Raw genomic sequence first — 72,089 nt, 5'->3', positions numbered from 1 at the left:
GCTCAGACCTGGTGGCCTCTTCTAGACTTCTCTATCCTTCAGCTCAGACCTGGTGGCCTCTTCCAGATTTCTCTATCCTTCAGCTCAGACCTGGAGGCCTCTTCTAGACTTCTCTATCCTTCAGCTCAGACCTGGCGGCCTCTTCTAGACTTCTCTATCCTTCAGCTCAGACCTGGAGGCTTCTTCTAGACTTCTCTATCCTTCAGCTCAGACCTGGTGGCCTCTTCCAGATTTCTCTATCCTTCAGCTCAGACCTGGTGGCCTCTTCTAGACTTCTCTATCCTTCAGCTCAGACCTGGTGGCCTCTTCTAGACTTCTCTGTCCCTCAGCTCAGATGTCAGACCTGGAGGCCTCTTCTAGACTTCTCTATCCTTTAGCTCAGACCTGGAGGCCTCTTCTAGACTTCTCTATCCCTCAGCTCAGACCTGGTGGCCTCTTCTAGACTTCTCTATCCTTCAGCTCAGACCTGGTGGCCTCTTCTAGACTTCTCTATCCCTCAGCTCAGACCTCAGACCTGGTGGCCTCTTCTAGACTTCTCTATCCTTCAGCTCAGACCTGGTGGCCTCTTCTAGACTTCTCTATCCTTCAGCTCAGACCTGGAGGCTTCTTCTAGACTTCTCTATCCCTCAGCTCAGACCTGGTGGCTTCTTCTAGACTTCTCTATCCTTCAGCTCAGACCTGGTGGCCTCTTCTAGACTTTTCTATGCCTCAGCTCAGACCTCAGACCTGGAGGCCTCTTCTAGACTTCTCTATCTTTCAGCTCCACTTCCTAACAAACACATCTGGCTCGGTAAACAGCATAAAATGCTGTCCTAATGATGTGCTTAAACCGTGGCTTCAGCTGTTGTCTATGGGAGCTGCTGTTCAATATTTACCTCACACCCTGTTTGCCATTAAAGGAGATAAACTACATGACTAATGGGGGAATTTAAAGCAGAGAAAAAAGTGCAAAATCAGACCCACCGTGGCCTCTGATGTGCTATTGAGCCGCTTCGACCAGTTTCCTCGAATTAATACAGTTAGTGGAAATAGACTCACAGGACTAATGCTGAGGGTCAAGCTGCTGGCGTGGAACAGCCATGCTAGAGCAGCGCTAATTTAATTTAAAGAAAAGGGAAAAAAGATCCTTCCACTGCTATTCATGTGAAATATGCACGAGTGTGTGCTGAGTGAGACCACAGAATCCATCCTGACCTTCTGTCTTCACCAGGTCATGCAGCGCCTGAAGGTTAAAGAGAAACTGGGTCACATTTTCACAGCTCAGAGGTCGTCTGTGGGCCACACAAATGTCTAAACTCATTTCCTCTGCAGAATCAGAGTGCAAAAAGAGCTCCTTCTGCTGCATCAACAGCTCTGGGAGGTGATGCTTGAGATCTCTGCTAATCTGGTGCTGAACTCTGCAGCCTCATGACATCTTTTAAGTATTTTTTTTAAACTTTTGTGCTGCGTTGATAGTGCTGTGACGCTGGTGAATGTCTAAATAAGCTCCAGGCTCACTCTGCCGGTCATCTGAGCAGCAATAAAAAGGAGTGACCAGCCTGTAAAAAGTCACTCTGGGCTTTGTGACTGTTTCTGACGACTTTAACTGCATTTGCTGGTGTTTAGTGAAGGCTCATAAAAGTGTGCTGGAAAACTTTCCATTGGAATCCTCAAAGGGTCAAACTGTGAGCAGGAGAGAAGAACACAAGGAAATACTATATTTATCTATGTGTATATTTAAATAGGAATCATAGGTACTATAAAATAATTAACCCTCGTGTCGTCCTGTGGGTCAAAACTGACCTGTTTTAAAGTTTGAAAATGTGGGAAAAAATATTTTCACAGTGAAACTTCTGATGTCTATATTTTCAAAATTTTGGGGGAATTTTTTGGTGGAAAAAAAGAAACGTTAAAAATGTTTCTTGAAGAACATTCACAAAAAATTGTATGTGAATGTTCATCAAGAAAATACTAGAAGTTTTACTGATATATATGGAATCATTTTAGATATTTTTAGGATTTTTTTTGGAAGATTTTTACTCATTTTTTGAAAATATTTACAAGAATTTTCTTGCCAAATTTGAGGGATTTTTAAAAATAAAACTTTTATGGGAAACTTTTAAGGAATTACTGAAATTTTCTTCCTGAATTGGAAATTTTCAGAAATTTGAGGAATTTTTTCGGTGAATTAAAAAAAAAAAAATCAGACGAGGAAACAATAGTTTTTGGTGCCCGTAAATGAGGACAACAGGAGGGTTAAATGCTTTAGCTACATGAAGCAAAGTTTGCATCATCTAAATCTAGAAATCCGATCTTGCGGTCCTGACCTCCGTATTTCAGATATTCAGCCTATTTGATCCTAAATGACACCAGCTGTAATGAATCCTTCCAGTGATATATGAGCAGTTGTTCCTGTGTGTGTGTCAGTGAATTGCCACTGCTGTCTGGATGAGCTCAATGTGTCACCGATGTACAATCACACGCCGTCATAAACTGGTTTTCAGTGATTTCAAGCAATAATGATAAAACTTTTATCATCGTTTCTTGATAGAAGCTTTGTCAGGTTTACTGTCTCACACACACACACACACACACACACACACACACACACACACACACACACACACACACACACACACACACACACACACACACACACACACACACACACACACACACACACACAGTCATGTATTTCCTATCTGCAGCTGTATTTGATTTTTAATTTCATTGCAAAAATAAATTAATTTTATTCAGATAATCACTATATATTTACCTGTGCTACTCCTACTTCTATTTAATGACAATATATTATTATTTATCTCCATGTGTTTATCTGGTTTTCATTCATGTCATTACATATCTTTCTTTTTTTCTTATTTTACTGTTTGCAACAAAGAACTATTCTTCTTTTTTCTCTTTATCCCTGCAACAACTAATGATTTGAGTAGAGAGATAAGCCAGAGAATAAAAAATAAAATAGCAGTTACACAATACATATTCTCTGTGGTATATATTTGGTTATAGCCTTCAGAAATGTCTGGCTCAGGACCACCGTGTGTTTTGGAAAGCTATTTCTAACTGTATTTCTTTACAAAGCCCATTTACTGGTGTGAAATAATCGCGCCACCCCTATTTAACTTAAACACACATTTCTTTACCTCATATGCTTCCTAAAAGCTACACCAGAATCTTTTCCCTCCCCACACATCATGTTTCCCTCTGTGCATAACTGCGCGCAGCCTCCTCCGTGGTTTTATTGAAAGCAGCGGTCAGTACGTGTGAGTGACTGCAGCGTGGAAGTGTGCGTGATTAAGTACGTGTGCGTATGTTTATTTCTGCGCCACTTCCTTCTCGCTACATGGCGAAGTGACACTTTGTGTGAGTGTTTGCGTGCGTGGTGAGAGACAGAAAAACAGCTCCACTGCTTATTTTCTGTCGGCGGTGATTTGTTCGTGCGCTCGAGTTGGAGTTGGGAATTTCTCTGGCCATCTCCAGCAACAAGGAGCTGCATTGTCCTCTCACTCTTCCTCCATTTTTCTCTTTCACGCACAGACACGCAAGTTGGACAGAAATCCCTGTATAAAACAAGCAGTGTGTTGCTGTGTTTTTGCTCGTCCCCGTCAGAGCCCGTCTGATAAGCGCTCGTGTGTTTGTCTTATTCAGCGGTGGAACATCCGGGGCTTCTCCCTCCAATCATCTCCCGACGCCTTGGACTGGAATCGGATCTAAATTAAAATCTATAAATTCATTATACAGGCTGGCTGCTCCGACCCCACCACGCCCCCTCCCTCCACGCACACATGCACAGACCAGAGAGCAGAGAAAAGATTAGAAGTGCCAAGAGAAAGAAATATGTTTTACTCTCCTCTCCGGCATCTGTGTGTGTGTTTGCGCGCGTGTGTTTTATTCACATATTTTCTATTTTCCTGTAATCCAAATCAGATTTTATTTCATTTTGTTTTATAGTGTGTGATGTTAGGAATTATTCTGACTATGGAAAAGCAGACAGTTATCCGAAGACTACATTATGAGTCTCTTTTCTTAGCTCGTAAAAAGTGATACTTAATTTCATTGTTGTTTATTACATTTTTATGAAAATATATATATTATCCGCGGCCCTCACTGCTCCAGTTTCCAAAAGAAAGCTCCAAACAAGTTTCCTCATAAGAAAGCAAATGAAACACGATTAATTTTATGATTTGATTTTCATCTTTTCACATAGTCTATCACACAGATCTCCAAATGAAAGGCACCCACAGAAGTTGCTGTGCACCCTTTCTATCACACGCACACAGAGGGATGGCACGGTGGCGAAAAGTTAAAGAAGAAGCCAGTGGCGACGACAAAAAGCGGTTTAGTAGTTGCCAGGATGCCCCAACTAATGAGGAGTGACATGATTTCTGCAAAAATTATTTTGAAATGACTGTGCCCTACAGTCTCGGAGTAAGAAAAATGTATTTAATTTAAAAGTTACCAGTTATCTTTACGTATCAAGTAGATGGATCGATTTTCGTGACGTGAGCCAGCTTTACGCACACATATTCATGTTAAACACGCCACTAAAAATACATGGGCGCGCCTGGCCTCCACTCAGTTGCGCACTAATGGAGGGCGAAGAAGCTTCAAAAAGCTCTTATGTCTCCTGTGCTGTTCCGTGTTTCTATTTTGAGAGTAAAAAACATCTCCTTTACTCACCGACTCTCTCACCATATTTCCCAATTTTGACGTGTTACCATTCAGTATTTAGACTCAAACATAAAAATTCTCTTTGTGCGTTGTGTGTTTGTTGTGATCCGAGGCCTCGCATCCATTCAGCTCCCAGTCCGCTGCTGCCTCACAAAGCCGTTTTTACAATCGGGGGAAAGGGCAGGCATTCAGAGATCAAACCCATCTGCTAATTTATAATGTTTATAGTATTAACGGATTGCGGTGACAGTACAATTGCACAACAGGCATTCAGTGGGCCTGCTAGTACTGACAGTGTAACACAAGGTATCAGGACGCAGAGGTGAGCTGAGCCAAACACTGAATATGAGCATAACCGTGAACGCCGAAGAGGAAGATTTTCTTCATTTTCAAACAGGTCAGGATAAAGCTGCAGCCACCCCTGTCCCCTGCTTAAACACAATACCAGCTAATGAATATTCACAAAGTCTTAAATTATGGTTTTATGGAGGTCGCAGAGCCATAAAAGATCTGCAAAGAGAGAGAGAGAGAGAGAGAGAGAGAGAGAGGTTTTAAAAAAAGTGACAGAGAGAAAGAGACAGGCAGGCATAGTTCAGCTACCGGCAGTGGCCGCTGCGCAACCGGGCCAACAGTTTAAAGAGCGTTTAACGTAATTACTGGGTCCAACACACACACACACACACACACACACACACACACACACACACACACACACACACACACACACACACACACACACACACACACACACACACACACACACACACCACTCCAGCTCACTTATGACCGCTCACAAATCATCTCATCACTTCTCATAACTTTTCCACGCACGTCTCCCACCCCACTCCCCTCCCTTCTCACCTGAGCTTCTCATCCAGGGGTAAATCCGCAGCCTCTCGTCGTTTGGCTGCCGCTGCCCCGGGCTACTCTGCCTCCTGCAGGCCGCCTCAGGAAAACTTGCAGCCAGTGAGCAGAGCTGAGGCCGACCGGGGAATCTCTCCGCGGGTTGCCCTTGCAGAGCAGAGCACAGCGGCCCAGCTCCCGGCGAGTTAAAAGCACCTCCTGTGCGCACTTCTGTGGGGTTGAGAGGATGCTGAGTACCCCCGATGCTCCCGTTCAGTCCCGAAAGAGACGAGCTGAACGATGAAGGAGAAGAGGAGGAAGGGAAGGAGGAGGAGGAGGAAGAAGAAGAAGAAGAAGAGGGAGGGAACGGGAGCCTACCTCTGCCTCTCTCACTGGAGACATGATGGTGTTGATATCCGCTGGACACGAGGGCGCAGGAGGAAGACACGGCAGGAGAAGCAGATGAAGACGGGGAGGGAGAAGTTTGAGAGTCTGTCAAGAGCAGAGCGGGGCAGCTCGCGGCAGCTTGTTGGTATTTGGAAAACAGCGCGTTGGCGAAGTACAGCGAACTCATATTTTGGCGCCGATGATTTGTAGACCCGGGGCGGTTTAATGTCGGCTTTTTACGAGGGACTGTGAATTATTGGCGCGGTGTTACTGTCTAGATTTACACAAAAAATCACCCCACCCCACACTTTTCCTCCCCTACATCCCATTGCTTCTCCGACCACGTGATGGCGCGTCCATGTGATGTCAAAATGCCCAATGGCCGACGGGGTTTCCCTGTGGATGTAATATTATAATGGAAGAAATTAGCAGCAACTCACATGGAGATAGCATCTAACACAATCAATACGGAGCAGCTCGGAACGTGTCCACTAATCACCCAGCGTATGTAGAGCTGGAAAACAAAACGGCTGAGGCTGACAAACATCTAGTTCAAATTTAAATCTTTTACAGCCCTGCGTGGCGGGTAGGAAGCGGGTGAAGTCGTGCTCAAAAAGCGGAAAACAACATCAGATGTGATGTTGATTGAACTCGGAATGGAGACACATGCGTAAAGTTGCCGAGAAGACTGAAAAAGGGAGATGGATTTCCCCCGTTTTCAGTGTCTTACCCCAAATCCTACAGTGCGGAGACCACACAGGCAGAAGAGACAGTCACAGAGCAGAACAAACAGGGAGGCTGTTGTGTGCACAGTGGACCGCTGCCTGCTGGTCAGAGCAGCCAGAGATGAAGTGACTCATGGAATGACATTACATCTTCATCACATCGATGAAGATGTAATGTCAACAATGTGTTATGGAAGCAGTCAGACCACGTCACTTTGAAAATCATTCTGCAATAACGCCCAGCATGAAATATTACATCTGCTGCAGCTTGAAGAGGCCGCACCCCACTTTAATTCAGCTAATAATCAAAACACAGAGAATTACAGGTTAATATTTCTTACGACTCTGTCGCGCTCCTTGAAATATTAGAGCTATAAACTAAGCAAACAAACTAGAAACCCAAGTGGTTGTTAGAAGTGGGAGAGGATGTATGTTTCAAAGAACAAACACATTTCTGAATCCATTACAGAGAGAAGAGCCAAACTGCGGGACGTTCGACATAAACCACCTCCGCCTGTGAGTACAGATCTGATTAGTTCTGCTCCTTGGCGCTGGATCCTTCCTCGCAGGCAGGAGAAACTCACCTGGCGTGCAGGTGTTCGGTGTTTAGATCCGTACCCGTGACGTTGACCTTTCCCCGTCACGCAGCACTGAGTTCAGCAGGATAAAATCTCTGTGCTGAGTGTAATGTTTAACAGGCCAACGAGGATGTATGCGTGCGTAAAGGTCTGCTAGATGTGTTTTTTTTTCTAACTGGAAGGATGTGGGACAATTAGAGGATTAGAAAGAGAAGGCCTTCCTCCTGTGATCGGGTTTTGTATGAACTCCACTTTGTAGCTTTGGTATGTGAGCACTAAGCACTGGGCGCGTTATGCGTAAAACCTCTGAACCTCCTGTTGCCTTTAATTCGTTCACCATTTAAAATGGTAAAATGTCGTTTCTGTTTGTTTCAGCTATCCACACAGTTGGAAAACAGAGAATGGACTGTTGTGTGCGTAACTCCGCGTGCTGAATCATCTATAATCACAAATGAGTCCATCACTGAACAGAGAGGTGGTGCACCAGGAGCTCTTTGAACAGGTATTTGTCAAACACACGTGATACTGTAATACAACAGAGAAGTCCAAAAGCGTTCCAACTCTGAAAAGCAGAGATAAGCTTCCACCACCAACTGTATTGGTACCTCAGACCCCTAATAGCCCCCACAGCTACAGGTTCATTCTAGTTGGGTTTTTGGTGATTTAATGAACAGTACATTCCATTGAGAATTCACACCACTAAGACTAGTTTTTGCATCATCAGTCTTGTAACTGTTCAAACAGCTCAGTGTTCTAATGCAGCCAAATTTTTTTTCACCTTTAGTGTTCTCAGTTGGTGCATGTTACTAAATTAAATTAGATTCACACATGCTAACTAACTCCAAACACCAAACTCATACACAGGTCCAGTGCTGATCAGTTTCTGGGTCCTGGGAATGCAGTAAAGCTTCCATGTGAAGTTAGTTGAGTGCATTCCCCACTGCTTAGTCCAGTCAGGTCCAGATACAATAGTCTGAGTGTTGTTTTGGTATCCTCTTCAGTTTTCTTAATGTTAGAGGCTAAAAGTGAGTCTGAAATAAGTCACAGACTTTACTGTTCTATCATATGTTGTATCTATAAAAATATTAAAATTTTGTCAATTAAACTAAACCACAAAGTCTTGATAGATGAACCCATCTGATAGAGCCTCTACTAGTCCTAGTTTAGTTTATTTGCTACAATAAGTGCTAATTAGATGTGATGTGATCCACATGTTCTGGAAGAGCTACCCAAAGTGAAACAATTAACCTTGATGATTCTATCAGGGTTATTTTAACTTCGGCTCCAGATTACTTTTTTAACAGAAAGTCTGAAGCTTTAGGGTGGTTTGGCTGCATTAGATGAATTGTATTGTTTCTGGAACTTGGCCCACTGTAAAAAGCTTTGATATTTCATACTTTACTGGCTCCATGTTGGCCTTTTGTGTTTGTTAATATGCCTCTGTTGGGAAAGCAGGGCTAAATATTTAGAGTTCTCTTTTAACAAATGATCTTAACTGCTCACTGGAGCAGCCAGATCTGCGCTCATCTGGTTGTATTAGCAAATAAAAATAAGGTGCATCAGCATCCAGTACGAAATGTCCCCAGGTAGGGTTATTGTACACCTGATCAGGTAAATATTTGGTGCTTTGCTAACACTGGGACTGTACAGGATACATGTCCAGGCTGAAAATCCATGCTGAGTGGGTTTGATCTGCCCATATGGAAACAATCCAACCTCAAGTCCTCATAGTGATGATGATGGAAGGCAGTGTAATGGTGAATATAGAGGTCTGTAATAATGTAAGTGGAGGTGGAGGACCAGGCCATAAATAAAGCCATGTTTAGATAGATGTGGATTGTGTGTGTGTGTGTGTGTGTGTGTGTGTGTGTGTGTGTGTGTGTGTGTGTGTGTGTGTGTGTGTGTGTGTGTGTGTGTGTGTGTAAGGAGGGGTATCTGTTGTTTTAAGAGGAGATTTCCGAGTCGAGGCTTAAATGTTTGGCCCCGTGAACTGAACGGGTTTATCAGTCTGGGAGCTGACAGAGCGCACAGGGATGAAAGGGGAAAGTGTGGATAAGAAGAAGCTACAGCTCTGAAATGAACCCTCATCACTTCCAATTAACGGCAGAAAAAGACGCAGTTTTATTACATTTTTTCCTCGTTTTTATTTTTATGAATGTTCTCTCTCTTTTTTTAATCTGCACTGTGCGCATGCTTTTTACCCAAAAAGAGAAAAAGGAAGACAACATAAAACAAACACCATCGATCAAAAAACGAACTAAAACGACAATTAGAGTGTGTAAAAAAGAGATCCGACCTACTAAAACGGCATAAATAGGCAGTTTCATGTTGTTGGAAATTTCATTAATTGCTACGTCATCATCATCATCATCAATCATTGCCATAACAACAACAACATAGAAGTGAGAAGTACAGTAAAAAGTGCACCATCATCATCATTTTAACTTAAAAACTATACAGCTGCCAAAGATAAAATTGTTAATGATAAACTTCTAACAATATAGAAATGTTTCCACGATAATTGTTCCACAAAGAAAGGAAGCTATCATTTTCTTTTTTCTTTTTTTTTTTTTGCTTGTTTTAAACACTAGTGTAGACTATGTTTGTTGGATTGATTCACCCCCACCCTCGTCAATTTTTGATTTTTTTCCAGAGATTCTGTTGTTTTTTTCAGACAGAGGCGCGAGGCCCCTCCAGTCCGTCCAGCTCGCCGTTTTTCTTGTTTTGCGCATTTTGGAGACCCGAGTTCCCTTCCATGGATTGAAACAGTGGAGACAGCGGGGCAGTCCAATGGCCTCAGTTAAGACAAAAACAGTCCCTCACCCACCCTCCCCTCACCCACCCTCACCCCATCCTGTCCAGCATTTACACACACCCAAACCTCTCCCCCTTCACTCTCTCTCCCCCTCACCCTGCTCCTTATTCTTTTTTTTTTTTTTAATTCTCCTCCCTACATTTGCTTGTGGGTTTTCTCGCAGCAATCCTCGTTCACGGAGGCCTGTGACCCCGCCGTGCCCGCCACCGCCACCGTGCCTCCTCCTCCACCTCCTTCTCCATCGCCGCCTCCGCCGCTGCCTCCACTGCCGCCGTCCCGCAGCTCCTTCTCCCTCCTCTCCCTCTCCACCGCCTCCTGCTCGCTCTTGCTGCTCGGGAACTTGTCCTTGTTGTTCTCCTTCTTCCACTTCATGCGGCGGTTCTGGAACCAGATCTTCACCTGCCGCTCCGTCAGCGCCAGCGCGTGCGACACCTCGATGCGGCGTTTTCGGGTCAGGTACGGGTTGAACAGGAACTCCTTCTCCAGCTCCAGGGTCTGGTAGCGGCTGTAGGTCTGTCGGCCCCGCCTCCTGCCCGCAGCTACTGGGGTGGAGGTAGGAGGGTGAGGAGAGGGGGAGACATTATTAGAGGCAAAACTACATTCTTGCACCGTCACACCAAATGACTAGTTTCAATTATTATGCAACAATCTGTAGATTTAGTTTTATTTTGATTTATCTTTTCACAATTTGTTGATTAATCAAGGATAAAATGTGAAAAACACCAAATGTGACATCTTCAAATTGCTTATTTTCACCAACCAAAACCCTCAAATGATTAATTTACAGTGAAATCAACGAGAACATTGTTGTAACAAATGATCCACTGGTTGTTCCAGAACTGTTTAAACATTTAGACATTTAAAACTTTTTGGTTGGATTTAGAAGTTCTGGTTAAGAGGATGTAATTTTGGTAAAGTGCCAATAAATTCCTTTGTTCCATGATTGAACATTTGACTGCAGTGACCCTAAATAAATGAACATTTATAGAGTTTAGCTTCAGTAGGATGTCCTTAATTAAAGGTAGTGAAGAAGTTTTAATTTCAGAGCATGCGCTGTGGATTCAAACACACTCCTCCAGTCCATCAGAAGCTCCACCGCACCCTCCCCATAGCTGCACCCATCAAAAAGTCTCTTATATAACGCAGACAAACCTACTGAGCACTTCCAGAAGTGCACATAAATATTTGATGCTATAAATACATCGTAAACACTTAAAAGGGGGAAAACTGATCTCGCACAGCAGAGATCGGAGCTGGAAGATTAAGGAGTAACTTCTTCTCATGACAAGCAAAGATTTTTAATTAGAAATGGTGAGATACAATGAAAAGCGCAGATAAGGAGGAATTATTTCTCCTTCTGATCATTTACTCTGCTGTTAGGAAACAACGCAGGCTGAGAACCGGCTGTACATACTAAATAAACACACACTTTCTGCGCACAGACTGGGAGACATTAAGTCACCTGCGTTACAGAAACCACTAGAATATGCGCACATGATAATATTTTCTATTATTCCATCAAACCGGCTGATATTATAATTTTAAATGACCTAAACTCCTCTGAATGAGACTGTGCAGAACGTGCGTAATGGCATCTTTACGCTCCTAATAAACTACAAGTTGTTTTTTGCAGAAAGTGGGCGAGATGACGCATAAAATGACACATTTAATCAGCATGAAAGTCTGGCAGAACATTCTCCACGTTTTATACAAGGAGGACATTTGTGTACGTGATTATATTTCCATAAAAATGTTTGTCATCCTCAGATTATTGTGCTATAAAACCGAAGCGCTGCGCCGTGGACAAAATATGCCAGTGACCATAAAAGCTTTGAGTTAAAAAGAATAAAAATTCTGCTTCTTAGTCACTGATCTGAAGGAAAACTCCGCTTTTTGCGTTGATTATTGTGAATTCATCTTTAAACAACAATGTAAGTGCCGCCATTTTTCATATTTCATCTTTTATTTCTTGAAGCGTCTTATCACCAGGAGTTTCTTTGGAGCTCTCTCTGATCCAAACACACAGAGTCTGTTTCAGGACAGTAAAGTTTCAGGATTAAATTAAAGCAGAGGGCTATGACTTTGATGGAAGCGCATTTAGTGTTATAATCACATATAGAAGTCCAGTGCTATCTGGCCTGATCTCATTATGTTCTGCTTCAAAGCCTGAAGGTAAAGGGTGAAAACATCTTCTGTATCCATTATGCAGTGGAACCACAAGTCCTGCAGGTCGGATTCTAATTTTTAAAAAGAGCAGTGACCCTTGTGGTCTCCTCAGATTTTCATAGTGTCAATCTGAGCACAGAAAGCTGCTTTTTATTGCAAAGCAGTCGGCAGGAGAAGACAAGAGAGTCTTTATGGAAATGCGTGGACTTGTCAGTGATGTGAACGTCTTGTATGTGTTATCTGTCACAGGGCTGGCGCCGTGATTTCGTGCTATAGGGACTGGAGGGAAGTGGACGCCACATTCACTGCTGTCACCAGCCATGAATTAAAGGAAATGGAAAACACTTTCCTGGATTAAAAAAAAAGGCACGATCTGAATGGTTTTTGATTGGGCAGCGTGCACGGAGAATTCAACCCCCAACCTGTCCGTGGCACGCTGTGCATATGCAGCTATTTTAGATTAATAAATGCATTTTTTTTATTATTTATTGGCTGTTTTTCTGGGTTAGTATCTGTTATGGGGTGAGGAAATGATACAAGCTTTGGGACTGTGAACATTTTAAGGCCTATTACGTATGAAACCTTTGCAAAGCCAATTAAATAAGCACTAAACAAATGCACAGCAGTTGGCAGTTGACATTTGGAGGAAGGAGGTTTCCACTAGTGGCCAGAGAGAGCCGAGGCGAAAGGAACTAATGCCATTACAGATATACATTCATTCACCGGCCTAATCACATTTCTATTCCCTTTTTTTCCTCGTGTTTAAAGTCGTACAGCGAAAATGATTTATCAAGACTCCCAACTAAGGGGTGAAGTCGTAAAACGGACTCATTCGCGAGTTTAGAGTCAAACTCGGATATTAAACCTCCTGCTTGGGGGCTCAGGAGTGTTTCCAGACATGTTCAGCCAGCAGGAGCCCCTCCATCGGTGAGGACACTCTAACATAGAAGGTGTGGAGGAGGCGAGATCCCTCTTTATAATACAAATTATGAAATGTCCCCCCTCGTTAAAGGGAAATTTCCGAGCCAAACGTGGAGGGCAGCAGCTCCATCCTCCCGTTTCACCCACCGAAAGACGCCTCCGCCTTTCCCCTGCTTTTATAACTAATAAATCCTCACACCGAGAAGCGATAATATCCTATCAAAGCCGCGCACTGGCTTGTAACTGCGTGCGCACACAGACCAGCCGCGGACCTTTAGCGGCTCAGCCTCACGGGCTCTGACAAGCCTGGTTTCCTGTTTGGACTCGACTTTTCAGCCCCCGGATGATCAGAGCTGCCTGCTCGCCGTTAAACCCGAGTATGGTGTTTGAAAACTATTAATCATGGGACTAATCACTGTCAGCGTCGGTAAAGAAGTACCGAAGCCCTCATGAAGTCGTTTCCCCGTGCGCCTGAGTGCGGCCGGTCGTATTTAAAACCGGGGATGATTTAGAAAAAGAGGGAGCTTTTACACACACAGGGGAGCCGGGAGACAACTGAAGTCAGTGAAAATATAACAGAGGCTTTAAAGATGTAAATTATGAGTGTTTATAAGCAGCACACAGTCTGAAGACGCCAAATTGCGGGGAAAAGTTCATAAAACCGGGCGTAAATACGAATTAGCCGCTATTAGCCGCTTACTGTTATCTTTAGCAGGGCGCGTAAAAGCTCCGTGCTGTAAGGATGGAGGCAGACAGAGAGGAGATCTTAGGGGACCTGGGTTGCTTTTTAAAAAATTTATTATTTTTCTATTTTATGATTATAATCATGAAGCCACAAAGTCCTGTACAGGCCATAACCCGTCTGCAGCAGCACTTTAAAAATACAGCCGAGAACATAAGCAATAAAATAAAAGCTCCCCCTCTCTCACTGTCTCTCTCTCTTATATACACACACACACCAGCACAACACACACACACACACACACGCACACCAGCACAACACAAGAAATATGGGCTCAAACAAAATAGGCTACTATACATGCCAATCCATTCCCAGCTCTCTCTCTCTCTCTCTCTCTCTCTCTCTCTGTCTCCCTCTACGCCTCTCCAACACACAAAAATGCCTCCTTGCATAATCAGTCTTATTGTGGTGTTGCTTTAAGCCATCAATTACAAACCCGGCTTGCCTTTAAAGCAAATAATTGTTTTTAAAAAACACGTTTTTTTCTATTCTATAATGAGATTTATAATCCATTTCTATTGAACCAATCCAATATTGGCCGGCTGTTTGAGCTACAAACACACACAAAACTAAATGTTCCCACAAAAGCAGCTTCACCCTGAGACACACACACACACACACACACACACACACACACACACACACACACACACACACACACACACACACACACACACACACACACACACACACACACGGCTTGCAGGATGATTTTCATATTGGAGGCAGCAGATCAGACAGGTGTGAGAGTCTGGAGATCACACACGCTGTGAAGTTGCAAGAAAATAGTCCCTTTATTGTCTATATATACACACCAGCAGATATGCACACACACATGCACTCCCGCCCTGCTTTAACCCCTCTGGAGAACCGGCCACCGTGTAGCCAAATAATCCCTGAGACCACAGGCAAGTCGTAAAGGCCAAAAAATGAAGAAAAAAAGCCGTAAAAGTTTAACCCGGGTCAGAGTCTCATGTCTGAAATGATTGTGTCTGACTGGAAACAACCTCCACCAACTCCCCCCATCTGCCCCAAGCAGGGCTTCTCAGTGTGAGGGGGTTCTCATGGAGAGGTCTCAGAGGTTCCGTTCTCTCTCCTCTGCCTCCCCCCTTTTTTCCATCATCTCCAGCCTGTTCTCCTCTGAGCTTCTATGTGGCCGGGGCAATATAACCCTAAACTCATTCACAAGTTTTGGTGCTGCCAATAAAGCCATAAACGTGCTTTTGTCTCCCGTTCTGAACTCTGGAAGCCCCAATTGCCCTCCCTAAATTGTCGCTGTTAGAGCCACTTTTCCAACTTTCCCCCCACCGTTTCCTTACATTTTCCTGCTGGAGGAGAAGCAGCAGCGTTTTGCTCCGACATGAACACTCACCTCGCAGGGAGAAGAAGGCTAAAATAGAGAAAGAAAAAGAGCCCCTGAAGCAGCCAGACTCTCCGCTGTCTCACCTTGCGGCCTCATCCAGGGGAAGAGCTGCGTCGGCGAGGGGCTCTGCTCGGTCCCCTCCGCGTCCTCGCCGCCGAGTCCCGGCGCGCCTCCGAGCTTACAGTCGCTGTACTGGACCAGATCCGCGTCCTGGGCCCCGAACAGCGTCTGCCGCTGCAGGGCGTCGTATCCATAGAAGTTTCCCGGTTCGCCGTGGCATGTGACCGCGCAGGGGCTCTGCTGGTACGGGTTGCTGGGCAGCGTGGAGGCGCTGTGGTGGTAGAAGTCCTGGATCTGCGGAGCGTGCTGGAAGGTGGCGCCGGAGCCCGGGCCGTACACCACGGTGGGCCGGCTGCCGGCCAGGTCCTGCGCGAAACCGCACTCGTAGTAGTTCGGGCGTAACGAGTCCCCGCTTTTATATTTGGAGAAGAGCGAGTTGACGAAATATGAACTCATCTTTTGTGTTGTTTTTAGTTTGTGTTCGGCTCGGTAGAGTCGGAGTGGGGCTGCAGGAGGCGACCGGCGGCTTTCGGTTGTGTTTTCTTTTTCTTTTTTTCTGCTGCTTCTGTCGTGCGGTGTGAAGCAGAGACACACAGACAGAGGAGCGGAGCGGAGCGGAGGGGAGGGAGAGTGAGGCAGGTCTGCCGCCGGTTGTCGGTGACCGTTGTTGTGGTGTTTCCCCCCTCACGGCCACAACACACCAGCCGGTCTCGGTGTGAGTAACGGTGACGGCAGCCGGCCAGAGCAGAAACCACCGCCACAACAACAACAACAACAACAATCACACCGATTCCATAAAATCTCCAGCGAGGAAGAAGAAAAAGAAGAAGAAGGAGGGGAAGAAGAAGAAGAGAGTGAAGCGGAGGAGGAGGAAGGGCTCGTGCGCATCACAATTCCGGTGTTCGCGCTGTAAGCGGGAGCCCTGTCGCGCTCTCAAACGGGTTTTCCGTGATTTACTCCTCTGCAAATGAGTTGTTTCATATTTTTTCTCCCTCTCTCTCTCCCTCTCTCTCTCTCCCCCACTGGCTCTCTCTGTTGTGCGCGCTCACTCTCCCTCTCTACTCTCCCCTCGCGGCTCCGGTGTGTGTGGTTGTGTGTGTGTGTGTGTGTGTGTCGGTTTCAGGGATAATTTGCATCTATTATCAGTTCTTCATCCCATTGGCTTTTCTAGACAAACGTGCACCAACTACTCGCGCACATTAACGCGCACTAAGACTCTTTTTGCACTTTTCCCCCGTTATTTTGCGCGTGCACGCACGCGCCTGTAAACCCTATAGATGATAGTCCGGGAGCTCCGCGCGCCTGTGATAATGCAAAGGAAGTGAGAGAATGAGGAAGGAGAGGAGAAGAAGAGGGGGAGGAGGAGTGTGAAAAAAAGAATAGGTGCAGCATCAAGCGAGGATTGGAGGGGGAGAAGGAAGGGGGGTTAATGAGAATTCTGCCGCTTTGCATCTGATCAGTACACACACATGCACACGCACACAGCACACACACAAACTACTCTTCCAGCCAACCAACCAAAAGAAGAAGTGATGGATTTTTTTCTACTTTGAAGCTGAGATTGAGGTTGGTTGATGATGGTGGTTTGAGTGCGTGTGTGTGTGTGTGTGTGTGTGTGTGTGTGTGTGTGTGTGTGTGTGTGTGTGTGTGTGTGTGTGTGTGTGTGTGTGTGTCTCATTAATTGCTGCTTCTCATTTCTCTCCCTGAATCCTTGTGAGAGCGCGTGGCTGCAATGAGAGCGAAGTGAATGAGGCCCGAAAATGTCAGAGAGCTCGGCAGAGAGAGGTTAACTCACACTGAGGAGAGAGCAGAGAGAGAGGAGTGGAGGGGTAGCGCTGCCCTAATTGGTATGGGTTTTAACAAGTACTTGCCTATAAATGTAATTGAGGTTTTAAAACCGGTTGTCGAGCCTTTCTTGCTTCCCTTCCATCCCTGACTGTTGCTCCTGGACAGAAAATAAACGAGCTCCGACGCATGCTCTCTGATCATCGTATACTTTTATAAATTTGATCTCCATAAACATGTAAGGAGGACCAGGGAGGGTAATAGGCTCGGAGAAAGTGGCTGTTAACGCTTTAACAAACTATAAAAAGAGGGACAGTGTTTGCTTGTTTACGTCCTCGCAGCAGAGAAACAAAAAATAAAAAACTAGGGGAGGTGGAGGGGGTTTACGAGGCGCCCTTTACGCGACCGGAGGCCGTAAACGCCTCATCCTTACTCGTATTTAATTGTCATTTTCGCCTTGTTTTCCACACGGCCGTGGTCCATCCTGTCGGGCTGTGAGCTGAGGTGCAAGGAGCGCTATAACAAGAGATAAGTTGTGGAAAAGGTTAAGCTCGGCCTCGTAGAACAGCCGGAGCCCGTAAAAAGCAAGATGGCCTAAAGTGCAGAGATTATCCAGAAGAAGTAGAAGAGAGTAAAAATGCTGGAATCAATCAGATGTGAGGAAGTGGTGATGGAGTGGGTGCATGAACCTGTGCAGAGTCTAAATCACCAGTTCGTCCTCTGGATCTGCTGTTATTTTGTTTCTTTCATTTCATCCGCGTCCGTTCTGCGCTCATAATAAAAAATGCCATTATCCCAATTTAATTTATTTAGATTTTACAGCTCTGACACACGAGGCCCAAATGTTGCCAGCACCAGAACTGAAAGCACGCACGGCGTTGTGTTAAATCAGCTGATCTTCCAGTGGACTTTCTGAGGAGTAATTGCCGCAGTATTTTCCCGATTTATTACCTCAGAATATGATCTTACTGGAACTTCAGTGCGCCGTGTTTTACACTTCCAATAAAGAGTTTGCTCATGAGATCTGTTGACTGTCTGCATGGATGTGGATGAAAAAAGAGCCGCTATTTGTGATCAGTTTCCACGCTCCTGAACAAGTGTCCACGCACGTCCTCGGCTGTCAGACCACTAAAGCAGAGGAGCGTGCAAAGCTGCTAGCGGATCATTCCTGCAGAATACACTCACAACAGGTCAGAGAGCTCCGTCCAGCCGGAAACATTTACCTTCACACTCACCGAAAACGCATTTAGAGCAAGAAAAACTGCATTTCACTCCTCACATCTTCAATGCGTCAGATCTGCCCACACTGACTACAGCATCTTAACTCTGCAGGGAACTGTAGAGAACTGATTTGACTTGCGCCACTATGAAGGCCTCTTTGCATGTGCTCGTCACATTTATACCTGAGATTAAAATGTTTTTGGCACCCATTACGTACAAACGTCTCCAAGCACCAGCACCAGCCCGCATATCAGCCAGAGCCAGACAGTGAGTCAAGGTGCGTGCGTCCTTGATGTAATTTTCTCTTTTTTTTTCTTGCACCGGGAAAAATAAACATTTCCTGGCAGACTATACGTATCCTGCATGCCTATGGGTTATTATTTTCCAAGGCCTCAGCCCTTCCTCTTTACCGGTACGGTGTGAAAACGACCTAGAGCCCCTTCAGATGTCAGGATGTTCTAAAGCAAAGTCAGAAAGTGGCCTAATCACCTCACTCCTTCTTAAAAACACCCCCTTTAAAGTGCATTAAAAAGAAGAATAGGCCGAGTGTTCCCCCTTTAAAGGAGCCTCTGAGTGTGCGCGTCTTCCACAGTGGCAGCCAGAGCCAGAGGCCAGAGCTGGTTTTTCCGTGGAGCAAGATCGCCATCAAGCGGTCAGCGGCAGTAATTCCCCAGAAGGGGAGGAATCCGGCCTGTAATGCGGCTTTATGGTTCTATTAAGTCCGCACACATAAAGCTAAATAGGCGGCTTTAAAATAAAACTGCGAGGTGTAATTGGAAGCCCGATGTGGGATTTGAGCGAGAAAGGGAGTGGAACGAAAACAGGCCTGTGACAGGGGAATAAAAGGACGAAGAATCCAGTGAAAACCGGATTTTTCTGATACATTTATTGCATTTAGAGATTTTTATATTTTATCCCAAATACTAGGCAGTAAAATCTGTACTGTGCCTAAAAATCCGCAATGAAAACTGAAAATATTGAAATAAAAGAGAAAACACAAGGTGGAAATGAAAGAATGTGTAACTCCTGTACATTCTTTTTTTTATATATATATATCTTTAGAAAAACCTACAAATTTAGCTAAATTTGTAGAAATTAAATATAAAAACAAATAAACATAAACAGCAAAAGATCAACTAAAAGTATAGCTGCAAAAAGTTATGTTGGCCTTTTTCTTGTGAATTTTAGTAACAATGCAAATACTGTAAAACACGTTATTTTAAAAATGTAAGCATCTGTAGAAATTATACTGCAAAACATATCGCGAGATTAGTTCACCAGTTCCACTTTTATTTAATACTTTATATTCTGTATGTAATGTCACATCATTTCCAGATGTATAGTATTTATGTATCAGTTTGTATATGGCATTCTTACGCATGAACATATACATACTTAATTTTTATATCACAATATAAGATTTATATATTTTATATTATAAATGTTCTATTTGTAATTAATACAATATTTAATTAAGAAGCTGAGCAATTAGGAACACTATAGAGCGGTGTTGTTATGATAATACAGAAATTATAAAAGTTAGTTATTTTTTGTAGTTTTATAATGTGCTTTTTGTTGTTTTGTTTATGTTTGCGTTTAAGACATTTCTGAAAATTGACCACGTCTGCTTCTTTAAACTGTAAAATAAACAGAAACGAGTGAAGCTGCAGTGAAGTGAAGTGAAGTGAAGTGAAGTGAAGTGAAAAGTGTCTGTTTCTCCTGCAGTGGAGCGCAGACAAACCCGTTTTATTACCGCAGATGATTGTTGCTTTTATGTTGTACGGACCTGGTGTGTGTGTGTGTGTGTGTGTGTGTGTGTGTGTGTGTGTGTGTGTGTGTGTGTGTGTGTGTGTGTGTGTGTGTGTGTGTGTGTGTGTGCAAGCGGTTAAATTACAGGCTGTAAACAGACTGTAAAAAGCGGTTGTTACCATTATCTGAAGAGACTTGCAGCCCCACAATCCTCACTTTCACCTCTGTGGAGACATGAACCCACATTACGCAGCGCCACGGTGAGAACTCTGGAAATAGCGCGAGATTAAAACCAAAACGATAACACGCGCGATGTTATAATCAGAAAATAATGAGTGTAGATTAAAACTATTCCTACAGAGGGTTCAACATCATGTGGATGTTTCTCTTCTTCCTCCTCCTCCTGCCCCCTCCCCCGCTGTGCAGGGCAAACCCAGGGGTCCAGCCGTGCCCTCAAGGCCGGAAAAGGAGCCTGAGACCCGGCCACGACACCTCCTGTCTGCCGGCCTGCTGTCTGCGTGTGTTTAGGGTGTTTGAGTTTATGGCCCCGGCAGTAAGGATGCATCTGAGATAGACAAAGGAGAGGTCGGATAGGACACACACGCACGCACGCACGCACGCACGCACGCACGCACACACGCACACACGCACACACACACACACACACACACACACACACACACACACACACGGACTGCAAAATACCCCCATAGAGCCAAACGGCTACAAAACCATAAAACTCCCAAAGCTGAAAAGGAGGAGGAAGCTCTTCCAGGAGCTGCTGGATCTTTCTCCCAGATCTCCCTCCACTACATCCAGGCCTGTTCCTCCGCTCCAGCGCCTCTCTGAAGCCCACCAAGCCTCATATCTGGGAGCTTATTGGAGCCTTTGCACTAACATTTGCCCTCCTCTCCCTGTGCCTTCAGCTAATATCAGTCCATTTATAACCTCCAAATAAATTATCAAGCGGGGGTATTTGAAACTTTTTCCTCTAATAGGCCTATTTCCTCTCTCTGTGTGGCTCTCCTCGCTCCCCTCTTCTCCTTCTCTCGGCGTGTTTGCTTTACAGCCGTTTAGTTCTTAACCTTCAGAAATTTATACGCTATAAACTTTTATTGCCGTCATATTCTTTTATTGCGCCGCACCGCATTGGATCCTCGTTCTCTCTCCTCTTCTTCCTCTTCTTCTTCGCTCTCTCCTCTTTTTTTTTTTTTTTTTTTTTTGCGTCTTCTCTCCTCTTTGCTGTTTTTACGACAGTCGGCGGCGGCTCCTTTCAGCTCACCGCATCCCTCGCCACCTCTCCTCCACCTCCTCCAAGCTTTTTTTTCGTACCCGTCCGCTCTAGACCCCCAGTGCGCGGAGCAGCACATCCTGCTCCTCTCGTGCTGTTTGTTTCCGCGTTTGAAAATAGGAAATGTGCAAAACAACTGACGTGAGAAAAAACAGAAAAGAAGAAGAAGAAGAAGAAGCTGCCGGAGCTTTATTGGCCCAACGGGAGAAACTATCAGTTTTTTTGAGCTCCCAAAGCAAAATAAAATAAAAGAAATGAAAGAAACCCTGACGGGCTGCTCTGAGCTACCCAGTCCACTGGTGGTTTTACAGTTACAGAAGAAATAAATGCAGGAAGCCTCATCCTTCCTGTGAAGCTCCGCCGGGCGACTCGCTGCAAGAAATCAACCCAGGCTGAGATGTGTGGGGACTTCTATCTGGGAGAAATGAACTACTGCCAATACAGATGGGTGTGAATCATTTGGGGGGAAAAGAAAACCGAGCGATGGACTTCTTTAAGGGCTCAGATGATCCAACAGAGGAGAGACTGAAGCCAGACAAAGAATATGAGACTATCTGTTACTAGTGGAGATCTTAATTTAGAACTTTAGTCGAGGAATAATGACTACAATTTCTTTATTTATATTTTTTGGGCTGTTTTTCATTGCATTATTGTTGTTCTTATATTATTTTTTCGTCAATGATTAACATTTTACCTGTGGAATTAATTTTAATTTGATATATATTTTTAAATTATACCTGTGAAATCACTCTCTGCTGTATTTTATAGCCGTTTTACATAATAATCTTTATTTATTATGAAATACTGTAAATATATATATTTTTAATGGAAGAAGAAAGTATGGAGCTGAGATTGTTGTTTCAAGATTTTTTTTAATTTGTGTATTTATTTTTCTTGGATTTTTTTTCTCAGAAAACAAATAAAAAATACATTTTTAAATCTCAGAAGTGTCAAAATTAGCTTTTTTGTTGAGGAGAGAGATGGAATATAGATGAAAGTTGGTTTTTTTTACAGCAAAAACGAGTAGGTCAGTCACTGAGTCAATATTTATTATTATTTATTATTATTGTTGTTTTTAATAACTATTTATTATTATTATTATTATTATTATTATTATTATTATTATTATTATTATTATTATTATTATTATTATTATTATTATTATTATTATTATTAATAATAATAATAATAATAATAATAAATTCCTTTTATTCTGAAGGCGCTGTACCAGTCCAGCTGTTATCTCTGCTGTGTTTGATGTTACTCTTCTAACTTATTTTTTTCCAGACGCAGCTGTGCCATGTGCGTACGCTGCCATCATTCCTGTATCTGATGTTATTATTATTATTATTATTAGTAGTATTTTTCTGTGGAACATGTGCGCAGCAGCAGCAGCGTTTGGCTCGTCGTCCAACTGTTAATGAGTCCAAAATGGCTGGTGCGATCTGATCCATACAGCCGTTTGGATCAGCGGGACCATAACTCTCTTTGAGAAAATTTATGAACATGAATGATATTCCTCTGCTGCCTGATGAATTATAGAAGCAGTGCGGTGTAAAACAGCTCATTCAGAGCGGGGACAGGGGAGAGCTGCTCTGGGCCTGCTGGGCTCCAGCATCCAGCCAGAGTGAAGCCGCTTATTATCTGTAGACTCTTTTAATATGAGAGGATAAAGTGAAGACATATTGGATTGGACACGTTCGCCGGGCTGAAATATGAATTTTTTGCCAGCAGCAGCAGCAGCACGTGGTTTGTCTTGTGCAGCCCATTTAGTTTCTGAAAATATCACTGAAATGATGAGGTCTGCACAGCTAAATCACTGCACAATGAGCCGATGTGGAGGTCTGGGAGGAGAGCTGGAGCTGCTTCAGGGTGCTCTGGGTGGCGTTTGGGTGACAGTTTCAGCAACAAAACCACAACTGACTCCAGACCAGTGAGCTGCACACTGTTGGAATTACAACAGACTAAAGAGAAAATGAATATATTCTGATTTAGGTTCTTGTTGGTTCAGAAATCTGGAGGATGAATGTTGATTTTCTATATGTGCATAAGCAATAAATAGGAAACTCCAGTCTGACTTCCTGTTGGAGGCATTTTTCAGCTGCTCTTAAACATCTTATTTGAGCTCAGAACAGTGATTTGTCTGTACTTATTGATGCTGGCTATTACTTAACCCTCCTGTTGTCCTCATTTACAGGCAGCAAAAAATACTGTCTCCTTGTCCGGAAAAAAAAATCCAAAAATTCAGCAAAAAAAAATCCCCAATTTTCTGAAAATTTGCAAAACCTTCAGGAAGAAAACTAAAAGTTTCCCTTAAAAATTCTATTTTAAAAAGTATCTCCCAAATTTGGAAGAAAATTCTTGTAAATATTTTCAAAAAATAAGTAAAAATCTCCAAAAATAATCCTACAAATATATAAAATGATGTTTTTTCCCCACATTTTCAAACTTTGAATTTGCAAAACCTTCAGGAAGAAAATTCCAATAATTCCTTAAATGTCTATCTTAAAAATTTAAATCCCCAAATTTAGAAAGAAAATTCTTGCAAATATTTTCAAAAAATGTGTGAAAATCTTCCAAAAAATCCTAAAAATATCTAAAGTGATTCCATATATATCAGTAAAACTTGTAATATTTTCTTTAAGAATATTCACATAAAAATCAACCAAAATCCAGTGAAATTCACTGGATTTTGGTTGATTTTTATGTGGATGTTCTTAAGAAACATTTTTAACCTTTCTTTTTTTCCACCAAATAATGTTGGAAAAACTTCCCAACAATGTTGAAAATGTGGACATCAGAATTTATTTTTTCCACATTTTCAAACTTTAATTTGACCCATAGGACAACGAGAGTTAATTTAACTAATCTTCTCATAATGCATAGAGGAGAAGATGGTTTCTGCTGTAAATGTTTCTGCTTTTCCTCCACCTACTGCCCCAGTCCATTAACTACCTCTCACTTCTCCCACAGCAGCAGCTCCTGCCTCAGCCGCCTCCTTCAGATGTGACCATGGTGGAGCTCAAACACATCCTTGTATTAACCTGGTGTGTGTGTGTGTGTGTGTGTGTGTGTGTGTGTGTGTGTGTGTGCGTGTGCGTGTGTGTGTGTGTTTTGTAGTGTGAGGCTCCAGTTCTTAGATTTACTGTGCCATGTGTCACCACAAACCCTGCAACCCCCCCACAGCCTGCAGTCCTGCCCTGGGACCGAGGCAGGATGGAGGGAGGCCTGCAGCAGGAGAGCTTCTGGATTTAATGAAGCTCCGACCCTGCTAGACCTCGCAGAAGTATCACAATCACCGCCGAGTCCGCAGATGGTTTATGGGATGTCTCTGTTGGGGCCCAGGCCTAAATATGCTCCCATCCTGAGGCCTCATTGGTTGGTGCAGGATGGAGCTCTGAGGCTGTGCTCACACTTTGTTCACCAGTTCTCACCAAAGCTGATCCTGCCACAGTTGGATAACGGCACTCGAGCAGCCTCACAGGCCACATTTAGCTTCTAGAAACACAGTTCTATGAAATGATCAACATTTATCACACTCACAAGGACTCATAAACAGATCTAGAAGATATTTTTAGTGTGAGTCAGAGTCTGTCAGCAGATAAAACTTGTAAGTGAAGTCTGAGCAGTTTATATGCAGACATTCTTGCTGTTTATTTATGTGTTTGCCGACAACTTTAGCTCATAACTACATGAAAAAATGTAACGAATGCATCAGAGAGTTATAATGACATAGTCTGACTTCAGCTTCAATGGACGGCTAAGATTTATTCATGTGTTTTGCTCTGTTATGTAACTGTAAACTACCATAGCATATATGATTGTTGATACATGAAAATACATTTAAAAAGTGCCTTGTGTCTTCTTACAGCTACAGTATGTGGTGTTTAGCTGTATTCTAAGCACTTAAATAAGTACTGCCTGCAGTGAAAAGAGAGAATTGTGGGACCAGCTTGGATTAATTGCTTTTCATGATTGATTAAAGTTCATCCAAGTTAACAAGTAAAATGACTGGCCTAAATCACGAATCCTCTAAAATAAATAGATTGCATTGCTGCAACTTCATTTTCAGGAAAGTCAACTTAGATTTAAAGGGCAACAAGTTGATAGAATCCACAGAAGCAACATAAATCTAATTTATTTGTAGCTGTACTTTACTTCAACTCCAGCTCAAATAGACTCTGTTTTTACACTGTGCACTTCATTTATTTGTTCCTATCCTATTAATTAAATTCAGTCAATCTGACCCTTGTACTCATTTTGCACAAAAGAGCTATAAAGCTAAATTCACTTGAGTAAACTGGACCTGTAGCTTTGTGTTCCTGAAGTGAAAGAAAAGCTCAACAGTGGACATGAGAGAAACCACAGACGTGTAGAGGAAGTGTGTGGACACTTCAGAAGAAGAATTTTATCTTTTACATACATTTACATTTTTCAGCTGTGTTTTAATTATTTAAATACATTTCTGCAGGCTGTTTTTAAAACTCCTGGCAGGCCAATGCTAGCTAACAGTAGCAGGTTAAGTATAGCTGCCATGTTGTTCACATTAAAGCTTGTAACTTCAGCTCATGATTATATGGCCCTGAGCTAATCTGTACCAGTTTAAAATGCTAATTTGATGCAGTGTTAAAAATTAAAGAGTCATGGCAAACACAGGACGCACACACGAAGAGAACAACGTGTCTGCTGACAAACTGCTGACGTCTGACGTTACGGTGAGCGTATTGCGTCACTTCCTGTTGTAACGCTGTGTTGTGTTCTGTGACTGTTGTAGCTTATCCACTCCATCTAATTTGATATTCATTAAATCTGTGTAGCGGTAATATTTGAATCGTAACATACACTCGTTTTCTTCAAGCACCTTCTCAGTACTTAATTCTAAGTTAATCTGTTATCTCTGTCCGCTAGCCTAGCACTTAGCAGTTAGCATGGCTTCTCCCTCTTCCTCTCCTTCTCTTTCCTGCTCAGTGTGTCACATGTTTAGTTACTCCTCTGCCTCCTTTAGTGATAACGATGCCTGTAATAAATGCAGTCTCTCTGTAGCTTTGGAGGCGAGGCTCTCTGAATTGGAAGCGCGGCTCCGCACCATGGAAAACACCCCGCTAGCTGTTAGCCAGGCCCCCTTAGCCGGTGCGGATCGCAATAGCATAGCTGCTAGTGTAGCTTCTGCTAGTGTAGCTTCTGCTAGCCGTACCCTAGCAGCTCCCGAGCAGCCGGGAAGTCAGGGTAGCTGGGTGACAGTTCGTAGGAAACGTAGTCCTAAACTCAAGCCTGCTGTCCCGGCACACCACAAACCGCTTTTTGTTTCTAATCGTTTTTCCCCACTCAATGACACACCCGCTGAGAAACCAACTCTGATCATTGGCAGCTCCATAGTCAGAAACGTGAAGCTAGCGACACCAGCGACCATAGAAAAATGCCTCCCAGGGGCCAGAGCGGGCGACATAGAAGCAAATTTGAAACTGCTGGCTAAAGATAATCGTAAATACAGTAAGATTGTTATTCATGTCGGCGGTAATGACACCCGGTTACGCCAATCGGAGGTCACCAAAGCTAGTGTGGCATCGGTGTGTAACTTTGCCAGAACCATGTCTGACTCCGTAGTTTTCTCTGGACCCCTGCCTGATCTGACAAGCGATGATATGTTTAGCCGTATGTCATCGTTTCGCCGCTGGATGTCTACGTGCTGTACTGCAAACGACGTTGGCTTTATAGACAATTGGAGCTTTCTGGAGAAAACCTGGTCTGATTAGGAGAGACGGCATCCATCCCACTTTGGCTGGTGCAGCTCTCATTTCTAGAAATATGGCTGATTTTATTAGAACTCCTAAAGCATGACAACCCAGAGTTCAGACCAGGATGCAGAGTTGTCGTCTTCCACACCTCTCTGCAGTTTCCTCTCAGCTGTCACCCTCCAGTAATTGAGTTAGCTTTATTGAGACTGTGTCTGTCCCCCGACCACCAAAATTCAATAAATTAAACAATTCAAATATAAACAAAAGACATAGTAACCATAAAAATCTAATAAAAATTAATACCACTATTTCAACTGAGCGAAAAAACAGGACAATTAAATGTGGTCTGTTAAATATTAGATCTCTCTCGTCTAAATCTCTGTTAGTAAATGATTTGATAACTGATAACCAGATTGATTTGTTCTGTTTGACTGAAACCTGGTTGCAGCAGGAAGAATATGTTAGTCTAAATGAATCAACTCCTACTAGTCATACTAACTGTCATGTTCCTCCAATCACAGGCCGAGGAGGAGGAGTGGCAGCAATTTACCTCTCTAGCTTCAAAATGAACCAGAGACCTAAACCTAGTTACAGTTCATTTGAAAATCTTACTCTCAGTCTCTCTAATCCAGATTTAAAAGCTCAGAAACCAGTTTTATTTGTTGTTGTATATCGTCCTCCTGCTCCTTACTCTGAGTTTTTATCTCAATTCTCAGACTTTTTATCTGATTTAGTGCTCAGCTCAGATAAAGTCATTATTGTGGGTGACTTCAACATTCATGTTGACGTGGACAGTGACAGCCTTACGACTGCTTTTAATTCAATATTAGACTCAATTGGGTTTTCTCAACATGTAAAGAAACCAACTCACAATTTTAATCACACCCTTGACCTCGTTCTGACTTATGGCATAGAAATCAAACAGTTAACAGTATTTCCCCGGAACCCTCTTCTTTCTGACCATTTTATGATAACATTTCAATATACAACAATAGATTGTATAGGAGTTAAGAATAAATATCATGACGGTAGATGTCTGTCTGACAATTCGGTGACTAAATTTAAGGAAATAATACCCTCTCTATTTAGTTCACCACTTACTGATATAATGGAAGGGAAATATTATAATTTTACCCCCACAGAAGTGGATTATATTGTTAATAATGCTGCAGCCTCACTGCGTACAACACTTGATAGTGTTGCACGTGTAAAAAAGAAAGTTCTATCTCAGAGAGGACCTGCTCCTTGGTATAATTCCCAGCTGCGGACTTTAAAGCAGGCGTCCCGAAAGCTGGAAAGAAAGTGGTACTCCACTAATTTAGAAGAAGTTTATGTAGCTTGGAAAAAAAGTCTAGTAATTTATAAAAAAGCTCTTGGTAATGCCAGGACAACATATTATTCATCTTTAATAGAGGAAAACAAGAACAACCCCAGGTTTCTCTTCAGCACTGTAGCCAGGCTGACAAAGAGTCAGAGCTCTGTTGAACCTTGTATTCCTTTAGCTTTGAGCAGTAACGACTTCATCAGCTTCTTTACAAATAAAATTATGACGATTAGAGAAAAAATTAATCTGGCCCTTCCTGCAAATGTCACAGATGTATCATCGAGTACAGATGCTTTAGAATTGGCTGTAAGACCAGATGGATATTTAGAATTTTTCACTCCCATACATCTCTCTGAACTCATTTCAATAGTTTCTACATCCAAACCATCGACATGTCTTTTAGATCCTATCCCAACTAGACTGTTCAAGGAGGCTTTACCTTTAATTAATTCCTCAATGTTAGATCTGATTAATCTCTCTCTAGTAACAGGTTATGTACCACAGGCTTTTAAGGTTGCTGTAATCAAACCTTTACTTAAAAAGCCCACTCTCGATCCACATGTTTTAGCCAACTATAGACCAATTTCCAATCTCCCATTTCTCTCTAAAATTCTGGAAAGAACAGTTGCAAATCAATTATGTGAACATTTACAAAGGAATAGCTTGTTTGAAGAGTTTCAGTCAGGCTTCAGAGTGCATCATAGCACAGAAACAGCTCTGGTGAAAGTTACTAATCACCTTCTCATAGCGTCAGATAATGGACTGGTCTCTATACTTATTTTGTTGGACCTTAGTGCAGCATTCGATACAATCGACCACAAACTTTTATTACAGCGACCAGAACATTCTGTTGGCATTAAAGGGACAGCACTGGACTGGTTTAAATCCTACTTATCAGACAGGTTCCAGTTTGTGCGTGTCAACAATGACTCTTCTGAGCATACTAGGGTTAATCATGGAGTTCCTCAGGGTTCTGTCATAGGACCAATACTGTTCACATTATACATGCTTCCCTTAGGCAATATTATTAGGAAGCACTGTATTAATTTCCATTGTTACGCTGACGACACTCAATTGTATTTATCTATGAAGCCAGATGAAACTAATCAGCTAGCCAGACTGCAAGATTGTCTTAAGGACATAAAGACCTGGATGACCTATAATTTTCTACTACTAAATTCAGACCAGACTGAAGTCATTGTATTTGGCCCCAAACATCTTAGAAAATTGCTTTCAAAGCATATAGTTACTCTGGATGGCATTACATTGGCCTCCAGTACTACTGTGAGGAACCTCGGTGTTATCTTTGACCAGGACATGTCCTTTAACTCGCACATAAAACAAATCTGTAGGACTTCCTTTTTCCACCTGAGAAATATTGTGAAAATCAGGAACATCCTGTCTCAGAGTGATGCAGAAAAACTAGTCCATGCATTTGTTACTTCTAGGCTTGACTACTGTAATTCCTTATTATCAGGTTGTCCCAATAGCTCTCTGAAACATCTACAGCTGATCCAAAATGCTGCAGCCAGAGTACTGACGGGAGTTAGCAAGAGATCATATTTCTCCTATATTGGTTTCTCTTCATTGGCTTCCTGTTAAATCTAGAATAGAATTCAAAATCCTTCTTCTGACATATACAGCTCTTAACAACCAATCTCCATCATATCTTAAAGACCTGATAGTACCATATTATCCTAGCAGAACTCTTCGCTCTCAGACTGCAGTCTTACTTGTTCCTAGAATCTCTAAAAGTAGAATGTGAGGCAGAGCCTTCAGTTATCAGCTCCTCTCCTGTGGAACCAGCTCCCAGTTTGGGTTCTGGAGGCGGACACCCTCTCTATTTTTAAGACCAGGCTTAAAACCTTCCTTTTTGACAAAGCTTATAGTTAGGGCTGACTGGGGGACCCTGACGGGGTGAGCTGGTGTTTTCATTTGCAAAACTGACTTCCCCTCTTGACGTCCCTTTAGTTCTTCCCCTAGTTCTGCTGCTACAGGCCTAGGCTGCTGGGGAACCTCTCTGGATGCACTGAGCCCTTCTCTATCTAGCATTATATTTAATATATATACCATTATTGCATTACACTCACTCTGTTTCTCCCTGTGTCCTTTCTCCGAGTGTCCCTGATCCCAGAGCTGGATGCTTCAGATCTGTGGTTGTTCTCCCACCAACTGTAACCCTCTATCTCTACCCCTCTACCTCTATCCCTCTCTTCCCCTCTATCTCTACCTTTCTACTTCTATCCCTCTACCCCTCTACCTCTACTCCTCCATCTCTATCCCTCTACCTCTTCCCCTCTACCTCTTCCCCTCTACCTCTATCCCTCTATCTGTATCCCTCTATCTCTACCTCTACCCCTCTATCTCTACCTTTCTACCTCTTCTATCCCTCTCAACCCGTCCGGCCAGCACTAGATGGGTTCCCCCACATTAGAGCCGGGTTCTGCTTGAGGTTTTTTTCCTTGTTAAAAGGGTGTTTTCCTTGCCACTGTCGCCTTTTGGCTTGCTCTGGGGGTCAGGCATATGGGTTCTGTAAAGCGTCTCGAGACAATTTGACTGTAATTGGCGCTATATAAATAAAATTGAATTGAAATTGAGTTGAATAAACATCCATGCAACCCTCACACTGCTGCACTTTGAGCCCCTTTGTGAAAATTAAAATGCTAATTCAAACATGAAGTTTCACCTTTTGTTGTTAACCTCCCTGTACATCCACAGCTTCTTGTTGACTGTTATACCTGAACAGCAAACACCAACCAGCATTTTTTTCAAACTAAAAGGTTTAAGTCTTCATGGAAGGCAACTGAAAGTCATGTATCAGACTAATATCTGGATTTTTTTTGCTTTAATTTGTCTCCACCAGCGCTGGTCTTCGCTTACGGTGCTCAGAAAGACATTTGGTGAAATTAGAAGTAAGCATTTAAAGCTTGTCAGCCTTTCTTCTGCTCGTTTTATTGATCTATTTCAGTTAGTTTCTAAATCCTGCAGACTGAACCGTTCTCTGGAGTCAGACTAACTTATTTAAAAGTGGAGTGTGTGATTCTGCAGGGGGATTGTTGGTTAGCTTGTGTCGGATTTACCATCACTCCCACTTCCCTCTCTCCCCTCCCCTTCACCGCCCCCTTTACTGTGCACGACTACGACGTGCACGAGCTCAGATGTGCACAGGACAAGCTGGAAAAGTGTTGTGTGGATCCGTCTGAGCCACTTGGTTAGTTTCACAGAGTCAGGGTGGTCTGAAACTTTTGTCTGCAGACTCTGAGGAGAAAATATCTGGATTTAACTAAAAGTTTATTGGATTAGATTTGCTGACTCTACCTTTAAGATGACACAGTTGGAAAGCACAAGTTAACTTCATTTGCCAGTTTTATGTTGGAACTAATGAACAAATTTACCTGATATTTATTTATTCCAATTCTAACAATGACACGTGGAGTAAGTGTAACTTTTAGAGTTTCAAAAAAGATAGGTAGATAATCTTGAGCGATTTTACATTTTAGAAATGAATTTTAGCCTGATTCTATTTTTTTTGACTCAATATCCCATTAATTTACACAGTTTCTTTTATTAGCTGACTGCAAAGTGTAATAACCAGAAGAAACTACATGAACTTCCTATCTGTTCTGAACACTCTCCCTTTAGCAGCAGTCTTCCTCTCACTACACTCAGTGTGTCTGTTGGTTTTAGCATCTTGGAGAACTTGTCACAGTTTCTCTGTGGATCTAATTTGCCTCCCTCTCTCCATGTAGTCCCACACTGGCTCCGTGATGTTGGGATCTGTGTGGGGGCCACATCATCTGCTGCAGGCCTCCTTCTTCTCATTGTTTGTTCTTTATGACTCAGGCTGGATGTGTGGCCTCCTTGTCCTGCTGCAGAATGAATCCTCGGCTGGTCGGATTCCTCTCTGATGCTGCTCTAAAGTGCCTTGAACATTTGCGGTGTATATCTGAACATATCTGGAGATTTATTTGGCGACTAAGCAGAAAATGTTCAAGTGGGGTGGAGCTGCTCTGGGGGAATTTAGATCCATGACCTCAGTATTTATAAAATCTGGGCTATGCTGCTGCTCATAACCACAATTATCAACTAGCAGAGCAATTGTTGAACATCACATACTTTGACTTACTTCATACAGTATTTACAAAAACACAAACACTCTGCACTGCTTTGGTGTTTACTCTAGAAGTAGTGGCACTTCCTGAAGTTTCCATTCCACTTTCTTTTGCACTAACAGCAAAAAAAGGACAACTTTTACTGCTTCTGCAACTTCAGCTCAGAGCTATTAGAATAGTTTGTATAGCATGTGCAAAATAAGAGAGGAAATAGAGACCCTGCAGCCCTAATCAGACTCTGTGTCTATCAGTCATTTGGTGCAGAGACAAACACAGGAACCGCAGCGGCTTCACAAGCTCCTAATGGACGGATGAGACTTCTAATGAATGCACTCATCATCTGTGACTGCGTGTGTGTGTGTGTGTGTGTGTGTGTGTGTTGGGGGGTGTTTATGGGTTTATGACAGTCTTTTGGTGTTGCAGCCAAACAGACGCCCCTCTCCTTTAAGCTCCAGTGTACAACTGAAGAGACACATATTTCCAACACATGCTTGCTCATCCGCTTCTTCTCTCTCTTCCCCCCTTCTGTCGCCTCCGTCTCTCTGTTTTCCCACAGAGAGCGAATCCAGTCTGGAGATGCATGAAAAGCAGGAACGGAGGGCCCTTTCAGCGTCACGTTCCCACCAGAAAAGCGCAAAAGTCTACGGTAAATACATAAATAAATAAATATATATATATATATATATATATATATATATATATATATATATATATATATATATATATATATATATATATATATATATATATATATATATATATATATATATATATACCCCATAATTTCTCCTCTAACCTTGTTTATTAAACAGCAGCAATGCAACCACAGGAAGCAGGTCTTACTGTAAAGTCTCTTCTTTTAATAGGAATCCAGCATCAGCAGCGCCATCGCACAAAGAAACAAGAGAGACAACGACACAGAGGAAAGAAGAGCAGAGAACATACAAGTAAGAACATTTCACATGGAGGAGAGGAACACAGTGACTAGAGGTCGCCTGCTCGTTACTAAAACCTTTTTACTGCGGCCACATGGCTTGTCTAGTTAAAAAAAAATAAAACTAAAAAATAAAACTAAAAAAAGCAGAGGGGAAATAAAATCAGCAGCAAAAACTTCCAGAAATTGTGTTCCTCCAGTCAGATGAGTAAATACTGGGACAGGAAGCAGGAGGAAATGAAGGGCAGAAAGAAAGAGTCAGTAATTAAAATCTTAAAATTATAATTTATATCGAAGCGTTGCTTCATTTTTATTCCAACTGTTTCCTCCTCTGTCCCATCAGCAGAGTCTAACTCAGTACTGTTAACAATTAAACAAATCAAAGACACAAAGAGCTCATCGGACTGACATCGGAACAGATAACTCAGACAGTCGGCACAACAACATGGAAAAAACAGAGTCTAAAGAACATGGCAGACAAAAAGAAAAAACAAATCTATATTACAGTTAGATGCCACATCCCGAGAGGACAAAAACAATATTCAGCATATTCAACTCATTCCAATAAGAAAGACGAGGTTACTCACTTTATGTACAATAAATTAGAAATATTTCCTATCAAGAAACTCCTATTTAGTCTTTTTTTTAATTCTTATTTTTCAGTAAGCATTCCCCTCCGACAGATTCAACGCACAAAGAGTCTAAACGACGAAATAACGTCTTCAAAATGACGAGTGACTTGAGGCATGCGCAAACCATGTAAACATTTGTACTCTAGAGGATCAGATGCTGCTTATCGAGAGGGAAAAAAAAGAATCGTAGCGCTTCTCTGTTTGACTTTTGCGTAAGAGGCTGGTTGTGGACCCGTTCCTTTCAAAATAAAAGCTGACACGATATCAACTCAACTGGAGGCAAAACCCACGCTAGTGTGTGAACTACACAGGCTGTAGAATAATATATGTGTAGGTGTATGTTTTTTAAATGTTGGTGCACGAACAACCGTCCAATACAACACACACACACACACACACACACACACACACACACACACACACACACACACACACACACACACACACACACACACACACACACACACACACAAAAGCCAATGTGTTGTTTATGATCCGTCCATAAAACTGCCATGGGACGCCAACACTTCAAATAACAGCAGAGCGGCCTTCCAGCATGGCCTCTTCATGTTTTAACACTAGATCAATAAAAATCTGCATAAACTGAAGTCTACCCAGATAATACTCGGGGCCATTAAATGTACACACTATTGCTGAAACATTTAGCGCGGGAATAAATCCTAACTGTCGTGTTGTGTCCGTTGATATCGGCCTGTAATAGAACCTCTAGGAAATGTATTTTCAGGAAAAAAAAGGAATATACGTTTTTGTTTTTTTTAAATGTCAGTAAATGTCTAATGGAATATTTCGCTCTTTCCGTCCGGGTTGCGTTTGGAAGCCGCCGTTGCGCACTCGTGTAGTTCTATTTCCTGAAATGAAAGAAAGCCGTCTTGCATAGCAGATAATACACAATATAATGTATGTATAAAAATAGAGCTGATTCTTATTTTTTAAATGCAACGCCAGGGAATACGTTGAATAAAGATTTGGACTGTGGTGACCAAGGAGAAGTTATTGATTTTAGTGTGCAGGCCGCAGAGCTGTGCTGCGTGCCGCATGGATCTGTGCGCATTAGAATGAAATGAGTAAAAGAAGTAGCAGCCTTGGAGGATTTGTACTGGCCAGTCTAATTTAAAAATGTCGTGTTTATCTGAGAGTGAGTGGTGCACAAGCATGCTGCGCCAGGGTTTGAGGAGAAGCTATCAAAGAGAATCTGCGGTTTCCATCGTGGAACTGGGGTCAGAGCAGCGGTTGATCCTCACTGATTCTGAGGATGTAATTTGCCTGAATAAATCTGACTTGCATTCACACAAAAAACTCTGAGCCACGATGCTTCAAGCTTAGTTTGAACATGCAACTTTAGGCTCATGTGACACGCAGAGGGCGGCTATCGATAGCCGATACAGGCCGCAGATGAGCCGCCGCCGCCGCAGCACATAAAACATCCGGAGGGCAGAGCTGCAGGGCGGAGATCCACGGTATTGACAGCAGCCTAATCGGATCCCCAGCTGCTGAGTCGGGTTAACACCCCTGCTTCCACATCATTTCCACACTCCCCTACTCCTACCTCCTCCACCCTCCTCCGGTATCTTGCTCATTACTTAGGCCGACAACCGGGAAACAAACGGCGGCTGGCTGCTTCTATCAGCGCCGGCTATCGGACGCTTTCTAATCAAATTCTGTCGGCAATGAGAGAAACAAGAAAAAAAGAGAAGAAGAAAAATAAGGATGGAGCGCGGTGTGTCTACGTGCACCAGCCCATCTGCTCCTCGTGCTTATTAATGGCCGTGTGAAATCCCGGTTTCAGCACCTCTGCGCCTCTCCGGTGTCAACAATACAATAAATAACTAATATAAGGAAGAGGTTGAGGGGAAAAAGAGAAACGCTTCTTTCTCTCTGATTTCCCTCCCACTCGTCCTCTGTAGTATCACTTGGCGGTTTGCTGCTTCCTTTCCCTCCCTTTCATAATGTAGCCTATTATCAAAGCCTAATTAATAATCTAATACGGGCGAAAAACCACGAGGACGGAAGAACAATGTATGAGTTCATCAAGCAAACAGTCCAATCCGCATTTTTATGTGGAGTCAGACTCATTTTAAGGAGAAGAAGTCCGGGAGGAATTGTTGGTCCTCTGAGTTTTACTATCATCCTCCATTAATACAAATGATTCCAAAGTTCCAGCCTCCGTCCATCTCACTGAACATCAGACGCTCTTAAGACTTCAGCTTTAACGTTACGGCGTCCACTAGGGATCAATAAAGCAATTGATCATGTGTAGGATATAGATTGGCGTGAAGCTCACAAAGGGAAGGTTAAGACAGAGTGAAAACAGCAGATGTATATATGTATATTTTTGCAGTTCTTGGGAAAGGCCACTTCGTGTCTAAGAAACGAGGGGCTGTATGTCGGATACATGGTGTGAGCGTGCGTGCGTCTGAGTGTTTGTGTGAGTCCCGCTAGTCCTTGGGTTGGTCCTTGCTCTGTTTCTTCATCTTCATCCTCCGGTTCTGGAACCAGATCTTCACCTGCCGCTCCGTCAGGTTGAGCGCGCGCGCCACCTCGTGCCGCCGGTCCCGCGTGAGGTACATGTTGAACAAGAACTCCTTCTCCAGCTCGAGCGTCTGGTATTTGGTGTACGGACACCGCTTCTTCCTGGAGGAGCGTGCATGCAGCCAGTTGGCCGAAGGGTCATCTGGACAAAAAAGAAGGAGAAGTAAATTAGAAAGGAAAGCATTAAGTTAGAACAAAAATAAATATACTCTGTAATTATGTTTAGTTGTGTGTTGGAACATTTAAGTGACGTAACACTCAAAACAGCGTCTGTTCGTGCGTAAAAGTTGGACAGCCTTGTGCGTAAAAGCTTAGCTCCCTAACACCTGACTCTGCAATTGACACTTTAGTGCGTAAACTAGGTTTATGGTGTCAAAAGGGGGCACATTTTTGACACGAGTGGATTCATGGCTGTTTTATTTGACATCACGTGACAGACAGACGCCTTTTTCTCTGACCTACAGAACACGGAATATGAACGGAGAGCCTCGATCTGCAGAATTTACAGGACGGAATTATAAAAACAGTCTGATTCCACCACTTAGATGTTTCTGTTATATTATTATTGTTATTTTATACAATCACAATATGTGTGTTTCTAAACGGAACCAGTTTTTAGTGTCATTTCTATGATCAGTTAAAACTGCGTGCGTAAAACAATTCAAACAAGAGCAAAACTAAATTTAAACTGCCAACACGGTATTATTTTAAGTATTTTAAGAAAAGGCGCTTTATGATGCTTTCTTATTTCACTTAGTACACTTATATGCAGAAGCAGAAGAATAACTAAACACACAAATGTGTTTTTGAAACGTTGCACAGTCAACATTGAGGAAACTAACAGCGATAGCCTTCTCTACAGGATCTGTAATGACACTCTGCTCCAGTGAGAACTACAAGCTCCAACTCGCTTAAAAGAAATTAAAAAAAAGCACAAATTACGTCTTTCATTGTGGAAACTTTGGTCTAAAATAGTAAATAATGTTGTAGCGTAATGCGTAAACACAAGGACTCTGAAATGTGATCTCCTTGTTTTCCATGGAGAGCAAAGTATGAATTATCCGCTGTCATGATTTTTTTTCTTCTCATTCTCTTTCTTTTTTTCCTGACGTATCAGCCTCTCCTTGTTTGTCAGGCCACCCTGGCTCCTCCACCCCCCCCTTCCCACCACCCCACCCCTCTTTATAGCTTTCAGACCGATGTAATTAGCAGAGACTTCTTGTTTGGGACGCATGGGTCTGGTTTAGGGCTGAAAGCTATCTGCTCTTCCCCTCTGCAGAGAACTGAGGCATCTCAGCTATGAGGCAGCTCGCAGGGAGTCTCACGGCACTGAGGCTCTTAAAAGGACAATTCCAAGCAAAAAGAAAGGAGGAGATGCCCTTTGCCCAATTTTCACCTCTTCAGTACTGTTTCTATTCGCACAGTATCTGAATTTACCTATGAAGCACCCATCAAAACTAATTTGGGGAAATTGCAAAAAGACCAGAGCTGTTTCTGGTTAATTTTCACTTTCACATCTTCTAAATAAAACCTTTAACCAAGGGCAGTTATTCCCTGTGGTTTGGTCAGGCTCCGTTTCCAGTCAGTCAAACCAACAAACAGACGCTCCCATTTTCTACAGACTGTAAAATAAAAAAACAAATTCAATGAAAAAGGTCAATCTTGAATTTTCTGCCTATTCATTGGGTGGAGCCTGTCCTTAGAGTTCACCAGAACAGCTAAAGCTAAGCAAGGAGTGTGTTCTAAAAGCCATGAAAGGTCATCTAAAGAGATGTAGAGAGCAGCATGTAAAGTGGAACACAAACCCACAGTGGGATTATTTCTTTTTTACGCTGTTGTTTCTCCATGGCATTCCATCACTGACTCCCTCCCAGTCAGTAAGGCAATTCAAAGTCTGGAGCACAACCCAAAATGTGACTCCAGGAGGGGATTCTGCTCTGGATTTATTGGTAAAAAAGTTGGTTTATGTAGAGTCACTGGCTGTTTCTGTTGTACTAGAGCTTTCCCAAGACGGTGGAAGTCAGAGAGAATGAAACACAGCACACGTGTAATCTAACCATCAGGGTGAGTTTTGGAATAAAGGTTCCATCTAAATCAGTTTGGGCATCGTTCAGGCCAAAGAGCTTCTAATGTCTGAAAAAAAGAGATTTATCTGTGCAGCCAGGAGCAGTTTCAGGTCTGCAGGGCAATGGGCTGATAAAGATTTTTTGTTCATATGTTAAATGCAGCCTCAGTCCTTGGGCCTAAAATGGCAGAAGGGATGATCTCACTAGTTACAGAGTGAAAGACTGAGCTTCAGCGCCTTTTCACGCCAGACAGGGAGAGTTAAAATGTGTGTGTTTCCCTGGCTGAGGAGCCAGTCGTTTCCCTCGCTAATCTTGGGTGGAGACTTCATCTGTCTTCCATTTCACTGCTAATATCTGGTAATATTTTACTACATGGCAATCATACTTTCAGCAACTGCTAATCACATTCATGACAGTGTTTTTTTCTCTCCCACTTGTACACAAAGGACAATTCTGTGTGGCACCAGCAGCCCTGACTTCTTGTTTGATCAGATTCATATGGATTTAAGTGGCTTTTATACTAATGTGAAGCTTCCATTCCTCATTAAAGTCCATTTCCATCAGGAAATGAAATGAAACAGAGTCGAGATAAGGCACAACTCTGATTTGAAAGTTTGTTTTTTGTATTTTAAGTTTAACATTTAATAATAGCTCATAATGAGATAAGAACATCCATTCTTTTGGCAAAAAACAACTTTTTTGACTTGTTTTGTCACAATTTTGAGATAGTTTCCACCTAAAATGTCTTCATTTTGACTAATTTTTGTTTACATCAAATCTATCATTTATCTTGTGAGGCACTAAATGAATATAGCGCTCTCCTCTCCTGGATATCACCATCGAAATCTATGCCCAAAGTTTATTAATGTAGCTATTATTATTAATTTTACTCCTATATGTGTAGATGGTTTACCACGCAGAACAAAGCCTGTTAGGAGGAAATGTTTTGGCCCATTCTTCTCATCCTATTTCCGTAATGCCAATCATCTGTGCTCACGATTTGATTTGCTATTTAAGACTAGCATGTGAATTCAATGATCAGCAAAACAAAAGAGCTCTCTCATGGTGGAAATCCCAGATCTGATTTACCAACCAAATTTAATCAGCTGATCAATGAGATATATGTTCAGTGACTGATCTGCTACATAAATCTGTGAGATTTAGGAGAAAGTAATTACAAGATGTTTGTTTTCATTTTAGAATTTAAAGGGAAGCTGCACGGAACACAAAAGTCCCATTTGAGAAAATACAAAGGCTAATTTAAATTCCAAAAAAATCAGTTTGCTGCTTAAAATACACAAAACAAGCAGACAGATTGGGAATAAACCCATGATTAGAGCCCCACACATGAGGCTGATATTTGTCCAGCACTTTCAATATGTAGTAACTTTTATTACCCCTTTTCATTTTTTGCAGAATGTTTTTGTGGAGATTTTTCTAATATTTCTGCATGGGTTGCTGGTTTAATCTCAGCAGATTAGATGCAGGAGACTTTGTGGCAGCCAGAGACGGATGCAGCATCACCTCAGCCTCTGCTCCTGCATGGATCTGACATGAGACAGCCTCTCCTGTTTTCGTTCGTCCCACCAGTGGAGTTATAGTTAGTGGCCATCATCAGTAAATACGTCCTTAATACCCTCTGGAATCAATTTCCTCCAACATGGCCAGCATGTAGAGGATCGATTTCATCTCAGAGTAAAATAATGCCTGGTAAAGAGGTGATAGTGGGTTGGTGGCGGGGAGTGGAAGAGGTAGAGGGGTGCAGCGCTTTTGTCACATGGTAAAGTGGGTGCTTTGCATTCCCTGGCTGTATAATCACCTTCAGGACAATTCATTACCCTCGGAGCTGTGCCGCCACCATGGCTGTCACCCAGGATGACAAACCGGTGGAGGGGAGGAGAGTTGGGGTGTTCTCTCTCTCCAAAGGGGTGGGAAGACAGAGACGATGATGATAGATAGAAAGAAGAAAATGTGAGTGGAAGGGGGGTGTTGTGGTTGTACAGTCCAATCTGAAAGTTCTCTCTGGGCCACATGTGTGTAGCTGCTGAGGAGACGTGTGCACATGGACAAGCACATGGATGGAAAGATGGATATTCCCGTAAAGCTGCCCCGCTGTAGCCTATGGCCCTGCGGCGTGCTGTCTTGGATTGTTGGCCTGTGTGTGTCTTTGCCGGGTGTCCACCTTGATTCATGCGTGGAAACAGTGACCGAAACGGCTACAAGACTAATATCACGTCCCGTCTCTTCCACTGTCTCCCCCCTGCCTTTGCAATTTCACCCTAATAGATCCAGAAATTGACCTCTCATATCCCAGAGGCACGTTATTACATTTCCCAAAGTCGTATTTTATCTGTCCCCCCTCCTTCTTCCCTCGTCCCAATACCCCCATCCACCCCAACCTTTACACCCCATCTCACCCAGCCACCAACAGCAACACGCCAATTAATGGGGTTGTTCACCCGGCGATATAACTTAATAAACTTCGGGGGTAATAACTTTCTCCCTCTGCCCGGCAGCAGCAGCACCGGCACAAAGACTGAAGTGTAATCTTGTAGTTTATTCTGGATGGCCGCCCAGCACCAGGAACACAAAGAGAAATGTGTAGCAGGATGCCAGCATTAGCAGGACGTGGTGTTTTGGAAGCCATTTTGAATACATGTAGAGGAGAACTCAGCCCGGGTCTCCCCTGCTGTTCAGACGGATAAATCACGCCGATACTACATTTTTTCTCAGATTACTCGCTGAAGAGTGAATCAGACCCGAATTCAAGGAGCTCAGGTCGACAGTTTAATAAATCCAAGCCACTATCACCAACTGAAACATCCTGCCTTCCAGCCGAGCTGCTGCTCCGAGCACCTGGCCTCCACAGTGCCCTCATTTGAATCAGATTTATAAGTTTGGAGCTGGAAAGCATTGCACTTGTGGTGTTGACAAAAAACGACATTCCTTTAGGAACATTTTGCTGTTTGCCAGGACATATGAGGCACTAGCTTATGTGCCCTCAGGATTCCCGAAACACCATCTTTCCAAAACCCCTCATCTGAAAAGAAAAAAAGGGGGGAAAAGCAAGGACTTTCAAAAATTCTGCCATACTGTAATGTTTTGCAGGCTAGCAGATCATAAAGTCAAAGTTCTTGGTGGAATTTGGCTCCTGTTGAACACTACATTGTTAGGCCACTTACATGAGGCGGGTATGGAGCAAGAAATATGACTTTGGTACAACATAAAACCCAGTGGGGCTGATGATGCAGCTTAAAACGAGTCTCTCAAACATTTTCTTCCTCTTTCTCATGCCTTTTATGTGAGAAGAACGATCTCTAGATTTTGAAATGTTTTGTAGGCACAGGCAAGAAGGTTTTATGTCTTAATATAACCTATTAGTGAGGTTTGGAGGTGTTTTGGACAGACCATGGCTAGCTTTTCTCCAGTGTTTCCAATCTTAATGCTAAGCTAAGTGGCTCCTAGTTGTGGCCTTATAGTTGTCTTTCAGACATCAATCCTGTCATTATGCTCCCATCAAGAAAGCCAATAAGTGTAATATTTAAGATGTTAAACTGAAGGAAGCCAGTGTGAGCAAATCATTCCAAACAGATATTGGGTACTTTTATAAAAATAGATGACTCTTCTATTCTTCTCTTCTATCCTAACAACAGCTATGAAGTGTAAATCTGTATTTCCAAGCAGGTTCCCTTATAAGCAGCAAACCCGAGGAGTCACTGAGGAACATGTATAGAAGTAATGGCAGCTATCACACAGAAATGCATGCACAGTTTTGCACCTACACGGTTCAAAATGGCTGCCTGGTGAACAATAGAAACACCCTTTTCCTTTTTTTAGTCACTGCTTGGTGCAGCTCCCACTACCTGCCACACTAACCCACTGCAACACAGACACATGGAAACACAGACCGAGAGAAAGTGCTGACCCTTTAAAAGAGCTGAGGGCTTTTCTTTCTTCTTCTTTTTTATTTTTCTTATTTTAGTTTGTGCTCATTTCAACAGACAAGCCTTCACGACCACCAGGCCAGACTGGGACACACAATGTTACTGGTGGAAAGTCTAATAATTCAGACTGGGGCTGCTGGGCTCCATCCAGCTCTTAACCAGCTCTCTGCTCTGATGGATAGCGCACTCAGATGCTGTAATAAGGTGGCTGAGTGTGTGTATGTGTGTGTGTGTGTGTGTGCGTGTGTGTGTGTGTGTGTGTGTGTGTGTGTGTGTGTGTGTGTGTGTGTGTGTGTGTGTGTGTGTGTGTGTGTGTGTGTGTGTGTGTGTGTGGGCGGGGGGGGGGGGGTTCTTCTCCTGAAAAGGCCAGTATGGAGGTGGAAGTCTCCCTCTCTCTCTCAGCAGACGGATGGATCAGACTCCTCTGGCACATGTAAGATTTATCAGGCGGGATTAGTGCAGCGAAACACAGCAAGTTCACATCCAACATAATGAATATATATATTCTTCTTTTTTTTTCAGAAAAATCTAATGAATATCTTTCTAGGGAGCGCTTTTCGGTCCCACCCAAAAAATAAGTCAAGAAGCTTTTTTGGGAAAGATCTTCAAGCGGAGCCAGAGCCGCCAACACATGATGGATGAAATGTTGTTGTTAGTGCGAGTGATGATAGAAAAACAGAACAAGCCCTTGTTATAGTGGCCAAACCCTGCACGGCTTTACATCAACGTGATTGCGACTCTTGACAGGTAGAATATTATTATTATTACGGAGTGCAGATAAACTAAACAGCCGCTCACAGGCGACCGTAGGAACACCAATCCAATAACTATCCAGTCAATGCAGCTTTTAGTCATTTTAAATGAAAAAATAGGGTTGCTTTAATTTATTAGGGTAAAAACAACGTAAGAAGAACCTTTGACATCCACTTCCCTCCACATGCAACGCGCAAAACCCTGCACTCAAGGTGAAAAAAAAATCTAACTTTCACTCTTGTCCTCCTTCAGCTACAGCTTGAAACTCCATCACCAGCCGCCGTGGGGTTTCCATGAGCCTCCATGTAGATTTATACGCGCTTTAAGAGTCCAGTGTTCTCGTCCTGACTGTCCCTCCTTCAGATGGGAGTCCCGCTCAGCGCACTGAGTCCACGCTGCAGGCTGAGTTATGAGGCCTCTGCTCTATTGAGAACTAATCTAGCCTGCTCTGCTGCTCCGAGCCGCCCGGGTCAGTGATGGACGGCCCCGGCTCCTTTTATGATTTTGATGATTTTTTTTTAGAAGAAGATATACACGGGATGTGTTCAGCTGATGGGGCGAAACGTGTTGTTTGAGGACAGCTAATAATAGAATGGATTATCCTTATTGTTAGTGTTATTATGAGAGGAGAGTGAGGGTAAATGTGACACATGCACTGCTCCTCTTCCTGAGAATTACGCGCACATGTGTCCAAACACTAATCAAAGCAGAAGCAGAGGATAGTGCGTGTCTGTGTCTCTCTGCCCACCCAGAAGCGTTGGCATATCAGCCTCTCCAGCGTCACCTTATTATACGACTGGTTACCCCAGCTATAAAAGATAATCCGGCCTGTCCGGTGCAGCGCCGGTGCAGCTCCGGAGCTCATCTGTCCATACCGTATTGACTGTTCATTCGTGCGTAAAGCAGCAGGATAAGGAAGCAGAGGGCCCGACACGTTTCCACACCAAGCATACCGTGTAGCATTTCCCTCCTCAGACATGTTCACACTTTTAGATGGGACAGTTTATTACAGCCTGACTGACACCAGGAGCTTTAAAATGCGACGGAGCAGACAGAAGCACATGTGTGGCGGAGATAATGAGAGCCCTATGATCTATAATGTACCTGCAGTTTAAAACAAAGAGAAAAAAAAGACTAATTTAAAGGTATGTGCTTTTCAGACGGGACACAAGTGCGCATGTCCTGGTTATCTGGAGGTTATCCAAACTGAGCACCTTCTCTGGTGAAACTGAGATTAGATTGTTCTTTTTTTGGATTTATTGGTTCTGCTCTGCTGTTATTTTAATAATAAACCTTCCGAGCTACTTGCTTAAAGCTTCCCAGACGCACCAGAATCATTTACCTTTAACAAGCATCTATAATAAATTGATATGTATTTTTTTTCAGACGAGAAGCTATAAAGCAGCTTTATGTGTTTAACTGGGCTTCTAGCCAAATGATCCAAACTAACCATCATGTCAGTCACTTTCAGACTGTCTTATGGAGGCAATAACATCACCTCACAGAAATACAAAATACAACACAACAGCCCCTTCAGTTTCTGCTAAAACTATCTGAGGAGGTGGTCCAAAAATGTTGAATTTTGCAGCCTATTTTTGGTTTTTTTTTTTTTTTTTTTTTTTTTTTTTTACATTTCACACCGTTATTTTGTCCACTGCTTTCAGGTTAGTAAAAGTGTGTCACTTCAGGAAACTAAGGGGGAACTATATTCAGCATTAGTGTCATTGTTTATCTGTTTTCTGTGTGCATCCTGTGCGTCTTGGCCACTGAGCACCGCTAGCACAGGGATGATACGAGCTAAATATCACAGTAAACTTCGAGAGCAGAAGGTGGGGGCACTTCGGCTCTCTCCGGCTCTTTGTTCTTGTTTTATGGCGGCATTAAAAGCATTTACAATCTCCCTCTTTACGCTCTCTCTCTCCCTCTCCCGCGCCCTATTTCCTGCTTTAATAACTTACTTTGATCCGGGCCGTCTTTGTCCTCACTCCCTTCACAAATGTCCTTATTTTCCTCGAACCCTGCTCCCGGGATGGCGGTCGGATGGTGGCTCAGCTCTCGCGCCGCCGTGGACGTCGACTCCAGGATGTACGTGGTGGTCTCGTGCTGGTGCTGTCCGCCGATTTTGGGTGGGATCTCCCCTCCGAGGTGTCCGAGCTGCGGCTCCAGCTTGACCAGCCCCGTTTGGCCCTGCCCCGGGACGGACTCGGAGCCGCGCGGCGCGCAGTCCAGCCACGAGCGTATGTACCGTGTGTCCGCGGCGGGCACGTGCTGGGCTGGGATGTACGGGTGATAGACGGCGGGGAGGCCACTGGCACCGTGGTGCGGGCTGAACGGGCTCCAGGACGAGGAGAAGACCGGAGGCTTGGGCTGGAAGCTGCAGGATGGATAGGACTCCGGGTGGGGATGCTCCGCCTGCGCAGCGCCGCCGGGCAGCCTCCCGCCCGCGGCCGCTGCGGAGCTGGAACCGGAGTACTGGACGCTGGGGAAGCGAGCCGGGGCTGAGAGTTCATCGCTCTCGTGACTTATGATGGAGTCCACGTAATAGTTGCTCAAAGTCCCAGAAATGGACATTCTCGGACATTATCTGCGAAACGCCGCAAGTTCACTAAAAGGAGAAGAGAGACATTACTGGATTTTCCTCTCTTTCCTTGTCTCTCTCTTTTTCGTCTTCTTCTGTTCTTTGCGAGCTCGCCCCCTCCCTTCCTCTCTCTCTCTCCCTGTCTCTCTCTCTCCTCTAGCCCCCTTCCTTCCAAACAACTTGCTCACTATAGCGAAACAAAGTGCTACAGCCTTCAGCCTCGCACGGTGCGCGGGGGTTTGTCGGGTCTGTGAGAGGCGCAAACTGATTGGCCGGACTTTTTCTTCGAGCCTGAAAAAGCGTCAATGGAGCGTAAATCAATCCCGCACACGCGCCCCCCTCCCTATCCTCTCTCTCTGCCTCTCTCTCTCCGTGTCTCTGTCTCTCTAATAGATTGCCTCCTTCTAAATAAATTGTCTTGTTTATATGCAATATGCAAAATGAACACTTCGTGCGTATATCTAGTCTGCGTATCTATGGCTGCTGTCAGGCTGGAATTATAGAAAAGCGTTAAATTATGTGTCGTCTGGACAGTATGTATGAAATGCAAAGTTGAGACAATGGCTGACAAATAAGTGGTGCCATTATTTTTTATGTATTTATCTTTTTTTTTACCTAAGCAACATAGATGCACGTGTATTTCACTTTGAAGCTGGAAAAAAACGAATAGCCGAGAGAACATCCAGTCTTGCTGAATTGTGCACAAGCAATCACTTAAATCAATCTCAGCATCGGGGAGTCTGCATTTAAAACACTATAAGCACCAATAGTCCAACACTTAAGGCGAGTCAACAGCAGAGATATTTTCCTTCCAAGATAAGATAGATGGTAAAACTCGCACCCAGGTATGTTTAATTATTCACCCGCTTTCTGGGTCCACTTGGAAGCTTTTCTCTGAGCTGTAGAGCCGCCCGACACTGCTTTTATTGGCAGATTAACAGTCATTTTTGTTAACGAGCGCCATTAAATCGGGTCCTGCGTGGTTATGCTGCTTGTCTTTACAGCGCAAACTACTTCAACTACTTTTTTGGGGTCCGTTTAATACCATAATAAAATCGTACATCAGGGCGGCTGCTCTGCTTTTATAGGGCTGATATATGGCCTGTGGTGGTGCGGACCGTAAACGCGGCCGAGTCTGCTGCAGCCTTCCTGCCGGTCGGCTGAAGGGCGCTTCTCACTCATCGGTCAGGCTGCCAGGAGCGAACACAGCTCGGACCGGAGCTCGGTGGAGGCACCGGGGGAGGCTGGAAGCACGGATTTGTGTCCGCTTGTACTCGCTCAGCAATGTTTGAGGGATAAAATCACGCTTTTAATGAGGAGACTGGAGAGTCAGCATCACTCTGGACTGCTCAGACATTTGACTTCCATCTGACCTTTGTCAAAGTCACCGGGATCGTAAGTCTTTATATTTCTTTATAATTATCACAGACGTGGAGTCCTGGACTCTTTGGAGATGGCAGGCTGCTAGTCGGGGCTATAAATCCTATCTGTGCGCCGCATATTCAGCCAAAACCGTTATTTACGACGATTAAATATGAACTACACATTGCTTATGGGGTTAACGTGGTTATTTACGAGGCTGAAGGTGGACCGTAGCGCAGCTCTCAGATCTGCTGAGGAGAATGATTTGGACCGCAGAGGCTGATTGAGCGGCTGGTGCGTGTTCATTTCAGGAGCAGCAACACAAACCCAAACCAAGAATCCTTTAAACATCAGTTGCGACTCTGGCGCCCAGCTTTGGCCTTTGAGCTTGAATTCACCGCATTCCTCTGTTCTTCCGTCTGAAAGAACCTATTTCCAGCTCATCTGGAGAGCTTCCGTTGAATTACAGCGACTCAGTGAGAAGCCAGACTGAAAACTCTAAACTTCACTGAAGGCTGATGTGTTGGATGCGGAATCAGGTTCTGTTTAAATTTGCACCTTGGGATGTAAATTGTGGCCCGAATTGGCTCAATCCGCAACAAAACGATTAAATACATAATAATGTATTATTTGTGTACTTTGTAGTTCTGGAGAGTCTCAGTTTAGTGAAATAAAAAATGTTAAATTTAGTGCCTCAACCTCCTGCGTATTCATTTTTAACGCAGTTGTTTTTTTTAAACATCAGACTCCTAAACCTGCTCTTTGCGCAGTGTTTCCGACATGTTTAGAGGACAAACCTACTTTGTTTTGCACTCATAGATACTCGGGATATTTTTCAGTCAAAATGGCCTCTGCTCAGACCGCAGGCTGTGGGAATTTTAATTTTCGGAGGGCCTCCGCCCTGCAGGCCAGGCTGCCAACCAGACAGCGCGTTAATTGGAGACACTGGCGCTGAGAAGCTTGAAAACATTATCTGCAAACCACCTTCATTTTCTACACGTTGCCTCAGTGGTGTGACACAAGACGTTTGAGACAAAGAGCCCTCCTTTTCCACACGCACATATTCACGATAAGTGCTAACGATGAGAAACGCGTGGGGTTCCATCAGAAAACACAACACTGTGAGTTTTGTTCCACTTAAATTTGGCCACAAATTTAAAAAAAAGCACAATATCATAAAGTTAAAGCATTTTTTCCGTCAGACAAATCACATTTTACGCGCAAGAATCAGGACAGAAAACGACGCTTTGCTGCTTGTAAAGAGTACTGAGGATTAAATGCAGCTTCCACTTCACTCTGTTTTATATCCTGCCATGATTTAAAGCCTTATAGGGAAATTCAAAGTTCTCTCATGTTCATTAAAGTGACTGTTTTCCAGCTTGAAGCGGTGACCAAACCAATCCACACAGGCAGTGTTAGGTTTACAGGCTAGCAGTAAAGGTATTTACAGTACAATAAATGGCACTTACAGCATCTCCTTCTCTTTTCTAGCACTGGACTCAATATGAATCCCCTCATAAGAAGTCATTGAACGACCATAAAACGAGCTGGATCATTAAAAAGAATAATTCAAGCAACTAAGTGAACTCCTCATAGAGAATAGTTAACATTCCAGCCTTGCACGGTTTTTTCCTTCACGGATTTTAAATTACGGAGGCAACCCTGTCAGAGCAGCGAGGCCGCTATCTCTGCTGATTTGAAATAGTGACTTGTATTCTAGGTGGTAATTTGCTTTTCCTGGAGCGAAAGCTTTCATTTCCACTAACGGACCTGGATTTAGAAGGCATAAATTTAGAATTTCTAATTAGGTCTATGCTTATCCCACACTCACGGCTTATTTTGTTTTGGAGGTGATATATTGTCTTGGGGTGCAGCACGCCCTGTACAGAAAAACTCCTCACACAAGGATCAGTTAGAAATCTTATTTTATCTCGAAAATTTTTTGCCCTTTTATTATTGTTTAGTATTTTGTTGCAGAAAGAGCCATAAAAAGTAAGAAACAACACATGCGTAAATGTTCCAGGACAGACTCGGATCGGATATCTCCAACTGCCCTTGATGGGATTTTAAAAATATATATAATATATATTTTATTTAAATTCAGAAAGTGGGTCAACTAAATATGAACACATTTTTAAAATAGCTAATTAAGATGCAGTCATTTAGATCAAAACCATTTTATTATTGTGAGGAAGATTATTTCAAATTCAGGCAAGTGTTTGAAATGTTTTGTTACCAAAAAATATGTGTATTAAACCAGGCGCTGCTTTTGAAAAGTTATATTAAATGATAAATATCAGACAAATCGACTTTTAACTTTTCAGAATATAAAAATTAGTGTTTAGGAGACACAATCGAAACCGTGTTTTTGGCTACATGGCGTTTTAAACTCTGGTTATTGTCGTGCGTAAAAACTGCTCTTCCATTGTTTAATAGTCAAAGTTTTTTTTTTTACAGGAACTAGCTTTTTATTTATCATATGGAAAATATTAAATATATATATATTAAATATATATATATATATATATATATATATATATATATATATATATATATATATATATATATATATATATATATATATGTATATATATATATATATATATATATATATATATATATATATATATATATATGTATATATATATATATATATATATATATATATATATTCTTTTCACATAAAATCAGGGAGATGACGTTAATAGTAGGTGAAATAGATCTGCTGGCCAGTTAAATATATTTATATTTTATACAATGCAGGAGAGAAGTTTGAGAAGAGCGCATCCTATTTTAATGTAATAGTATTTAACACATAGGTAAGATGGCATATGTAGTGTAATTTTAACCAAACACTAACTTAAATATAAAGCATTATTTAAAAATATATATACATACATTCGGCTCATTACAACATATTGAAGATAGGATGTATGGACTGAAATCAAAATATGTTTTCTGTGTAATAATCTGATCAGTGACTAAAGTTTCTGGTTAATATGCCGTCAAATGACTAATTGTGTTCCTTCAAATATATGAATTCTTGCTTAATGCTGGCCAGTATTTACCACAACACCAACTGCGCTCTAATAAAACAGTCATTTAACACTTACTAATATGATTTGCAGTGACTGATTTAGGCATCATATTCTGATGAAAAGGCACTGGGTGTTACCTTCCAATAAAAGCTATCGAGTATGATAACCTGTGTGATTGATACAAGCTATATATTTTAATAACGGCCCCATGCCTGAGCCTCATTCATCATGTACAGCATCATATTTCTCAGCTGAAAAGCTTGAAGAGGCTCCAGGCATTCTCCCCGAGCCTCTTTACAGCTCAGATGGTAAAGTTGTCTTTGTAAATGAAGTCAGTGGAGAGTTATTAAAGGCCGATCCTCGACAGAAGGGGAAAGGAGAAACGGATCGTGATGTGGGACACACATCTCACCAGCATGTCCAGCTGCTGTGGACTCTCTTTGTGTGTGTGTGTGTGTGTGTGTGTGTGTGTGTGTGTGTGTGTGTGTGTGTGTGTGTGTGTGTGTGTGTGTGTGTGTGTGTGTGTGTGTGTGTGTGTGTGTGTGTGTGTGTGTGTGTGTGTGTGTGTGTGTGTGTGTGTGTGTCCTTCTTGAATACCATCTTTTGCATCATCTTGCTTCAATGAAAACCTGCTTCATTAAAAACCCTGTTGGAAAAGTTCTTTTATGTGTCCTTCTCATCCAGCAAAGTATGGAAGTAACCACTAACATATGCCTGAGATAGCTGTTCTTCTGCTGCAGTATTCCCCTGTTAGGCAGAGACATGCAAAGGTCCAGCATTATGTGTGCTTTAGAGGCTTTTTTAAGTCAGTATGTGCTTTTGGAACATAATGTGCTCCATATGTAAAGATAATTTATTTGTTACTGAGGAAAATAAAGAGAAGATACACTCGTAAATTTAAAAATATAAAATAGATTCTGATTCTGCTGAGATGAATTCTTGTCATTTTATATGTTCAGAAGCTGCTCAATGGATCAGAGTTTCTAATTTAGGGACTGTATGGAAATTATCAGCAGGGGGAAGGATGGTAAATGTTACCATGTTTTTGTTATTTACCAAAAAAACAAAATAAAAATCTTCATCCCCATTCTCATAAACTGATGGTCTCTTCAGGTACAAATTTGGCCCAAACTGAAACCTTTCCACTGGGATCGACAGAATAGTTTTAAAAATATGAGCAGGACCAATTAATGAAATAAAAATACAGATGAAGTGTGTATAAATAATGTCACTGCAAGTCACCTTTTGCAAAAAGTAGTTCCCATAAGGACGAGTCTTAGTGTTTACTGAGTATTATTAAAGTAGTTTTTGATTAAACAATAACTAAATAGTTTGTCCTGATATCAGTCACCTCAGCTGTGTGTTCATGTAAAACAACGGCTGGAGAAAATCTGTAAAGAGCCTGAAAATAATTAAGATGCATTTACAATCAAGGATGAACTGGTTATAATTTGGTGGTATAAAGTCAAATTTTAAGGCTATTGGTCACCTTGAGTGTTGTAAAGTGCTGTTTAAATAAATTTTGATTCATTGATTGATTGATTGATTGATTGATTGATTGATTGATTGATTGATTGATATTGTGACCTAAACATAACACAAGATTTTATATGTTAAATATGAAGAGAAAAAATATAAATTAATGCATAATAATAATAATAATAATAATAATAATAATAATAATAATAATAATAATAATAATAATAATAATAATAATATAAAAATGATGATGTAATGAAACTTTATATCCAAATGGTCAAAGACACAGATATGAACTGACTGGTTGGTGAAGTCACACAACTTTTTTCCAGTTGATTTTGCTAGAGAAAGTTTTAATTCTACTCTAAGTGTCTGGGAAATCTCTATTTTTTTCCTTGTAAAAAAAAAAAAAAAAAAAAGCATTTTATTTCAGCCGTCCCCTGTGAGATTTACTACATAAGTAAAGAGGATTGAATAGTTCCATCAGTGAGATGGCTTCCATGTGTCAGGAAGTATAAAAATATGTTTTTGCCACACAAGCTGAGAACAACAATCCTGCTTCTGTATCCGAGCTTTATTTTACCATCAGTCAGACGTACTCATCAGCAGCAGATCAGGAATGAATGTGATCTTCAGCATTTTACTCCGATCACTCCTTTACTCTGCATCAGAATAGGCTAATAAACAAAAATGTTGCTTCCTGCTTGACATTTATTGCAGCATCCAGGTACTTATTTCCACCAGAAACCACATTTTAATATTATTCCATCCAGCTACAATCACTGATATCTGAAAGCGTTTTTTTTGTGGTTTTTGCACATCCCATCCTCCATACATGACAGCTACATCAAAAACCTGATAGGAGTCCAGTAGGTGTGTCAAATGAAATAAACACACTCTACTAGTTTAATGTTTAGTTCTTCCAGAAATGTGTTCTTTTGTTCTTTTTATTTTAATTAACAGGCTGCCTGCTTTGAGTCGTGTTTCATTTCTTACTTTTTTGGCTTCTTCTGCTGGTTTTGTCCCAAGTGAAAGATTTCACACTTCATTTGTGGCCTCAACATGTCTGAGCTCTCTAATGTCGGCCTCAGAGTGACGTATTTATCCTCGGATCCTCAGTTTACTGTGACATCACTGACTGAGAGCTTAATTCAGGTTCCTAATCAGGGCTGCACTGGTAGATAAAATGTCCATTAAGGATTTTAACTATTTAATTTGCCTACTTGCACCATCTCTAAACTTTTTTTTTCATCTAAGGAGAGAGCTGTTTTATTATGTTTCCTACTTCTAGTTGTTTATCCGTTTACTAAAAGTCACATTAGTAAAGATGAGAGTGGTAACTGGTTGTATCGGCTGTCTTTTCAGTTTATGCCTCTACAACCCACAGTAGATCGGACTAATTTATCAAAGTAATGCCTTGGACATGGAGACCAGATGCAACATTTTGCTGCTGAGCCACCTCTGATACTGTAAAATTAATTCATTTGCAAAGTAGAAAATGCAACAACAAAAAAAAGACATTTCTCAAAAGCACAAAGAACTTATTTTTACCCAGTGAATTATTGCATCAAAAACACATTCAGCTTTGTTTCTAGTTTATCAAACATGTTAGTGACAGTTGGTCAAATGATCCAAACCTGTTTGAACAAATAAAACCTTATCAGTTGCATGAACAAAATCATTTAAGTCAATATTTTTCAACAGACAAAAGCTTCTCAGGGAATTTAGTTGTACATAGTTGTATCATCTCCTTTCCTGAAAGAATCTGAATAGTACTCATCTTCTTATCTAACTTGTTTGTGCCAGAGCAGAAGCTGTGTGGTTTGGAGAAACATGGTCCTCGTGGTTTAGTACTAAAAATGTCTGAGATCTGCTGTTGGTGCTTCATGCTGTCATCTGAACAAAGCTGTGATGATCAACAGAAGCATCGGAAGGAAGAGAAATGATGACGAGCTTCTAAAGTAGCCAAACAGACGCAAGCTGAGATCCAAAATAGACAGTATTTTTATATTAAAGGACAGTAGTTGGTGTGGAGAAAAACAGCAAAAATCCCAGTTTAAGCTGAACTGCTGGCCAGTTTTATGTTCAGTTTATCCACAATTGTTTGAAAATGACCAAATATAGAAACCTTTTTGATGCACCAGTGCAAATGGTAGAAGAATAAAACTATATTTTATGTAGCTGGACTGAACCTGGTCATTTCCCTTGATTGGTTATACGTCACAAATAAAACTCCTTTAACTTAACATCTGTAAACAAAACAAAAACGTATCAACAAAGTTTTCTGTTAGAGTTTGTGTTCTTCTAAGTTTAACTCCAAGATTTTAAATACTTTCATTTTCTGCAAATGAATATCTACTCCAAAGGTCTCACTAATAATCATTATCAGCCATAAAAACCCACAAAACACCCCTCTATACTGGACCACACTTAATACAGTCTGGTTCCCCCTTCTATAAATCTACTTGGAATCTTCCACTTCCTGTTTGTCAAAGTGGCCTTCTACCTGGACAGGTTTTGTTGGAGCTCATGCAACAAACATTTTGGGTAACTGCACTTTAATATGGATGGATGACACTGAATTAGAGTCTGTTTTAATGAGACTGAGTTAAGATGTATAGCTCTGTCATTAAATAGTAAATTATTTCTCTGAATTCACAGAGAAAAGTCTGAAATGTTTGCTAGGTTAGCGTCCCACATGTTCTTTGGCTCAGCTAAAGCTAACTCTCTCCAACTTGTGGATCTCTTGAGTTGCTTGTTGTTAAAATATCTTGCTAGAGGTGCTGAAGCTCAGAAAGTCTGAGATGTTTGTTCAAAATCAGCTCATTCTCAAGTCTGATCTGAACTGTCCTCTTTTGTTTGAACTTTCCCTAAACTTAGGAGTTAATGACAGAGCAGCACATCCAGACTCAGTCTCATTTATGTAGAGATTAAACTTGAGTGTCATTCATTGATGTTAAAGTGCAGTTTTTCAAATGTTTGTTGCACATGCTCCCGACCAAACCAGTCCAGGTGGAAGACGATGTGAAGAGAAAGCTCCAGAGGATGAATATCACACATTTACGTTGGAAATAAATGTCCTTTAATTAGATGTTGTCATGCAAAAGTTGGATTTCCCTTTAATGATGTTCAAATCTTTGTTGAGTGTTTTGTTGATGTTGGTTTCTAAATGTTTTCTGACACTCGGCCCCAAAGATTAAAACCTTCTACGGCTCACAAGCTGCAACAATTCACACATTATCAACTATCTTTGTGACTAAACTAAGATAAAACGTGAAAAACTGTCTGATTTCTGCATCATGAATGTAAATCTTTTTGGTTTTTATGACAGTAAACTGAATATATTTGGGTTTGACATTTTATAAACCAAAACAAGAAATTAATTACTGGAGAAAACAATCAACAGATTAATGGACAAAGAAAATGTGTTTTCCAACATATATGGCTGAATTACTCCAACATTACAAGATACATACAAATTTAATTCAATTTTATTTATATAACGCCAGTTACAGGTTAAATTGTCTCAAGACACTTTATTTTTATATTTTTTGTCATATTTAAAATATGACAAAGTAAGAAATGTAAACGTCTTGACTAATCCAATTTATTATTTGGTTTTTAAGAGACTAATTGGCAACTAAAATAACTTTCTCCACTAAAATTAATAAACATGAGGTCAAATAGAAGGAACAGTTTTAAATACTGCAGTCCCACGATGACAAGAATAAAATTTGTCAACAAAAACTAAATCTGCTGGTGGATTCCATTAAAGTCCTAATAAATGATAATAAAGTGTGATACTAAAGGTTTGTGGTGCTAAAAATGTCAAAGTAAAGATATGAAGTTGAACATGTGGATGGAGGTTGATAAAAGTTGACCTCCCTTCATTTCTCTGGAGCGACTCCATGGATTTTATGGATGGTGGTTAAAGACCTGCTCTTCTAGTCGTCTTCCTTCTAGTCACTGTAAAAAGTCAGTCCATCCTGGCCGACTTCAACACCTCTTCATGACAACTTGTTCTGCCTCCGACCTGGTGGAAACTCCAGAAACTCAGCAAAACCTGTCGAGACTCGAAGAACTCGTGGAGACTCGAAGAACTCGTCAGGCGGGGGAAGGTGTGGTGGGTGGTGGGGGGAGGTGGGGGAGTAGAGGGGGGAGGCCGCCACCCACCTCCCCACCTACTCTCCGCCCTGACTCCACCCAGACTCCGCCTTGGCTCCACCCATGTGGTCACTTCACCAACTACGATGTCAAAGGGACGACGAATTTATTTCTTTGTATCTGATCTGTAGCTCAGTGAGTTAAGGATTTGCCTATGGAGCTGCAGGTCGCTGGTTCAAGACCAGACCCTTCTTAAATTTTCATCAAAATCCTGACAAAGACAAAGAAAGAAAACTGCCAGTGGCGGGTCTTGAACCTGCGACCTTCCACTTGGTAGTCTGTCTTCTTATCCCCTGAGCTATTCGCTCAGATACTATTTCTTCTTTTTTTTGCGCATTTATCATCTATTTTTTGTCATTTTCGAGTTTTTTTTTTTAACTCGAGTCTCGACTCGACCGTTTTTCTCAGGAGGCTGGACTTCAGCCTTTGTGCTGGAGGGTGGAACCCTCAGTTCCAAGACTTTCCAAAGCCTCCACACCTCCCGAGTCCTCAGGACCTGAGCTTTCACACAGTCTGAGGGCTGAAATTTTCTAAGTCCCACAGTAGTTCTCTGTTAGATTGAACCTTTAGACAGTCCAAGGACTGAAATCCTCTAAGTTCCTGAGTAGTTCTCTGTTAGTTTGAACCTTCAGACAGTCTGAGGGCTGAAATTTTCTAAGTCCCACAGTAGTTCTCTGTTAGATTGAACCTTCAGACAGTCCAAGGACTGAAATCCTCTAAGTTCCTGAGTAGTTCTCTGTTAGTTTGAACCTTCAGACAGTCTCAGGGCTGAAGTTTTAAAAGTTTCTCAGTACTTCTCTGTTAGTTTGAACCTTCAGACAGTCCAAGGACTGAAATTTTAAAAGTTTCTCAGTTCTTCTCTCTTAGTTTGAACTTTCTGGTTAACAGAAGCCTTAAAACTTGTGACCATGAGTCTTGATTTCACATTTAGACCATCCATCTGAGTTCTTCTCAGACCTTCACCTGTGGGTTTTTTAGAAATCCTCAACAAACTTTGATTCTCTTCACTGAACAGTAAAGTTTATGGAGATCAGAAGGTAACATTAGTTTGATCAATGCCTTCAACTACTAGTAGACTTTATCTGGAAAGCAGTTTTCTGAAATGAGTTCTTAGTAAATCTGTCCACAATCAAACCAAGAACATAGAAAGAGGAAATGTTTGAAGAAACAACTTGTTTTCATTTCAGACTAGAAAACGCTTTAAGACTTTTATCTGTTTTTGCTCTTTTTGATCGTTTTATTGTCTCTTCTGTTTAATTTGATCTTCTAAAGTGTAACTGGTGTCTTTTCAAATGTTTTGTCTTTAGTTTGATTCTTCTTAAATGTTTAGTTTTGCTCTTTTCTCACCTTTTATTCTTTTCTAATGTCTGATTTGATTTCCAAATGTTTTGTCTTTTTAATGTTTAATTGTTGCTTTTTTAAATGTTTTATCGGCTTGTTTGAAAAATGTCCTTTTCTTTCCCAGTGTTTAATTTTTCGATTAAATCTTCAAGGTTTTTCTTTTCAAATGTTTTAGCACCTTTTAATGTTTCATTTTCTTTTTAAATGCTTCATTGTGTTTTCTGTTTAATTGCTATTTAAAGTTTTGCCTTTACTATTTAATTTTCTAATTAAACATTTAATTTTTTAATTGAATGTTTTATCTTTTTAAAGGTTTAATAATCTAATTAAATATGTTGTATTTTTAAAAATGTTTAATATTCTTCTTGTTTAATTGTACTTTTTAAATGTTTAATTATCTAAAATATTTAATCTTTAATGTTTAATATTTTTGTTTAAAAAATTTGGTTAATTTCATAATTACTTGTTTTGTATCTTCCATTTAATTATCTAATTAAATATTTTGTCTGTTTAATTTAATTTAATTGTATTTAATGTTGAAGTTTTATTGTATTACATTTTTTCCCCTTTTATTTAATTGTTTTTTTAACGTAGTGTATTTCTTTAATCTTTTTTTCTGTCAAGATTTTAACCCCAACCTTAAAAATGAAGCAAACCCTTAAATTACAATGAAAATACTTCTGTTGTCACAATCATGAGTTAGTCAATTATTCAGTTTATCAATTCAACTTTATTTGTTTAGCACCTTTTACACAGATGACAAAACTAAACAAGCAAAGAGGAAAAAAAAACTATGCTAAAACTATGATTAAAACTTAAAAAAGATTTAACATGGTAATAAAATATGTTGTGTCCAGGGGATGGAGGGAGTTTATTGAAGTCTTCTTGGACTCACATGGGAAATCATTTAAAACATAAACTTGATATTCAGTCCAAGGAAACTGGAAACTGCAGAGCAACAGAAGAACCAACAATATCTACTGTTTTCTCCTTTAATGAATCGACTCTTCTTGTGCTTTCAGACTAAAGAACTACAGACTCTTCACAACCTGCTCAAACTCTTGGTACAGGACCTCACCACACAGGTCAAGAAGGTTTCCGTCTCATTTCTACTCTGAAGCTCACCTTCTCCTGCTCAAACTGCTGACAAATGTTTCTGCTGCTCTAAAGTCTGGTCTCCAGAACTTCCTAAAAACTCTCAAAGTCTCTTCTGCTGCAGGTTGCTTTGTAGAACTGTTCCAGAAAACCTCACTAAATCACATGGAGGGGCCTCAAGATAGTCATCCAAATGAAACTGTACAAAAACCAAACTAGCACAATCCAAACACTAAAGTCTCCTGCAGCCTACCAGAGAACCTCTGAGAACAGAGAATCAGGACAGGAACTCTTACCTTCTGGACAACCAACGTTGCTTCTCAAACAAGAATACAGAATGTGTCTGACCAGAAACCTCTGAAGACTCACTACAGCCAACACAAAGACACAACTCAGCTGTACCAAATCCACTAATCACTGCACACATTAGAACCATGTGCTAACTGTGGCTAAAGAACCACATTTACCAAGACAACTATCCAGTACAAAGCCCTAAAACACACCAAGAAACACATTAAAGACTATTTTACTGCTGGAAGCTGCAAGCCAACACCTAAAGAACACACTAAAGCAACGGAAACAAACCCGGTTCTGTGGTGAAGAGAAGCAGAGGAAATGTTTGTCTGCAGCTAAATAAAGCAGGAAGACACTGAGCTGCTCAGGTGTTCCTGATAACACCAAGCAGCCACCTGGACAGCCAATAGGAACACAGCCACCTGGACAGCCAATAGGAACACAGCTTCCTGGAAGTCCAGAGGGCTGGGTTAGTCAAGGAAATTTAATTTAAAGTTGAAGCAGAAAGTTAACAAAGAAAGTTGAAAACCACCTTCTGATCCCTGAAATCTCTGAGTTTTCACACAAAGAACACCTGAACATGTCAAACTGGTTCCATAGTAGAACCCTCATTGTAAAAACATCATAGTATGGTGTGTTGCTCAAAAAACATTAGGACCCGGCTGTCAGGGGACAAACATGTAAGAAACATGAGAACAGAGAGAACCCAACCAGTAGGTCACAGTTTATCATCATCTAATCATCTCCTGAAGTCCATATGGTGAGAGACATCAGTATCTGGTTGTTAATTTACCAGAGGATGCTTATAATCATGCTGCTGTGGTCTGTACTCTACAGTATTTTAGAGACTCAATAAATGCCTAAGTTGTTTTTTTTTAAATGCTTTTTAGTTTTTAATAAACATTTAACAGTCTATATGTAATCAATAAATGGCCTTTGCCTATCTTAAGAAAAATTCACTCAGAACTCTGATATGTTAACAGTACTAAATAAATCAATAAATACATGCATACACACATAAATAAGTTTATACATTAACTGTGTTAAGATGAGATTTAGATTTTAAAAAAGTTGTTTACGTTTTTGCAGAATCCAGTATTGCTCACTGGTTGGTCGTTACATTTTGTTAGTTTGATTTCACTGTTTAAAATGATGCCACCTCTTTTCAGACAGAACCTGTGATAATAAAACAATACAAAATTTTTATTTCCATGTTAATAAAACACTTAAATCTTTAAGTATGGCTAAATGCTTTTTTCAAAATTAAATATATCACTCCTTAGGTGGTAGTGGCCCCAAGTTCCGTAAAGTTGGAAAGATATTCACAGATTCAGACTTCCAGCATCAATAACTCATTAGATATAGGTTGTCAAAACATAAACGATGCCTCTTTCCCATTGTTGCAAGGCAGACAATGTGCTACAAGCCCAGTTTTATCAAAAGTAGCTGTCTTTCAAGCTACAGGAATAACATTGGTGTCTATGGAGTGAACAGGGTCCGTCTGCAATTTGCAAAACCGCTGCAACAGTAAAGAGAGACAAATATTCAATAACTTCACTCTTATACATTGTAGTGTCACTAAAATCACTGCAGCCTTCAACTGGCTCCTGTTGACAAAGTGTTTTAACAGAAATGTAAATGCTGTAATTTGATTCTTTTAATGAACCATGTAACTTGAATGGATGTGATGCTGGTGTGACCACAGTGCACATGTCTGATGTTGCTCACAGTGGTCCAAGGAACGCTCAGGGAGTTTGTGTGTTTGCTTCTTTTATTCATGTGCTAACATAACTGCAGGGTTTTCTAATCATCAATGAGCCTTTCAACACCATTAGCTAACACAATGTAGCATTAGAACACAGGAGTGATGGTTGCTGGAAATGTTCCTCTGTACCCCTATGGAGATATTCCATTAAAAATCAGCTGTTTTCAGCTACAATAGTCATTTACCACATTAACAATGTCTACACTGGATTTATCATTCATTTAATGTTATCTTCATTGAAAAAACTGCTTTTCTTTCAAAAATAAGGACATTTCTTAATGACCCCAAACTTTTGAAGGGTAGTGTAAGGCAGATCTTGTAGATTTTCCTTGTTCACTTTATCTGCAGATTTGGGTGTTAGATTTAAAACAACAACAACAACAAAACATCCATTTCTCTGTTAGTTAGCTATACCAACTTATTCTGTACTGGGTTATGCAGGGATAGAGTCTGTCCCAGTTGACACTAGACTAGAGGTGATTCAGAATCTCCTGTTAATCTACCATGCGTGTCTTTGGACTGTGATTAGACTGGAGAACCATTCAAAGGGAGAACATGGAAACTCTACAACAGCCAACCAGCAGGTTCAAATCCAGAAGCGAGTGGAGGCGACGGAGCTAACCACAGCACCGCCGTGCCGCCCACTTCTACAAAACACATGATTAAATTATAAAATATGATGTTTGGTAAGGATTTTACTAACACAACAGTATATGAACTTAGCAACCAGCAAATATAAAAAGGCTTCTCTCACATAATGGAACAACAAAATAATACATGCATGCTGATATGGTGTTCATATTCTGGCATGCAAGGGAGTGTTTTTATGTTATAGGAATTTAATCTGTCCTCCATTACTTCCAGGGTTATTTAAATCAGGGGTGTCCAACATGCGGCCCGCGGGCCAAAAGCGGCCCTCCAGAGGGTCCAATCCGGCCCTCAAAGTATAAAAATTCCAGAGAAGACATTAACTGCAGATTGTAAATTAGTAAAACTATACATTTAGAATAATTTCTAGATCATGACAAGTTGTTTTGATCAGAAAGTAAAATACTAGATTGTTCATTGTTCTTTTGTCATGTCATTTCCGTCATATTTTGTCTTGTTTTTGTTGTTTTTGTCTTTTTCGTCTGGCTTTTGTCATTTGTCTCATGTTTTTGTCATTTTGTTTCTTATTTTCAACGTTTTGTGTTTCCTTTTTGTCTCTTGTGTCTTTTGTCTTACTTTTGTCATTTTGTGTTTTGCTTTAGTCGTCGTTTTGGGGTTTTTTTGCCTCGTTTTTGTCGTTCGTCCATTTTTTTGTCACTGGAACTTTTTTGTCTAATTTTTTGTCTCTTTTTTGTTTTGTGTTGTTTGTCTCATATTTTGTTGTTTTGTGTCTTGTTTTTGTAATATTTTGTCTCATTTTTGTTGGATTTTGTCAGACTTTTGTTGTTTTGATAAGATAAGATAAAGTTCTTTATTTCTCCCCACTCCAGGGGAAATTTACATTGTTACAGCAGCTTTATTTACAATATATACAAGGGTGGCAAAATTTTTTAACAGAAAAAATAAAAATAAAGTTTAAAAGTGCAGAGATGTGCAGTGCAAGAATCATAAGATCATAAAGTGAAATCTTCTATGGTTCAGTTCCAGATGACTAAATGTTGTGTTCCTTTGTCAACACTGTGATCTGGAAGTTGTAATGTGGAAATGATAAACTGAGGCTGAATGTTGCTGAAACTGAGCTTATTTTTTATAAGAAATTTCAGTTTTTTCATGATGAGTTTGACACCCCTAAATTTAAAGGGTAATTCCAGCTATTTTGTGGTTCACTTACTTAAAGCTGTGATATGTGAGAAAGACATTTAAAACATGGTTAAAATTAAGACATCCGGACTTCTGCTTCAAAATACAAGATGCTACATTTTCCATAACTCAGATGCATCTTTAACCAGATACTTAACGTCATTCAAACTCTGCAGCTCCACAGTTTTACTTTTAAAACTTTGCTTTATAAGTGACAGGCTGAGTAGTGTAGTGCAGTGTCCCTTTATGTCCAATTCCTCTCTGTCCTTTAAAGTTTTAAATTGTGCAAAAAGGACATCATATGTTGCTCATTTCCTGTTTAAATTAAAGCTTACATTTAGTACTTTATCCTTAAATAATAAGCCTGGAGGCCATGTTTACTACTACAACCAGCTTGACATTAATCATTTCCTTCCCCAAAATTCTTTATAAAATCTAATGTGAGTTAATACAGCTGTCATCAGAAAATGTACTTCAAGATCAGAAAGCATGACCTGATAATATTTGTCAATTACTAAATGAATGCTCAGTATGATCAGCCTGACGAATCAGATTATTCTCTCCTTTATCTGAAGCAGGAACTCATGATTACCAGCTCTGATGTTGATACTAATAAACTTATCTTCATTCACCGAGGTACAGATTAAACATTAGTGGATTTCAATAAAATGGCCCATGAGTTTTTACAGCGAGCTGCTTCATTTACAGTCTGGATGTCAACAACAATCTCCACTGTGTGTTTCTTGTGATGTTGAGAGAATGCAGGGCTTGTTGGGGCTGTTGCACCAGCGCCAGTTCGCAGCCAGACAGTGAACTGTGACTGCTAAATGTTAATGTGCTATTAAATGCACTGCAAATTATACAGAAACCCTCCGCCACTGACACTGGAGAGTAAGAGAGGGAACAGATTTACAGCCTCATGGCAGCATGTTGAACTTCATAAAACATATTATGTTTGAAAATGAACACGGCCAGCGTTTATCATCTGAGTACTAGAGCGGCTGCCTGGCTAGGAGCAGGGAAGGCCAGTTCCATCTGACCCTCCTCTGACACACAGACACAGAGAGACGTACCATCGTTTGTTTAATTTTTCTGATGACCAAAGTTTTCCTGTAAAGAGACAAATCCTGCATCAGTGAAAGCAGATTTTAAACACACTTAACTGTTAGCCTAAGCCAAGCAGTGGACTCCAGGAGCCGTTAAATTTACCGTGTTTACACAGTCCAAATGACAAGTTCACAGCAGAGAGAGAGAGCTGCTGCATTTGGCTTTGATCACTGCACGGCCTGCAGACCTGGGTGGAAGAAATACACCTATCTGTCTCTTAAGAATAAGAGGAAATACTCCAAAATGTGCAGAGATGTTTTAATCAGGACCTGTCTTTGTGCTTAAGCACCTGATTGGCTGCATGGATGAAGTATTGGTCACTTCATTGTTGACTCACCCTCTGCTGATGAGCTCAGGCATCTCTAACAGTAGCTGAGGTCATTCTGAAGGCATGAGTTGTCATTTTAGGCTAATGAGTACAGAGCAGGATGCAGGACGTGGTTAGCTCAGCTTTGACAGTAACCATGTGTGTGTCAATGTGCATGCCATGTGTAAAGATCTGCATAAAGGAATGATAGAAAGCCTTATATTCATTAAGGGTGGGTGTAATAAACTTGTGCACTCTTAATAAATACAAACAAAACAGTTCCTCGTACCTAATAGCTGCAAATAGTTTTCCATCCATCCATCCATTATCTATACACCGCTTAATCCTCACTAGGGTCATGGGGGGGCTGGAGTCTATCCCAGCTGACTCGGGCGAAGGCAGGGGACACCCTAGACAGGTCGCCAGTCTGTCGCAGGGTCACATACAAAGACGAACAAGCACTCTCACATTCACACCTACGGGCAATTTAGAATGATCAATTAACCTCAGCATATTTTTGGACTGTGGGAGGAAGCCGGAGTACCCGGAGAAAACCCACGCATGCACAGGGAGAACATGCAAACTCCATGCAGAAAGATCCCGGGAAAGCCGGGACGTGAACCAGGGACCTTCTTGCTGCAAGGCTAAAGTGCTAACCACTACGCCACTGTGCAGCCCGCAAATAGTTTTCATTTTGCAATATTTTACTATCATGCAAACAAATGAAATAGACCCTTGTGTGCATAAATGTCACTTATTTTCACCCTTTATGTAGTTTTAGGTTTTTAAAATCATCTTGTTTCACACTGATTGACAGTATTGTGTATGTTTCTTCATTGAAGGTAGACAATGTTCCTTATTTAATTAATAAAACCCAACTCTAAAGAACCCAAGGATTACGGAACTACATGACTTGTGAATGTGCATTTACAACATTTCCCAAAAGTTCTGTGAGGCATAAATGTTTCTTGAAAACTCTGGACTATTTTAAACAGTATGTGAGGCTGTGCTGACTGACCCACTGACACGTCTAAGAGTTCAAGGATTCAAGGGTATTTATTGTCATTGCATTTCAAGTGAAGAGGTAACATTCTGAGAACTATACTGAGTTGCTTTCTTGATAGCAATCTCATGTTTTGGGTTAAATTTAAAGCACAGGAGACAGGATGTGGATGTGTGGAGCAGAGGCAAACTAGCTTGTCTTTCTCCAACACCCTTACAGCTGAAGAATTAACACTTTACATCTCATTTGTTTAAGCTTTAAAGGACATAAATGTAGTCTTTATGTTAAGCTACACTAACCACGTCCTGACTTCAGCCCTGAGTTGGAATATTTGCATTTTAATGGACAAACAGAAGTCGGTCTTCATAAAAATAACAAACCCAGCCCAAACATGTTTAACTTGGTCGTGTCAGTGCCACAGACTCAGGGCTTGGATGTGGTAATGAGGATATTTTCCTCCACACAAGACATATTCATGCACACAAGAACACTAAAATGAATACACATGCTCTCAGAAGCATGCTCAGCCAGTAGGTTGTGATAAAGTCGGGATATTCCATCTCTTTGAACCATGCTTTCCATCTAGCAATTCAATTCAATTCAATTCAATTCAATTCAATTTTATTTATATAGCGCCAATTGCAGTCAAATTGTCTCGAGATGCTTTACAGAACCCATATGCCTGAACCCCCAGAGCAAGCCAAAAGGAGACAGTGGCAAGGAAAACACCCTTTTAACAGGGAAAAAAATCCTGGAGCAGAACCCGGCTCTAATGTGGGGGAACCCATCTGCTGCTGGCCGGACGGGTTGAGAGGGACAACAAGTCATACTGGGACAGCAGCTGTAGAGGCTTTTGCATGCCAGCTGTGCAGCAATGCCAAGATAACCTGTAAAGTTCTAATTGCTTGTATGAACCAAAACTAATTCAGTTGCATTCTAACTACACAAAGCAACAATAAGTGTGAACTGAGGTGTGACTTCCTGATCATTGGTACATGTAAAGTTGGGTTTTTAAAAATCTTTACTTAGTTTGAGTGAACCAGTTCTGGATGAAAGGTTCAAACTTACTGTACAAAATAGATTCACATAGCCTTGAATATATGTTTTACTAGTCTGTCCACAACTGAACCCTTTGATGCACAACATGGGTCAAAAGTGACCCATATGCAATGGAAAATGGGTTTCTCTTGACCCATGTTGTGAATCAAAGGGTTGAATGGACCCTTGTGAGGTTCTGTACATCCACGCAGGCCATTTACATCACGTATTATCAGGACTGAGTTTGATTGACATCTCCCTCAATGTTCTCAAAATTTTGCTGTAAAAATGGACTAATCTATAAAATGCATCATAATTTACTTGATTATTATTTCAAATCTGATTTACTAACCTAATTTAGCTACAAGGAGAGGTAAACTGCAGTAATGATGCAACTACGGTTTAGAATATTTAAAAACTATATTTTGGGCAGTTTCCATGGTAACAGGTGACTGGCGTTTCTAGGAGACATGCAGCACCTGTAGTGAAACTGACAGTAAATGAACTTCTATAGGAGACATTTCACGTAGTGTTTGTTCTCTATAATTTAGGACTTGTCCTGTTGTTAAGTTTGTATTTAGTTGTGAACGCTGAAGCTAGCACTGCAGGCTAACCAGCTTCTACTTTTCAAATTAAAAGTCTCAAAACAGATCACCTACAAATAAGACTATTTTTTGAAACAGCTTTTTTATTTTTAAAGCATTAAGTACAGAATACATATTCACTATCTATTTTATTGGCACTGCCAAATCTGGGAAGCAGATCTCCAGTTTGTCTTGTTCAATATTTCCACCTCTGACACCAAACTGTAGACTTGAGTTTCATATTATTTGGATTAACTTGATTAAACCAGGTAAAGTATTTCCATGTAATTAAATGAATTCCTTTCAGCATTAAGTAATCCTGTTGCACCGTTTCACTTAACTGCTTTGGATAAACTTCATTCACTCGTGTATTTCTTAGTTCACCTAACTCGATTAATTTAAGTAGAACCTGACTCTTGGAAATAAGTCGAATCAACCCTAATAAATTAAGTTGACTCAACACAAGCAGATTAAATTAAACTAACAGAATTGCTTAATGTGGCAAGAAGCTATTTGATAAAGTGGAAAAACTTAGCAGGACTTTAAAAAGTTCAGTCAATGAGTTATTTTATTGGGTGCACAGATTCTCATTAGAAGTGTAATTTAAACACGTCCTGAGTCCCAGATAGCGCCTGGTGTTGTTCATCAGCATTATATGAAAGAGGAGGAGGGTTAACTAGACTTAGCTGCCTCTTTTTCATTCAAGACACTCATTCACTCAAGACATTTGGAAGCACCTTGCAGCAAACAGAGTATTTACTGAGGCTTCTGTTGCAGGAACAGATGGGAAACCACTGTGTATCCACTAGAAGTCTCATATTCAAAGAGCATGTGTTCTGAATTCACATGTGGCTTTTAGCAGAAGCAGGCAATCTAAAAAGCCTGCAGTTAGTTTTATCATCAGACTGTCCATTTAGAAGCAGAGTGATGCTCAGCTGCTAGAGGAGGTGTTGGGTTGAACGCTGGATGTTCTCGGTCTGTTGACATGCAGCTGGTGTGACTCAGGCAGTTTCAGGTTCCTGTGATCTTTAGCATCCAGCCCAACAACTTGAAACTACCTACATCACACAGCTCCTGGATAAATCCACTGCTCCAGTCACAGCAGCAGTGATCATGGAGGTGCTCCAGCTGGTTCTAGGATTTCACTCAGGATTAACCAGAGAATGAGGAGACACAAGTTCCTCTGCAAGAGAAGAGTGAAAAAACTCAGTGAAACCAGTGGAAATGGACAGAACACATGACTTTCTAACTCTCCTATTAACTTTTCACAAATCAAACACTGCTTTTGATCCAATTCATGCTCAATATTTTTATTTTTGTCCAGAAACATCAATTCACTGTATTGACATTCTTTATAACTATATAAACTAGCTTCCATTCCCACACTGGATTAAATTTGCCTACAGATTCCCAGCGGACTGACAGGAGATGGTGTAGCATGCAATCCGCCTTTACTCTTTGTAATCTGATCTCATTTGATCGGCCTCGCTGTTTGTTCTCTCCTCCCTCTCTCCTACAGTTGGATTAGGTTGCTAATGCTAATGCTAACCCAGTATCTCCTGCAGCTGCCTCACATTAGAGGACTGGAACTAGTGAGTCGGGGAGAGCACTCAGAGGAACTGAAGCACATTTGTCACTGAGGTTAGCACTGATGAAAAACCTTCAAAAATGTGTCATGTTTTTCTCAGAAGATCCATTTGAGACATGTAAGGGAGTGATGAGGATTCGGAAGCAGCCATGGTGAGATGTTTGAAGAAGAACTGAAGGCTGGACACAAACCCCTTCTACTTATCGTGTTATCTGGAAAACTACTTGTGCCAAGAACAGAATGAAAATCAGCATGTCCTCTGACTTGGTTGGTTGCCCCTAAACTATGGATAGGAACTAAAAGTGCCCCTACTGGTATTGCAACATATAGCAGAGATATTGCAGAATACAAGGATGTTTTCACCTCTCTTTGGATTGGTTTACACACAAAAGCAACTTTCTTTGGTTTAGGAAATGATCAGGGTTTGGGTTTAGATCGATGACATTCTCTGCCATGGTTACCGTAATAATTTGGTTAAATTTATGGAGAAGAAATTGTGAGTTTTGATTCAAACTGGGAAATGAGCAGCTTTTACCATTGCTGGACTTTGTGGGTCTATGACTGCTTCACCATGCTTCCCTCTCTTGTTCCCATCGTGATTACTACAGCCACTAGATGGCATTGTCACAATAACGTGTAGCTATTGGTTTAAATAAGGAGCTTGTGCTTATAATCTACTGAGTCATTTTTACTGGCAACACGTCTCATGCAGACAGATCTCAGGTCACGTATTTTTCTGACCTTGTTTTCCCATTGCAATATTACAAAATGAACCAGAAGTTTGTTTTGTTTTGTTTTTTAGCTTGACAAAACCAAAACCTTTCCTAATCTTAACCTTATTGTAGTTGCCTTCTGCTGGACATAAAAGACTTTTATTTAGCTCATTTCATATTTGAATTGGAATCATCCGATACTGACATCAATCTTGTCTGCCAGTAGAGGTGGTTATCATGATGGCATTGTCTTTATCTTCCAAAACCTTTAAAAAATTACCTGGATGTTAACATAAATTCACCAACTATGTGGTTCAGTTAAGGACAGTACCATAGTTAAGGTCAAAAGACAAATGATCTCCTGCTGAAAGTCACATGGTTGGTGCATGCTTTCAGGGCTATGAGAACATCATATTATGGATATGTGAAAATCAGGAGTTTGTTTGTTGAGATAAACAGCTGGAGGCACTAATTCACCATTTGGGTGACATTAAATCACTGAAGAAGAAGAAAACAGCACAATGAGATGATGAAACTGATGGTGAGAAAGAATGTAGGAACTTCATGGAATTAAGACATCAATCTTATGTTGCATGAAATCCTTTAAAGAAACTTAAAGTTTCCTCATCATTTCACACGGACCTGCTGCTATTTTTTGCCTCTCCAGTGGAAACTTCAGTTGAAGTCATGCGCTTCGTGGATGCCATCATTCAAGCTGTTTGGCACCCTTTGCTTTTATACAAGAAGCATGAATGTAGTGAAGAAATTTACAATCAATATGCCTTTTAAACTCTACACTACCTTGTGATCAATATTATTATGACTCACACAGTTTTGGCCTGCAAATAAAGCATCCAGCTAAACTGTCAACACTGAGCTTCTCCCGTTCTGACTGGATGGTGATGACTTTATTATCCTCACCAGAAGAACTGACAGTCACACCAATGAAACGACATCAAAGCTGGTTGTGCTTTAATGTCTTCAAAGCTGAGCTGAATGTTCATCTGATACCATCACAGAAATGTGGACCATTGTAGAGGCCGTGTTTATTTGCACAAAGCATCCAATGCACCAACGTAGATGTTAGCCGTGCAGCAGATGGAACGTATGGCAGCATGTCTGTATTTCTGTGTGCTCACAACTCCAGGTCTTTCTCCTATTTCCCTCTAATTTCACTTCTCTTTCATTTAGTTCTTGTATGTTTGCAAAAACCGCAGGACAAGCACTTTTTTTTTGCTCAGGTTGAAAGACTTTGAATGCTGCATGTGCATCTTTGCATAAGTTTTACACAACCCTGAGAAAATTAGCACCTATTTTTCCCTTTTCATTGATTTTGAGAGACTGTGAGGGTAAAACCATATTAAAGTTTTATATTTTTATCTGTAGTTTTTGCTTTACAGAACTACTTTCTCAGTCTCTTTTAGTTTTGCTGCTACATTCTTTCTTCACTTTCACTTTCACCCAAACAGGACTCCCCATAGCTGCTCATGCACGCCTGTTTTTCACCTTCTGCTTTGCATCTATTTCACATTTGTAGCAGAGAGCTGACACACCTAAAGACGACTGTGTTCAACGTATGCCAAGACTCATCTGAAATACTGACTAGCACAAATCCATGTTAATTGAAATACAGTTTAACTGTCACGCAACTACAATAACTCGCTTAAGGTTTTTATGTGACAGTTGCAAGACTTGCAGCACTGCCTTCCTCTGGTTATAATCAAATGATTAGAGTGCATGTGACCGAATCCAGCAGCAGGAGGTCAGGCTGCTGCTGTAAATCATATCTAACAAGTAAAATCCCTTCAGCACCAGGTTCTTGCTTGGCTTAATGAATATCCAACTGTGTGACCCTGATGTGAAAAGAAGTTTGGAAACCTCTCGAGCTGTTCTACGATAATCTGAAGCAGCAAAATGATGAACTCTGAGAGGAAACCCAGAGGAGAGGTCAGCTACCATGTGTGTCAGTAAATTAAAGAACTGCAGTTAGGACAGTTTGGTAGACGAGACAACCAATAAGAAATTAGTATCTGTTCATTCTCAGAGAACCTAACATGTGCACTGGAGAGACAAAGCCGGGTGTTAGGAGAGAACACAACAGACAGGAAGGACAACAAAGAAGGCAGACTTTCCAGGAGGCACAAACCTTCCTTTGGAGTGTCTTTTGTTGACCACCAATAGGCAATGAGGGGCAATTTGGCCACCATAAAACCACACTATGCAGTAATATACACCACTTGTACAACCGCCTCCTCCACTTCCTCCAACCACCAATAAACTAGTTGGTCAATTACCCCCGTGGTAAAAAGTAAAGGTGGGAGAGAGACAGAGGGAGAGCAGAGAGTCCTGCAGACGTGCAGAGAAGAGGCTGGAGACAGCGTGGCGCTGCAGAACATGGCGCCTGCAGACCTGCAGAGGGAACTGCGGCTGTCCTCCCTCCCTCCTTTATGACCATCCTCCTCTCTTCTTCCATTTACTGCTCTTGTTTATTTCCTTCTGTTTTCCCGCCTGTCTCACTCTGCACTTTGTATTTGCTCCGTTTCCCGCCCTGATGAGTTACAGTCGGCATTGCTTTCCTTTAGCTCTGCGCCTTTTCTTTCCTCTCCTCACAAACGGACAGCAGCTGGCTATCGCTGCTGCAGAGGAAGTTCAGCCATGTGTTCCTGATCAAAGCTCCACGCTGAAGCCCTGTGGGTCGCTTCTCATGCAACACAACAACCCAGAGTGTCACATTTAGCCGGCCATGGAGCAGGGTGATGGTCAGGTTGAGGATCCACTGTTGACTCCTGGGGTTCTACTGTCCCAATATGTTCACATTTCTGACTGTAGCAGCATTTCTTTCACCGTATCCTATTGTTTGGACTCCCAGCAGCTCCTCTGTACTCAGCCAGGAGACTAGATATATGCTGTAAAATGATATTCTAGAGCTGAGTCTACTCTGCAGCCTCTGTGTTGAACCATTAACCCAGATCAGTCAGGAAACAGGACAATAGTTATTTACTGAGTCTATAAAGAGAAATGCGGAGACCACAGGAGCCATTTACTGCAGCTTCATCAGTGCATCTGATACTGATAATAAAGCCTGATGTCACCGTTAACTTATAGAAAGCTATGATGCTTCATTCAGAACTCAAATGCAGTCCTTGTAGATGCAACAGAACTGCCTTTGAAATTAAACTAATATTGTTAGTAGTAATACTGCTGGTACTGTTAGTAGCACTAATGCTAATGCAAAAACATGAACTTTTTACCATATAATTCCATGTTTATAGGATACACATGATTAAATAATGTAGTATTTGCACAATACTCAACAATTTAACATTTATTTAATCCATACATTGAGTCAGTCTGGCTTAGATTAAAAAAATTATTCTTTAAATTATTGTAAAATATAGTCAAAATTATTTTCTCCAGCATTAAGCAATTATGGAGGTCCAACTAAATGTCTCCAACTTATTTCTAAGACCTGGATCTTACT

At 41.4% G+C, this 72,089-nt stretch overlaps 3 protein-coding genes and 1 long non-coding RNA gene across 5 annotated transcripts in view; 1 reads left to right on the top strand and 3 right to left on the bottom strand.

Moving 5' to 3' along the window:
* The window catches only part of hoxb7a (homeobox B7a), an 11,049-nt gene extending 4,369 nt beyond the window's left edge, over positions 1–6,680 (bottom strand). The window contains exons 1-2 of the mRNA XM_055005225.1: positions 5,890–6,680; positions 5,530–5,742 (exon numbers count right to left, since the gene is read on the bottom strand). Coding sequence (XP_054861200.1) covers positions 5,530–5,742; positions 5,890–6,085 — 409 coding nt within the window. The 5' untranslated portion in view covers positions 6,086–6,680. The remainder of the gene's footprint in view (positions 1–5,529; positions 5,743–5,889) is intronic.
* A 2,618-nt stretch (positions 6,681–9,298) lies between these two features.
* Positions 9,299–16,590, bottom strand: hoxb8a (homeobox B8a). Of its 2 annotated transcripts, none has more exons than XM_023269752.3 (2): positions 15,292–16,590; positions 9,299–10,558 (listed from the first exon to the last, which is right to left on the bottom strand). In XM_023269752.3, exons 1-2 carry the CDS (start codon positions 15,722–15,724, stop codon positions 10,152–10,154), a joined length of 840 nt encoding a protein of 279 aa, XP_023125520.1. In that variant the 5' UTR covers positions 15,725–16,590; the 3' UTR covers positions 9,299–10,151. The 2 variants fall into 2 exon arrangements, with proteins under 2 accessions (XP_023125520.1, XP_023125521.1); XM_023269753.3 differs by having other exon boundaries at positions 9,299–10,555; positions 15,292–16,589.
* Positions 16,591–33,698: 17,108 nt separating this feature from the next.
* hoxb9a (homeobox B9a) lies at positions 33,699–46,079 on the bottom strand. The gene is made up of 2 exons (XM_023269741.3): positions 45,323–46,079; positions 33,699–36,743 (listed from the first exon to the last, which is right to left on the bottom strand). The coding sequence occupies exons 1-2, from the start codon at positions 45,933–45,935 to the stop codon at positions 36,508–36,510; spliced, it is 849 nt and encodes a 282-aa protein (XP_023125509.1). The 5' UTR covers positions 45,936–46,079; the 3' UTR covers positions 33,699–36,507.
* Positions 46,080–46,228: 149 nt separating this feature from the next.
* LOC129347636 (uncharacterized) lies at positions 46,229–60,634 on the top strand. Its single transcript, XR_008599830.1, has 2 exons — positions 46,229–47,337; positions 58,349–60,634. It is a non-coding gene; the product is annotated as an uncharacterized LOC129347636 (long non-coding RNA).
* Positions 60,635–72,089: the final 11,455 nt, after the last annotated feature.

The sequence above is a fragment of the Amphiprion ocellaris genome, chromosome 19 (assembly GCF_022539595.1).
Source record: "Amphiprion ocellaris isolate individual 3 ecotype Okinawa chromosome 19, ASM2253959v1, whole genome shotgun sequence".
Classification (NCBI taxonomy): Eukaryota; Metazoa; Chordata; class Actinopteri; family Pomacentridae; genus Amphiprion; species Amphiprion ocellaris.
The sequence above is the reverse complement of the archived record's forward strand: the minus strand, read 5'-3'. Positions and strand labels throughout refer to the sequence as shown.

Excerpts from the sequence above, each read along its gene's own strand:
- hoxb8a (XM_023269752.3), bottom strand. The coding sequence starts at position 15,724 with ATGAGTTCATATTTCGTCAACTCGCTCTTCTCCAAATATAAAAGCGGG. Across the intron at positions 10,559-15,291 it reads CCCCTGGATGAGGCCGCAAG|TAGCTGCGGGCAGGAGGCGG; the intron begins GTGAGACAGCGG and ends CCTCCACCCCAG.
- hoxb9a (XM_023269741.3), bottom strand. The coding sequence starts at position 45,935 with ATGTCCATTTCTGGGACTTTGAGCAACTATTACGTGGACTCCATCATA. Across the intron at positions 36,744-45,322 it reads CAAAGACGGCCCGGATCAAA|ATGACCCTTCGGCCAACTGG; the intron begins GTAAGTTATTAA and ends TTTTTTGTCCAG.